The 71806-nt window shown below is 43.8% G+C and overlaps 1 protein-coding gene across 1 annotated transcript; it reads left to right on the top strand.

The window, feature by feature from the left end:
- Window positions 1–18465: 18465 nt before the first annotated feature.
- UBE2E3 (ubiquitin conjugating enzyme E2 E3) lies at window positions 18466–61956 on the top strand. Its single transcript, XM_088526990.1, has 6 exons — window positions 18466–18529; window positions 19607–19809; window positions 21914–21964; window positions 57841–57973; window positions 59849–59996; window positions 61318–61956. The coding sequence occupies exons 2-6, from the start codon at window positions 19616–19618 to the stop codon at window positions 61413–61415; spliced, it is 624 nt and encodes a 207-aa protein (XP_088383116.1). The 5' UTR covers window positions 18466–18529; window positions 19607–19615; the 3' UTR covers window positions 61416–61956.
- The last annotated feature ends 9850 nt before the right edge of the window (window positions 61957–71806 follow it).

Raw genomic sequence — 71806 nt, 5'->3', positions numbered from 1 at the left:
CAGTTCTTCCTGCTGGGTAGGGATGCGTCAAGAACTAAGTGCAAGGCTGGACTGGGGAATGAAGCAGCCAGCTGAGGTCAAGAAGGCCCGTCCTGAGGCTCTCCTAGCAGGGGATGCAGCAGTTTGCCCAGGGCTGCTCCACAGCCGTCCGGCTGGGACAGGCCCGGGGGTACCCGCTGCCGACTGGAGCTAGGGCACTGACATGTCTAGGTTCTTTACACTGAAATTGAAGATAGTAACACATTTAGGAAAAGATAATTATTGGAGGTTAACGTGTTATATTTTTTTTCTACCAAATTATCAATTAATGTAGCTGGAAGTAAATATTTTACAGATCTATAATCAAGTCCAAATAGAAAATGAAGCTTCAGTTAGAGCCTCTTACTACTAGTGTATTAAATTATCCTGATATATCTTCAGTTGATTATAACAAGTACTCCTCTAGAATCTGAGAAAGCAGTAATAAATTGAATGATAAATAAGTATTGATCATTTTTATTTTTAACTTACCTTCTTCTAGGTTTTGATATGTATATTGGAAATTGTTGCTAATAAACTGTGTGTACAGGCAGTAATTTTGAACAAATACTTGATATTTACATGACATCAGAACTGTACTTCTGCTTCTGTCATCTCAGAGATGCTCTGTTACCAGGAAATGAGGCACTGCCTATGTACATGAAAGCAGGTTTCTTCCCTTGCATTAGTACTGCTGACTGGACTTCTTTTTCCTCGCTGTTGTGGATGCTCTCAGGCAGGTCCTGAGGAGGCAGAGGAGGGAAATTTCACGTAGCGTTCCTGGGCCACATCAGGGCACCAGACCCTGTGCGCATCTGCTATAAGAATCCTCTCAAGTATTGAGGATATTACACCTAAAAAAAGAAAAAAGAAAGGAAGTGGTTTTTACCTTCTTTCCTCCTGTCCACCTTCTGACACCTACCTAACAAGCGAGTGTAAAATGCAGCACGTTTGTTTTTCCCTCCTATGAGCAGCACGGGCTACAGAGGGAGAAGAGCTGCGGGGTTTCTCTGACGCATTTTAACAGAACAAACACAGTGTTTATCAACATGCGTGTTAGACAGAGCAGTCTTTTGTACACACTTGCATGAGCCCAGCAAAACAGGGGCAAGGATTGCATTTGGCAGTGGTTAAAGACCTGGAAGTCAGAAATCCCATTGCCAACACTTTTTCTAAAGTATGATTACAAAAAAAGTCCTGAAAATTCTGGCTATTGGCAAACAATCAAGCTGGTAATATTATCCTACACAAAGAAATGCTGCTCGAATCAGCAATGTGCCAGACGTTAAATGCTTTGGTTTCAAATGAATTTTATCTATGCAAAATTACTACTGACAGTAGGTTTTCTTTAATGTAAAAAATTACTAGGATAGATAATAATTGCTATGATACCTAACAAGTACTATTCATACTGAGTACAGTAATTCTAATACTTATACCATTCCTTATTAATTTGTGGCATAATAAATCCAGTCATTTCCTAGCATATAAGAGTGTTTTATTGGCTATTAGAAAACTCCATTTCCGCTCCCGGATAGCTCCCTGCAGTGTTGTCTCCCAATTATAGAAATACCCCTGTATGCATTTTAGACAGTCTCAGAACAAACTACACAAGCATAAAGCTGCGGAGCAGGCCAGGATCTCTCAAAATTGGCCTTTAAAAGGGATCATCTTTCCCATTCTGCTTTCCTTAGTAAATTTGCCCTGGAAATACAATCACAGATTTAGCCTCCATAGAAGTGCCCCCATAGCTAGTGGGAAAATGCATTTATGGCCTACTTATCTCAGCGTGTCCATATATTAAATGTTTTAAGGAAGGAGAGAGAGAGATGCAGCCCCCTATGGCTATGCAGCTTCATAATATTTTTGCATGTGATCAATCAGCTAGAGGACCTAGTTGTATGATAACTGGAAATGAAAATGCAGAGGATGATGAAATAACATTTTATGAGGAGCTAATTATATTAAAGGACAGGAATTGCATGTATCACGAGTGAAGAATATGTAGGATGCAGCTAGATAGAACAGTCATTCAGTTAAAATAGCAATGGTTTATGGAAGTTCAGCTCTAAAATAAAATCCACTTTGTGGTCATTACTGGAAGCTTGAATGTTAAATCTGACAAAAAGGCTCAGAAGAAAAGTCAACTAAAATTTAATTGTGTATATATTGGGTAAAATTATACATGGCAAATAAGATTTACTGTAAGTTTAGTCTTTTCCTGTTCTTGAAACTTCTCTGAACAGATTTTTTCTATCTGTCTGAGGGCATCCGCCAACTAACTTCTATGCTAGCACAGCACAAGCCTTTGCATTATTTGCAAATAGTTCATAGTAACCATTCACAGCATGAAACTTCTTGTTTAGCTCACAAGCCAAAATTTCCAGCCTGAAAGTATGATTTACAATGTCCAAGTAACCAAAGAGAAAGAAACTTGGAATAAGTATTTCTGGATGAATAGTTTTACCTTCTGAAATTCATGAAATTTCAGTAAGTGTTCAGAAACTGTAGGAACGTGCATGAAGATAGGACTAAAATAAATATTCACCCAGCAGTCTTTGTTAATAAAGTCCATAGTTAAGGATTTTTTTTTTAGCCCAAATTCTCAGAATTTTAAAATAAAAAGAAAAAAATCATAAAGAAATAGGAAAATTGCCCCCAGAGGACAGAACAAACAACACTGAGTGTAAAGACTAAGCTCTGGATTAAAAAGTAACTGAAATGCTACTTAACTCCATGGGGAAATTAGCTAAAACAGCATAATGAAAAGACTTAATGAAAAAAATAAAGCACTCAAGGCAGCAAAATACAATTCTGAAAAAGTTAGGCAAACTGAGATAAACTGAACTTCACCACAAGCTAAAATAATTGAGACTCCTAAAGAAAGCCTAAAATTGATAAAAACTAATGAACATATAATTGGCATCTTCGATGGAAAAAGACTAACTTTCCAAAAGTGAAGAAACTGTACAGAGACTAGAGAAAGAAGATGAAGAGAAGCAACTGAACAAGGATCTGCAAAAATGGGAAAGCAATTCCCTGAGCTGCAGGAGTTTTATCTGACCCAGAATCTACTAATAGTCCAGGACTATTTAATGTGGGGGCAAAAAAAAAAGTGTAACAGATAAATTAAAGAATAAGTGACAAAATTACCATAAAAGACATTCAGTACTTGCCAGACAGAAGTCCTAGCTACTTCCCTCTATCAGTCCTCAGTCACAGAGGTACAAACATACACCTCAAATGTGATGGTTATTTGAGATCTTAACTTGAAAGCCACGAATATGAAAACAATTATTCAGCTAGCATTATATCTGTAACAGCATTTTGTAGTGTGTGATCACCCTCTTCAGAAAACATGTGAAAATGCCCTGCCAGAAGGAGGAAGAATTTTAAGCTAAGGGACACATCGCCAAACAAAGGCATTTAGAAAGGCAGCAGAAAGACTGAAGCACAAAGTTAAATGACTGGCAATGTTTAAGAAGTCTCAGCAGTTAGGGGGACATTTCTGAAAATGCGGCGCATTGTAAGGGACAGATTTAAATATCTCTGGTTTATGTGCAAAATCTTGTGGGGCAAAAATTTATCCTCTTTAACTTTTTTGATGGTTAGTAGCCTCAATGGGTCTATCACCAGCATTTTGACGGACTGTTTCCAGGAGAGAAAGTGGTATGTCCTTTTAACTGTGAGCTTTAGGAACGGGTGAAAATCAGACAGTGATGACTCCAGCAGTCACCCCCCACCACCTTTTCCTCCTTCCCTTTTTTCCCTCCCCGCTCCTTTTCTCCTTCTTCTTTATTCTCTCCCAGGCAAACCACCACCGAGTATGCAGCACTGGAGCAATCAAACAGCAGCAAGAGGAGGCTGCCTCATGAAGAATTATATTCTAATTGCCAAGACAGCAAAAGGCAGGATTGCCATAGCCTCTATGAATAAAAGCCTGGTGGATGGTGGAGTTTCTAAGGGCAAATGAAAACCTGTTGTTCTAGTCATTTTTCCCTCTTAAAGGACGTGTGTTTGGAGTAATGAGGGACACTCACAGCTTGAAGAGCAGGAAAATTTACAAATTTCTTATGCGGCGTCACATCTTATGTACTGTTGTTCATTATTATATTCAGTGACAGGAAAACAAATGAATCTCTCAGCCAAAGTCAGGGCAATGCCATCCCATTTGATCAATTCAAATCCCGGGTCATCATCTCAAATCTATTGGGAGGGAGCAGAATCCAGCTGGGATTTGAGAGAAAAGACCAAGGCACAGAGGTACCAGATCACTTTGCAATTTAAATTCTAACAGGGGTACGCAGCCAAGCAAAATTTCATGTAGAGATACGAGTTAAGGAACACTGTGCACAGGGCAGGATGAACAGAGCAGGGACAACTTGAGCAAATTCCTGCATGCGAACAGGAACCAAATTATCCTTTTCTGTGAGCTAGCAGATTTTCTCCATTGTGGGTCATCATTCAATGTTGGATTAAAGCACCCCAAAACAAAGGGTTTGGTGTCTTCAGATTCTTACTCTTGTTACCAGATTCAGCGTCATAAAATTATTGTACAAATTTGCACAGATTTTGCAAGGCAGATTTAGGAATCTTGCTATTAATAAGGCACTATTATTGCATTGCTATGGCAACACTATAGTTATGATTGAGAATACATTTTCTAAACCTTTCTTACCAGGTGCTTGTAACTTTTGAAAATGCTTTAAAACACTGGTTCCACTGAAATATTTCAACTCTATTGCCAATTTAATAATCAAAAGTTCTGAAAAGTTTTTTGGGGGAAAACTGTCATGCTTGATGAATCAGGGTGCACAGACACTGTACTTCTTGCATTAAAAAGTATGTTCAGAAGACCAGGCAATCTCAATGAAAAAGAAATGGAGGGCAAAAAATGCTGATGTCATGGGTATGGCTGCAAGTTTATACAGACCTAAATCACTAAATTAACATTTATGATACTCCCAACACCTCTAATGCTGCTCTGAGCACAGAGATTAACATATTAAACAGTGCACATGTTAAATGACTATAGTAAGCAGCATACACAGCAATACAGAGCACTAAATAAGCACAAGCTAAGGGTATTTTGAGAAACTTTCTCCACTTAGCTGTACAATACCTTATGCTAACATAGGCCCAGATTTACTCTTTGGCAGAAGAGCAGCCTGGTTGACAAGGCGGCCCATAGATCTGGCCCTGAGAAGATTTCTCTTCAATAGGTTGTTTCCACTCGGAAATCAACCCACTTTTCCCCTGTGTGTACACAGGACAGGCTCCACGCAGCAGCGGAGCGGGTCCCCCTGCGTGGCGCCCCGCGCCAGCCTGCCCGGGAGGAAGCCAGACCTCTCCCACCGCCCAGAGGGGACCCGCAAGGCAAAGCAGAGTCCTGGGCTGCTTTTTACCACCACTGCCCCCAGAAGATTGTGCAACAAGCCAGACATTCTCACAGCTGATGTGTGTTTTCATTGCCAGCTAAAAGTCAAGATTTCCCACAGAATGCAAATGCCTCAAATTATTCATTTCTGAGCCAAGTTGAATCATTCTGTTCTGGTCATGAGGAGACAACAGTGACTGGAGCTATAGGAACTGATCTCCCCATTCCAGAAGGGGAATAAGCCATTTCCCGTGGATATTTTGTCTAACCCTTTCCCCAAGGTCTCCAGTGCCGGCATGGTCTCAGCGGGCGCCTACCCCTGCGGCCGCCGGGGTTTGGCCTCTTGAAGGCAGAGGGCTGTGGCCAGGAGATGGCGTGTGGACGATGCTGGGTGGCCGTGGGGAGCTCCGTCACCCCTCCTCAGTGTGCACCGACAGGCAGTTTGTATTTTTACTAGAGAACCCTTAATTGAAATAAACATATTCCTCTGGGGAAAAAAAGATTGAATTTCAATATAATCTCATTCGCTACTACTCCTTTTTATCAGTTCTGTATTGGATACAATATACCACACAAAAGCATGTATTTTTTTTATAGAATATGCCTATTTCTGTATAGCATATATTAGAGAACAATTGCAAGAGTTTTAGAGAACACCTAAGAACAGCTCCCCCCCATATGCATGGAGCAACCTACAACAAAGTCTCTTTTAAACAGCAGATACACACTAACAGACATAAAAACTAGAATATTTTCAAGTATTTCCTTGAAAAATTCTTAAGGTATAAGTTCCTTGATTCCTACAGAAGGCACCTAGCAAATATGTGGCTTTTTGAGCATTCACTGACAGAAAATGTTGGTTCCCATTTTAAGTAAGTTGGAAATTTTGTATTTCCAAAGACTTGAGAAACACATGTCTAGTGTCAGAGAAGAAATACATATGAAAAAGAAAAAAAACACTAGAGTGAAAGATTAGATTTGTTCCCTGTGAAGAGGTCATTTATCCCAACCTTGACCTTTTTTTTTTCTTAAGGAATAGTTTCCTATTCTAAGGAAGGTTTAATGGGTCTAGTATTTTCTCTCTCTCTCTCTTTTTTTTGTAGTCATGCTTTGTATCTTTGGGTACTGATTAAACATCACGAGCAACGCATAGGAAACGCAGAGTACGTGTGTGCCAGCCACAGCTCCACTATAGAGCAGAAAAGACTTCAGAGATGGACTCAGACTGCAGTAACTCTTCATATCCGAAGCAATGAGCTCAATGTGTACATCAGTCCTCAAAGAAAACAGTAAGGTAGACTTGGCTGGGATAGAGAGGATGTGATCAAAGACATCAGTGTAGGCAGGATATGGGAAGTGCTGATCACAATCTCATTTTTAATAAGGGTACTGATGTTGCTGTAGCTGAAGGTCTAAATTCTTTCACTGTCTCAGCAGTCCAAAGGGCCAATAACAGCACGCAACATGATTAATATAGTTAGAAAAAATAAATGAGCCGGGACATCCTAGAGACAGGACTACATTTCTGTACTCAGGCAATTTAAGCTCATCGGAAGCTGATGAAGCCAAAAGCCAGGTGACACATGACATGCAAAAGCTCTGGCAAAGAAGCTGCATCCAGACTTCCTGCAGTGCAACAGCAACTCCGTGGACACCATGGGTGTTACAGCAGTTTCAAACGAGCTTTCCCATTTCTTTCCCACAATAACCACGGTTGGTCTAGGGGCCGCCAGCAGCGCGGCAGTAAGAGCCCCCCTGGGCTCACGAACAAACCCTTTGCAGTGCGACCTCCACACAGCGGCGACCGCGTGGGCTGCAGCATCGGGACTGAAAACTGGGAGCAAACGTCAGCAAAACGCTGTGGTTTAGCTTTCCACACAAAACGTTTCACGCAGCTTTTTCCATAGAAAGAAGTCTCGAGGGAAAAACAATCTAGTGACTGAAGGTGGTGGCTGACAGTGAGGAGAATATGCATAAACAGACTCGCTATATTTGCGATCAGCTACACTTAGCTGACCCTGGATCAGAGTATACTGAATATCTGCTGAAGCCTTCTTCCCTGCAAACCTGTCCATAAAATTCTATGATCTTCAAGAAGTTTTGCAGACTTTCTGCATTTTGGTAAAAAAAAAAAAAAGAAAAAAAAAAGAATCATGTTGCTTCAGATATAATCAAACACACAAAAGACAGAGAACCGTTAGAAGGTAAAACAGAGAAATGCACTTGTTGTCAGAAGGGCTCATTCATCACTTATGTGATTCTTGGGGTCAGAAGTATGCAGAAGCATGAAAACCGTGCACTGTAATTAAAGCATTTTTGTTTTTTCCTTTTCTTTGCACTTTCAACTAAGGTATCTGTTGTTGCTACTGAAAATCTACGCATGCTTGTAACCAGCTCAGGTCTGTGAAACACATTCTAGGTAGAGAATAAAGATAATAAGTAAATAAGGGAAGCTATTTATTTACCATTCCCCTGTAGCTTGCATATTATTTATCCCAGAGCACCAAATAAGAATCATGACATTCTGCACAAGTGTAGATGATGGATTACACACAGCACACTGAGTGTACAGCAGATCGAACAGCATGCAAGAATTTGCTCACTCTTACTCAAACTCACTTTAACTGTCTCTAAATCCAGTGAAGGAACATTTCCAGATTTTTGCATCTCTCTTCTTTACTGTTTTTTTCCTGGTGAAAATACATCTCTATACTAATTAGTCTTACAGATTGGAGGATAAAAGAGGGCAAGTTACAGAAGTGTGCCAGGAATCCCCTGGGAATAGTTGCAAAAAATGTTTTTTTACAATAGCAAACAGATATTTTCTGATTTCGTATTTCTGTCTAAGGGTGGTTTTGTGACCTTCCTTTACAACCCGGCCTTGCCTGGTACAGCACAGCTCCATTGCAGACCACAGCTTGTGCTCATCATTTTACACTGAACAGGTGCTTTGGTGTAATTTATTTCTTTTCAGATGATTTAGCTATTTTCTGCTTTGATTTCAATGAGAAATCTGTTACTTACATTTGCTCATTATTTCTTACAGTCTGTTTTGCTCTGTATTTCTGTAAAAAGACTGTATTAAGAATTCCACAGTACAAGTTAAGATTGAAATATTCCCAGCATGCATTAAGGAAGCCTCAATTACCACTGCCTACAGACAGCACAACTGAATGCATATGTTTTCTTTAGTATCTCCAAAATACACTTAACATACAAAAATGTTTAAAAACAAGGGGAGAAACTTGTCTAACTATAAACAAGGGAGAAAATCAGAAGGGAGCAGGAGGAATAAAGGAAGGCAAGAGGCAAGTGGAGAAGAATATGGAAAATAAAATTGCCTCTTTGGGATGAAAAAACTAACACCACTTGGCAATTAGTCCCTCTGGAAGACAATGCCTCAAATTACTTGCAAGCAAAAATTCATTCACCTTTAGGCAAATCAAGTAGGGGAAAAAAAATGTGGAGAGCATCTCAGAGGGGATATACCCATTCAGTCCTTCTACTTCTCTGAGGAAACAGCATGAACAGTATCTATACAGCCGCTCAAGGGCGAAGAGGTGAAAAATAGCTGCATATAACAAGGTGTATCAGAGCAGTTTGTTGCTCCTCCACAAGTCTAAACAAGCCTTAGCTCCTGTGATCCACCTGGAGTTTGTTGGGGTGGATGCTGGAGCACAGGGAAGAAGGATGTAGGAAATAGAAGTAGTAAAAGGGAAAAAATCTAAGTATTTCAGGTAGCACAAGAGATGGCAGTGTCCAGATGTTTGAGATGTTATTGATGTTATCTAAGATGGATGGGGAGAAAAAAATAAAAGTGCTGTACACCATAAATTGCGAGAATCAGAGGCTGTCCAGCACAGACTTTGGAACGATATTTGAATATAAACTTTACTAAGAGAAGGCTTGTGCTGCAGGATTGCCTCAGGAAAGAGGCTATGGTGAGAGCCGCTACGCAGCTCTATGACAGCTAACAAACAACCAAAGGGGCAGCTATACATAGCTACTGACACTCCGACTGGTTTGGAGAGTGTTGTGAAAAAGGGAACAATTTTAAAGATTAAAATTAACCCGATCTGGAGGAAAAAGGTCTTTTGATTTCCTTAGTAATTTACCGCGGGTTGGAAGTTAATTTAAAGCCTAGCAATGCAGCTGGAAGATCCCTCGGTGGCGGGTGCTGGGTCACAGAGGATCCTCCCGTGAGGGCCCAAGGCCCCCGAGCCGCTCGGCAGAGCCGGCCACCCGTGCCCGTGCCCTCGTCCCACACAGCTGCGGAAAGGCCAGGGACCAGGCAGGAGGAGAGCTGCAGGGCTGGTTGGGTCACCCAAGGCTGGAGAATGAGACCTCTGCACCCCCTCCTAGGTCTGCTTTTAGGAGAAGAAATGCCACGGCTTGACCTTTCCCACAGCCGCGTCGGCTGGACTGCCCTCTCATATGCTGGCACAGAAAGCAGTGGCTCAGGGGGAAGAGGTGAGGCTGCTGTGTCATTTTCAGCTGCTGTAAGGAAATAATCTTTTGCTTTCTTACCTTTCCTAGGCTGAAGCTATCTAACTTATTCATTTCTTTCTCACTTTTTCTGCTTTCCTCTTCTTGTCATTGCTGCTCTCTGCTCTGTACATGAGGGGGATAGTGGGGCTAAAATAACATGTTATACTTTACCCTGAAGGCGATGAAATCTGCGATCCTTCTTATCTGTTTCAGCAAGGGAATTGAAAGTCTTTGTTGCCAAGAAAGCCTTTTCTTCTACTGTCATGAGACTTACCCTCGAGGTTAGGAGAAATACTGCTCCTAAAGTAAAGCAGAGGGCAGAAGACGATGCTGAATGAAAATCAGCTGCTCTAGGTAGTGACTCCGAAGACACAGATTTTAAAATTAATAATGATGCTCTGAAACTGACCCAAGTTCTATCAAGTGGGAGCCTAGAAATGGGAGCAAATCTCTTAGATTCCAGGCAGCAGGTAAGTACTTGAAGGAAAAGTAAAAACACCTCCCTTCTAGTGATTTGAGAGGAAAACTATGCACCTGTCATCTGGAAGCCTTGTTGCGTGTGGGAACGCGATCAGGAGGGCTGGTGTGACTCAGGGCCCTCCCGTCCCAACGGGGCCCTGCAGCCTCGGCAGCGGCCGTGCAGGGCACCCCTGAGCCTCGCGCAGGCACCGGCTCCCGTCGGCGCGTCCGGGAGCGCTTTGGGCCCAGCCACCTGCACTCGCCTCTGCCGCTGCAAGTCCCGGCCCGCTGCGCGATCCCTGCCCCCGGGAGCCGCTCACTATGTGTGTCCTACCGACCGCTTCTGCACCTGTGGCTGAACGGCAGAGCTCACCCGCTGCCCCTGCGGTTCTGAACAGCCCTGTGCACCGAGCCTGGCTAGCCGGCATCGTCCGATCCACTTTTGTTAATGCAGGTTAGGGAGGAGCACGAAACCTGCCCTGAGGTCACCACGAAGCAGGTTTTGATCTTGCGCTGAACAGCTGTGTTTTCTGTTAACATTGTTAAAAAAGAAAAGAAAGAAACCAACATAATCAATTTACCTGTAGTTATTCAAGACAATGGTACATTTAAACAGCTCTGTGGCATATAGCAAATGACAATGCTAATGGAGATCTTTATATCCAAATCCTGTGGAGTTGAATATAGGTCCTATTTCTTCCACTTGTTTCTTGATTTCCTTTTTCTTCCAGGAGCAGAGCTGGAACTTATCAATTCAGCCCCAAGGTCTAGCATAAGTCCTGCTTTCTGCTCTTCTGCTGGACATTACCTGTAAAAATTGTGTGTTTTCAGACTTATCTCATTAAAGGCATATTAACTGCTAAGGAAAATATAAAGAAAAGAAGTTCATCTGAACTTTCCAACTTCTCTTTTCACATATTTGTCTCCTTGTAGGATAGGATTCTGACAAAGATAGATATGGAAAGGTACAGACTGCTTCCTTGGCATGAGCAGCCAAAGAAAAATAAAATATTGTTAAAGAGTCTTTTCGTTAACTTCAGGATTTTACACATTCTGAGTCACTTCTCCATGTTGCCAAAGTTTAATAGCTATTAATTTGATGGAATAAATCTTAGTGTCACTGTATTTCTTCATAGAAAAATAAAAGTATCACACAAGCATTTCAGACAGAATTATATTAGGCACTATATTATTTCAAAGTAAATCTAAAAAAGATAATTAAATAGGAAAAAATGTATCTTGGAAACTTAAAATGCCCATTGCAAAATATCCACTATTAAATGGGTATTTTTAAGCAATTCAAACTACTGGAAGTTCTTTGATTCTGCAACTTTTTTATGTTTGGTTTGATGCTATATGAAAATACCATACCAATATGTCAGATATTTATACCGGACATAAGAATGCACAAAATCACATTCCTATAACCAATACAGATAGATATCTGGGTAGATTTAATGTAAAATACTGATGGGAGTTACCAGCTTTTCTTCTAAACAACCTGGTCACCTGACGATGTGCTTGAGTAGGATTTAGACACTTAACCTTGCGTGCCTGCAACCCAGTTCAACCCTAAATTACATTTTTTATTCTATTGGCCAAGAAGTTTTATATCTCATAATTTCCTTTTTTTCCAGAAGTAGGATTAATACAGTCTACTAGTAAGGAAATTGCTCTTTAAAATCATGATCAGCCTGACAGCGCAGGCCAAAAGTTCATTCTCACACACAGCTGAAACAGGGACAAAAATAAGCAGACCTCAGGAACCATGATCTCCATTTAGCAAATTAATTAAAACAACTTAAAGTAACTTAGGAATAAGAATACCCCTGAGAGATTTGTGTGTGTGTGTGTATGTGTGGCTTTTAAGATCACGGATACAGTACAAAGTGAAGTAATCTTTTGATGTTAGACGTGGTGAAGCAGCTTCATTGGCATAATTTCTTTTTCCTGCTGTTTTGAAGTTAGCACCACATTCCTATTTGTTCTGGCATAGCACAGTCTCCTTTATTTTTATTTAACCAAAATCACACCCAAAAACATGCTATATTAATATTTATGCTAAATATTGGTGAGGGCGCAGCAAAGAGGAAGTAAAAGAAAACTGCTAGAAACTCAAACTCGAACAGGCAGCGCTAGAGTGAAGCAAGGGAAGGCGGCGGGCGACACGTTTGCTTTCCCTAGTTTTCCTCACCGGTGTCTCCACTCAGTTTAAGCCAGGCTGTGACATTAAGACATGTTAGAGCCAGGCCTGAGCAGACCCTTCCCTCGCAGTGACCATGCGCAGGCTTCCAGGCGGGCTCCGCGCGGCACCTTCCTCGCGAGCAGCACGGCCGCAGTCCCAGCGCTCTGCCACCCCGGGAGACGGAGCACGTTAATTCACAAGTTTATTAAACACTGTGAGCCCGCGCGGGTCGGCTGAAAGACACTCATCCATCACCGCTACCTGGGCAGCCAGGGGACACCCGCCTCAGCTCTCACCCGGAGGTAGTTCTCTGCTCTGAATAGGGGTAAAATGGGCTGGCTCGTTATAAAAAGAATCCAGAGGTAAAACCGGAGTTTACTGTTGTTACATGTTTCTGGCTGACGATAAAGCTGCTACTTGAAGACAGCCACCTCTTGACAAGGGATGAATGTGCCCCTGAAAACAGCCCCTGTGGGTCTGCACCATTTTGGCACTCTCCAACTCCAAAGCAACCTTTCCGCGTGCTCGGCGGCACACACAAACTCAGCCAAGCTGGCCTCTCACCCAGGGCATGCACGAGAATGGAAAATGTGTAGGGGCCTTACCCTATAATTAGGGAGCCTCAGAGGCATCACGGCCTTTGCAGGCAGGTAAATGTGACATATCGTGACTCACCAGAAAAGGCTGTGATTCCTCTCAGGGATTTGTGAGATTTTTTAAATGCGGAGAGGCTCCTTCCTCCGATGGGAGGTCAGAACCGAGGAGCCGGGGAGACCTTTGGAAGGGCTGGTGTGTTGAGCAGAGCAGACAAAGCCATTTGTGCTGAGTGTCACGGCCCTAGAGCTGCTGGAGAAAATCTTTCCCCACCCACAACTCCCAGAGAGACATGTTAGCCAGACTGAAGCAATAAGGAGCCATCCATGATCCATATTTTAATGATAGCTTCAGGATGGGCTAATTTAGTCATGTACATCTTAGTCTTTTGTTTTAAAAGCATCAGTGAGCTTATGAATACGGCCCTGCCCCATGTGTTTGCTTCCTTCTGACTTCTACATGGTCGAGCAAGTTTGACTTAGTGATTATCTTGCCTTCTTGTGGCTGGCACGAAAGAGGATATTAGCTCTATTACTACCAGCCTATTGACTTTCTCCCTTCACTACAACGCTAGAGGCTGGTCTTTTGGAGCCACAGGTTTTATGGAGCCAAAGGTTTCCAATCTAGGCAGTCTGCAGATAGTACTAGTACATATGCTTGTGTGCATGCTTACAGATAATTTAATCCGAGGTATCTTAAAGTGGAGTATCTCTATTTGCAACAGGGAAATGAAAAATTTAACAGACCTTCAACATTATTTGTTGTAACAGTTAGAAGCTTCATTGCAGAATATCACACAGTTAGAACTCTAACTCCATTTTGCTGAGTCCTTTGTGTTGAAAAGGGGCACAGGGTCTTCAATGCTGTCACACTGCAAGATTTTTGAGAATGCTGATAGGGTATATTTGTAGAGTCAAGTTCTCCCTCTCTTATGATTTACACTTTTTACTCTTGAGCATACACTGAAAAAGAGTTTCCTGGAGCTTATGAAGTTGGTTATAGATCTATCATTCACACTCTTTGCTACAGATAAAAGTCTGCCAGTATTTGCATTACACTCTCCCACAGTCAAACATGCATGATTCTACACTAAAAATTCGGTCTGTGTTAAAGCAAGCTGAAACTACCAATTAAAATACATCAAGGACATTTTTTTCCCATTAAAATTTCAAGAAAGAAAGCAGAAATTCTCTTCATGATATTGCTTGCAGATGAATACTCACTAAAATGATGTTTATGCAAGAAAAGGGAAAAGCCCTTAGGAAGTGCAAATTACTATTGTCCAACCGACAAACCAATCCCATCTGAAGACACTCTCTTTAGTTCATCCACCTTTTCTTACAGTATTCCAAGTAAAACAGTAATTACAAAGGTTAAAAGCTGGATAATACAAGCTGCTTTCAGTAACAAAATATGTACTTTTTAAGCACTGATCCTCATTTGTCATGCACAGATTATGAATTTCTATAGGAAGAGAGGAACAGCAAAAGGGCTACAATGTTTCTTGTTGCATCCACAATCCAGACACAACAAAAGAATTTACGCCACAGACTATAGTAACTGCATGTGAACATGGAAATAAAACCCTTTTTACACAACTGTGTTTCAAAATCATGCATTTACCTGCTGTGTTTTTAGGTGCTTAAAGCTAACCTGCCAAGCAAAAGCCAGTACTGACCATTCAGTTATCTAGTGTGTACAAAACGTCTTTCAAATGCAATATATACCATAGAGTGCAACTTAGTATCTACCTCACAGGATTATTATGAAGCATAATTAATGCCTGTAGTGCTTTAATATAATTTAATTATTCTTCTATGGATTTAGACCCCAGAGAATTCAGCGTTATACAGTACCCTGGCTGCCTCACTGATTCCTGCACTAACGTGCATTTGGCCAAACACTTTTCTTCTTGGCTTTATTCAAGCACACAGGGATCCAAAAAAAGTAAAGCTATTCTGAAAACTCCTTTAAGCGTCCCAAATTCTAGGCCTCATGACAGATATGTCAGAGCCTTCCCAGGATTATTGCTGAGCTAAAGCATTTCCAAACAGTCACTCTCTGAACATGAGCAAGTGAAGCCCAGCAGTCTTCTGGCTCGTGCCTTCATCTCTTCCCCCTCCCTCCTCATCCTTCCTTTACCACATTCCGTGCCAAGATTTGTAAGGTGGCAATAAAAAACCAACAGATGGGCCAAACACCAGCTGACAAAGAGGCAGGGAGATGGTTTCCTAACAGTTGGCTCCTGCCCACTGCCATGTTTGCTTTACCTCTCAGTTTGTGGACAAAAAATTACCTCCAATTTTCTTGTAAATTCTTGAGGATATAAATTAACAGGAAAAAAAAAAAGAGTAGGAACATTAGGGGGGTGTTTCTCATTCACAAATCCAAACAAACCTAAGGCATCACAATGTAAAAATAATCCTATTTATGGTAGTGATTTTAAGTTTAAGGCACAACAGGATGAGCTGTAACGACTGGCTCTGTAATGGGCTTCCTGCACTTCCCTATGTCAGTGTATTTCTTCCTGGCTCAAAGTTTTTGTCTGATACACTTTTCAAGGTTTCTCTGTTTACATTGTAAATTATCTGGGGAAAAAAAAACATTTTATTTGTATTTGTGTATTTATCCCCATATTTGTATGGGGTCTACTTTACAAAGGTCACTAGTTGCGACCATGATACTAATTAATAACAAAAAGTACAATCTAAATTTTAGCACAGCACATCTGCTGTTAACACAGTATTTCCTTCACTTGCTGACTCTGCTGTTCGTGGTCCGGCAGGCGCTTTAAAGACGGTCTGCTCTGCAAACACACACAGGACAGAAAGATGCATTGCTAGGTGTAGATATATTTACTGTCAGGAAACAATGAGTTTGTGATAAAGAAGACATAGTATATGACTGTAAACATTAAGCAGTATTTTCAACTGAGTTGCTCCTAATCATGAAAAATGTACACTGGCCTTATTCTACCATCTGTACACTTTTAAAATGTTAGGGGCAAGGAGATCAAACAATGATTTTTCCATCTTGCAGTTTTCTTGCAAGACGTGCAAAGTGCCTTTTGCTCTAGTGCCACGCACAGAATTGTTCGTTACCGCAGCGTTTCACGTCAGACTTAAGGGACTGAACTGTGAATTCCTAAACCTAGAAAAATATTATCAGATTCTGTGCAGCCCAAAGCAGTTCTTAGGCCCCTCGACATTGATGAGACCTGCACACCGGTGCTCTGGCAGAGGAGGGATGGAGACGGACCCCGAGAGATAAGTGGCTTCTGCCGCGAGCACCACGAGCCTCGGAGGAGGAGGCCTGCGAGAAAAGCAGGGGCCACAGGTCAGGAGGAAACTGCAGGTCCCACCTCTCCCGCCTGCCCAGAGCTGCCCGGGCCAGCCGGGGGGACGGCGCGCACGGCCACGCGCCGCGCGGTGCCGGCTGCGTTCCCACCGCTCGCTGATCCGACTGCGAGCGGCAGAAGAGCATTTGCAACAGTGTTAAAGTTACACTGGTGTAAGACCGCAAGGGATATGGGAAGTCACTAGGATTATGGTACGTGGCTTTATAACTATGGCTAGTAAAATTAGCATTTTCTCCCCCTTGTTCAAACTGTACTCTATCCCTCAATACTTTTTATATGGCTGACAACATAGCAAACTTACCTGGGGAAAACATAACCTCATAAAATAAAAGTGTCATCCTCTGAGACTTGATGTCAAATGAATGAATATTCATTCAAATAAGCATCTGTTTAGAGCCACAAGTTGCTTTAGCAAATCTGTTAATAAAGTACAAAAGGCTCGGGAAAAAAATCTAGGCTGACTTTTCAATTAACCTCTGTTAAGCGGGCTTTGTTTATTTTCACTCTGCATCCTAAAAGCCACAAGGAAGCCAACACATACTAGCTCCTCTGGTGAGCAACCCTTAACCAGCCTACTTACATTCCCTCTGCAGCCGCACACCCTGCTAATCAGGGGTTTTCCGGGTGCCTCTGTTAATCTTCACTGGGAGCAAAATAAAAATTGAAGCAGTTAAACTTCTGAAGCTCCAGCAGGCCTCTTCTTAAACATGAGCAACAGACTAGCAAAAAAGATAGGCAGAAGCTCCCAGTGCTGACTAACAGGTTTTTGATGTTGCCATGCTTCTCTCACTAATTACGCCCAGGCTGCTCAGCGCACCAGGCAGGGTTCACGTTCCGCGCCGTGCACGTCAGGGCATGGTGCCGGCTGCGGCCGCGTGGGAACTCGGCTGCTTCAGCAAAGAAACCTGGGGTGTCCCCCCACCGCCCCCTCCTGCAGCGAAGCCCCCGCAGACTTGGAGCCAGCTTCAGCTGCCAGAAACCTGTCACCCCCATGCCGACTGTTCAGCCCCTCTGGGCACAACACATCCCTTTGGCCCCTGGCTTGCACTAGACCTTAGGAAATCGGTAGTTCTAAGTCACGAGGGTGGAGTTAAGGGCAGCCCGGGCTGGAAGCTGTGCGGGAAGGCCCTGGCGCTGGACAGCAGCGCTCACCAGAGCCCTCGTGTCCATCGCTGCCTGGTGCCTTTCCATGGGCCATTCCAATCACCGCTGGCTCCTTCCCTGCTCGAGTCGGTGTCGCACAACCCTGTCTGGCTTCAACAACGGGATAAATGTAGCTACCATCCCATGGGCTCGTCAACACAGATCCGAATGCGGTACCAGGTTGTGCACGGCTGCCTGTGTGGGTAGGGACCCGCTGCAGCCTCGAAGGCCGGGCTCCCACCGAGTCAACATGGCCAAACCCGGGCGGTTGGCACCAACCAGGCAGAGAGGTTTCTGGAAGGCAGAGGCAGAGAGAAGCAGCACAAGGCAACGCATGGCAGGAGCGCTGCGCGCCGAGGCCCCGGGGCAGCGAGGAGGCACGGGCACCGCCAGGCCCCGGCTCTGCCCGTGGCCGCCCCGCGCCGCCGCCGCTTTGTCCTTGCGCGGCCCGCAGCGCGCGCGCCCTGGGCCGCGGCGGGAGAGCGCGTGCGCGCGCCCGCGCCCGCAGGGGGGCGCGCTCCGGCAGGCGGCAGGCGGGAGCGAGCGCCCCCCTCGCGCCTGCCCCCCAGGCCCGCTCGGCGGCAGCTCGGCCGGCGGCGGCGGGGGGCGGCGGCGGCGGGACCCCCCCGCGGGAGGCGCGCGGCCGCCCCGGGCGCCCGCGGGCGCGCGCGGCGCGGAGCCGGTGCCGGTGCCGCGAGCGCCCCCCGGCGGCGGCGCGGCCGCAGCGCCTCCCCCCGCTCCCCCCTGCTCCGGCTCTCAATGTTGCACAGTGCCCGGCCGCAGAGCCGCCGCCGCCGCTCGGGAGCCCCCCGGCCGCCTCCGTCCCCGCCGCGGGCGCCGCGGGCCCGGCCCCGCCGCCCGCCGCCGCGCCCCTCCGAGCCAGCAGCGGCGCCGCGCGCCGGCCAAGGTAACGGCGGCGGCGGCGGGCGCGGCGGCTGCCGCAGGCGGGCGGGCGGGCGGGCGGGCAGCGCGGTGGGGGCGGCGGGCGGGCGGGCGGGGGGGCAGCTTTGTTCTGCTGCCGCGCGCGCTTCACGCCTCGCGGGGCGCGCGGAGCGAGCGGGGCCGGGCGCGGAGCCGCCGCCGCGCTGGGCGCGGAGCTCCCCACAAAGCGCGGCCGGGCGGGCGGCTGCCGCGCTCGCTCCCTCCCTCCCTCCTTCCTCCCTTCCCTCCCTCCCTTCCCTCCCTCCCGCCGCAGCTCCCGGCGCCGCCGCGCTCCTCCTCGGCCCCCCCCGGCCGCCGGGGGCAGCTCCCCCTTCCCCCCCCCGCCGCCCTGCAACATGTCGGTGCTGGCGGCGGGGCCGGGCCCGGCGGGGAGGGGGGACGGGACGGGAACCCCCCCCCGCCACCAGCTCCGCCGTGCGGGGCCTGCGGCGGCCGCTGCCCCGGGCTGCTCCATATGCAGCCTGTGGGGGCAAAAATGGGGAGAAAAGAGAAGGAAAAAACCCTCGTGTGCCCCCCCCCCCGCCCCGTCGCGGCCCTTTAAACGCGAGTGTCTGGGTCCCGGAGCAGCCGAGTGTGTCACCGGCAGCGGGGTCTGTGCCGGAGAGTGGGGGGGACCCACGAAACGCTCTGCTCCAGTGTAAATATTTACAGGGTATTAGTGACTTTTTAAAAAACATTCTCGGTGAGGTCTGTTATTTACAATGTGTCATAAGTTATTAATGTGCCTTGCCTAAGTACCCTGCTAAATCTGTCTCATGCCTCAGAACAAAGTCGACAATTGGCATATTGTTTAAAGTATGAAAAAAATGTGAGTGGGCTTCAAAATTGGAAATATCTGTATTTCCAGAAGTGTAAATATTGCCTCGTAGCTGTCAAACGGCAGCCCTTGCCGAGGATGAGACAAAGAGGTGCGTTTGGGCTAATTTCTCCGTGCCACGGAGTTGTCGTCAGTTCGGAAGTGCTCTTCAGAACTTGGGGGAATGGGAGGAGATGGTCCCGAGCGTGGCACTAACCTGCCTGTCTTGCCGTCCGTCCCCCAAAGTCCCCCACGATGTCCAGTGACAGGCAGAGGTCAGACGACGAGAGTCCGAGTACCAGCAGTGGTAGCTCAGATGCTGATCAGAGGGATCCCCCAGCACCTGAACCTGAAGAGCAGGAAGAAAGAAAACCTTCTGCAACCCAGCAGAAGAAAAACACCAAACTATCCAGCAAAACTACTGCTAAGCTATCTACTAGTGCTAAAAGGTAAAAGTGAGAATAAAAATTTTTCACAGTATTTGCAATGGCACATTTCCGTGCAGATGGATTCTTGTAAAGCCCTACAAGAAAGGAAAGTACAAACATGTTAAATGCAGGTGTCTGTCAGGCATTATTAATCCAAATCTTACCGGGGTAATAGTTTAGCAAACTTGTTGTATTTCTTTTGAGGAGTTGCTTAAGGACTTGGGAACTTACTGGCTGTGTGGTGTTTTTTTTATTTTTGTTTGTTTGTTTTTTGGTCTTTTTGCCTTTTTATCTTCGTAGGGATGTGTGAAGGAGCATGTGTGTGAGCTTCAGGTGTCTTTCATAGAATTGGTTTTCCATCTGGATTGCTGTGGGGCAGTGTCCTAGGATGTATTAGCAGCCTACAGACTAATGACATGAAATGCACTTTAAAGAAATCACATACACACGCACAATTGGGTTTTGTGGGCCCTGCAACTAGCTTTTCTTGTCAAAATGCAGTACAGTCTTACATGCCTGAAACCAAGTTTCTGCAGTTTGTCCGGGAGCAGTTTAAGCGTGTCTTTTGCCTTAGGATCCATAGATCCCATAGGTGGGCTCTGCAGTTAACCAGCACAGCCCCTGGGAAGCTTGCTCGGCCACACCTGGGGCATTTCGACCTGTGTGTAACTTTCTGGTAGTGCCGCTCTCAAGAAACTGACGCTTTCCTGCAAGTTCAGCTGTGTGAAAGAAGCGAGCTTTAAATCCCTTCATTCCCATGGCCTTTTGAGATGAAAAGTAACTTTCCAACCTTTTCCCCAGAGTTCCTTCTCTTTGCAAGTATTAAGTTTATCCTGTAGCAAGAAGAGGTGTAGATTATCCATAAGAATGCATAGGAGTTCTTCATTAAGCAGCTTCGGGTTTTGCTTATTCAGCATGAATACTGTAGTTCAGATTTTTAGGAGCATTTTAGGAATTTTGTATTGGACTTAATTCAGTAAATACTTTTTGAAATGTGCCTTAATATTACTGCAGAATATGACTAGGTGGCTTTGACTTCTGTGTTTTTTAAAAAAAAACACTTTGAAATAGGACTGGCTCCAGAAGGAAGAATTATGGAAGCACTGTGTAGATTTTGTAATTTATCATTCCTTGTCTCTTTCTGAAAAGTCCATGATACCTCGTGTAGAAACTCGAGACTAAGTTTTCCCGTCTTGCCTTGATTTTGCGTAGTTGTGTGTCTAATTCCATGGATCTCACATAGTTGAGTGGTCTGATTGAACTCAGTGTGACTACTGTAAGGGCTTTTGGATCAGCTTCTATTAGTTCCTATTTTAATGCTTCTTATTTAAAGGAAAGAACAGCTTTGCTTTTATGGGCCTCTTTGGAAGAAAATTCTTATTTTATGTTTTCAAGACGAATTTACCGTGCATCTTTTAACATCTTAACCTCCTGTCTATCTGAACAAACTATTAAACAGACAAAAAGTTTTCAGCATTCCTCCTTGGACCTTAGCACCTCAGGAGGGGCTGTTCCAGGGCAGAGTGAAGCTAGCTCACAGATTACTTCCAAACTATGGGCTTCAGGGAAGAAAGGCAGTGCAAGGTGTGCAGAGAAGCAAACTTGATGCACAGAGATTATTCCAGTAATCGAGCAGTCTGGCAGAGCTGCAAGCTACTTCTTAAATGCGCCGCAAAGTCGCAGTAAAAGCCCCTGGAAAGGAGGTGTTTGCTCGGGCCCCAGCCGCAGCCTCAGGTCTGTCGCGCTCTTTGGAGCCGGCGCTGAATATTCCCGAGCAGCCTCCCCCCCTCATTTGCATATTAGCTTGAAAAGAAAATCTCTCTGCTAAGGAGTGCTTGGATATGAAAATAGTTACTTTTCTGAATTCTTGTGGGAAATCCCTATCAAACGGCATTGCAAGCGTTCTGCTTATTTACAGTATCGGGCAGGAAAAAAGCGGCAAAGTTTCTCTGCTTTGGGATTTGGGTTATGCCTCTGAGAACAAAGAGGAAGCAGCCATGTTAGCATTACTGAAGGCAAAGCCAATCTTGCATTTAACTGCATGGTGGTAGAGGGCAGTGTAATTCCCTGATTTATTCTATAGACTATCTCACATGCTTTGTGTCTGTTCTCATTTCACCAACAGAATCCAGAAGGAGCTAGCTGAAATAACCCTCGATCCTCCCCCTAACTGCAGGTATGTGGCAACTTCTTAAATTGCGGACAGGGGTAGGAGATTAATGTACTCGGGCTAACAACTGGGAAACTCTTTGGTGTTTACAACTGGTGCCTTTTGAAAATTGCGTGCTGCAGAACACAAGCGTGTCGGGAACGGTGGATACTGAAGTTTGATGTGTTGTTGTCTGCATGCTGGACGTGCAGTCTCTATCAACTGACATATATAGTGAGGTGTCTCCTGCTTATTTTCCTGTAACTGAGCACTGTATTTGTGAAACATGAATATCAACTTTATCATATGCTGAAGCTTAGTGCCTGCATGCATTTTGAACTGTTTTTTGAGTGCCAGATTTAGAGTTACTGCTTTATGCTGAAATTAGATAAGGAATTACGATTTTTACATGTTTTCTCCTAGGATATGTTGCTTAATAGTTAGAAAAGTTGAAGCGTTACCTTTGAGTTTTGTGCCTGTCATTTAGTGTTGTAGTAGTCTCTTGATAAAGGATATTTTTAGGGAAGTTCCTCAATGGAGAGGTGCTTTTTATTCCTCTGAAAAACAAACAAACAAACAGTTTTAAGGTTGAAACATTATGTGATTTAGTCTTAAAGTGAAGGGAATTGGAGCACTTGGTTAATGGGGAAAATAGTAATATAGCTAATTTATTTGAATATTTTAAGTATTTAACTTTTGTTTAAAGGATGCATAAAAATTCTCATTAGCTGTGAGCATCCACTGTAAAATTTGCCGTAAAACTACATTTAAATAACGCTGCTTTGGTTTGATGCATTCCAGTACGATTTGACTGCAAGGTGTCTTCAGTTTAGTTGCTCACGTGCTCGAGGCAGCATTGTACACATGTAAAGAAAGGCTGGGAGTGCTTTCTGGTGTTATATTAGAGTTGTTTGTCTTGCTGACAAGGGTTGGTGCAGGTGTCTTGTTAATTCAGCGAGACGCGAGTTGCGCTCCCCTGTGTCGCTGCGCGGCAGGGACAAACCAGGGACAAACCTGGGCAGTCGGTGTGAAGGTGCCTCACCGCGGGGGCTGTGGCGTGGGCTGCCCGTGGCAGTCTGATGGATTTGCGTGCACGGTTCGTGCTTCCCTCTTTTCAGCAGGGGCAAACTCTGCAGGGAGAGCAAGTGTCTTTTAAAAAGTCATGCTGCTCGCAGGCTGCAGCTCTTTGTTGTACGCATAGCTCTTCAGTCTGTCATGCGCTTTATGCTCGGGCTCCCAAATGGGACATGGTAGGAGAGAAAGCATTTAAGGGAAATAAAACACTTTGCTGCAAAACTGATTTTAGAAAGTGTGAGGCAGTTTTGTGTACAGCAAGTTACAGCTTGGCTTTTAGAAAGGGAAGCCTCACCCCCCTCCAGTACCACCTGATACTGAGCAACTTGGGAAATGGGCCCCTCTGCGCTGCTGGCACAAGAGCGGTGCCAAGAGCCCTGCTTGGGAGCTGGGACTGCCAGATGCCCAGAAATGCTGTTGAGAGGGATGAACCCCCTTGCACACACACACACCCCACCAGTGCATTTAAGATAATCTGAGTTTCTCTTCTACATAGCCTAGGGGGAAGAGATTATTTTTTTGCCAATGAGGAAGATTTTGCCTCTGTCGCCAGGAGTATTTTTAAAGAGGAATTAAACCCTTTAACTCAAGAGCAAATGCATGACGAATGTACTTCTACCTCCTGCAAAAATCAAAAGTATTTGCAAGAGACCACAGCTTCTGTAATAGCACTTTTTCGGGGTTTTTCGAGCGAACCGTTTGGGCAGGATTGCACTGCCTGAGGGATTACTGTTACACTGGAATTGACATTTTTTAGAAGGGGCCTTTCTGCATGGGGAGGCAAATGCAGCTGTTGCACGCAGAGCGGTCGAAGGCAAGGACATGCAATACACCTTGTAGGCTGCAGAAGCCGCGATGAGGCAACAAACCGAGCCCAGGCGTATGACACTTTCACTTCACTGCCTTGTCATGCAACGAGCTGCAGAGCACCCCTTACCATTTTTGTAATGTAAAAAAAATGAAGTCTGTAGGACGTAGGTATATAGTCATAAACCCTGTGTCATAAGCTGTGCAGAAGGTTTCTTCATGTCACGCTCCCCCCTGCTCCCCATTGCAGAGCACAGCCTTGTCACTTGAGATCTGCATGTTGCAGGATTGGAGCTATTGCCAGAGTACAACTAGCAACTGATTTTCCTGGCCAGTGAGTCATTCTGGTTACCTAGTTACATAAGTGATAAAATTAAGGTTTTTTTTAATATGATAAAGGCACATGCAAAATAGTAAGTGTTCCTTTAGGTACAAGTGCTGAACCACGTATCGAGCTCTCCTGTGTTGTGTTAGACACTTTGATGCTACTGCCCCTTCTAATCTGCCAGGATAACTGCGCATAGAGTTGTTCCCTAATCCAATTCTGTCAAAATGATCTAAAGTTGATTTAGCTACTTAAAAAGTGACACCAACTGTTGCACTATAATTCACATGCAAGAGCTATGTAGGCTTCTTTAGCAGTTAGATTTCCCACAGTCACATCTATTACTGTAACATCTGTTTTATAGAAATGCTAGGGCCCCAGGAGATCTCCATTCTTGGGTGTGCTGAGCAAGGCTGGACGGTACATTAAGTTCTATTTTAGGCACTGGGGTAGCAGAAAGACAAACAGTAGAAATGTTTAAATCATTTTCTGCATGCTTCAACAGTAGAGGCTGGCCCTGTATTTCAGATTCTTTTCAGTTGACTGGACAGTGTCCTAGTAGACAAATCATGTTGTCATGTCAGTGTGCAAATACAGATTACATCCTTGGGGGTACCAAGTGTAGAAGTTAAATATTTAATGCGGATAGCTTCACTCCAATGTAGTCGTATTCTAAATTCATGTGGATTTTGGTGCAATTTCCAAGGAAGGTGGAATACTGAAGACACAGTATTAGATTTGTTGTAAGCCACCAAAGCTAATGGGGAGGAAATGAAGCACTGCTTTGTCTTTATATTCTCTCCTCTCTAACGCATGAGCCTGATAGGAGCAAGGTGCTGCACAGCACTAGGGCAGACGGTTAAGCTGAGGACAGGTGTCTGATCCTGCTTTTCCTCGCTCTTGCTGGCTTCCCTCAAAGCAGTACAGTCAATGCACTGTGCTGTATTTAATTTCTTTTGTGCTTTTAATAGTATAATGGAAAGCTAGAAAAGGTCTTGGCCCTATTGCTCCTAGGCAGCTCAATTTCAAACCATGGCCAAGTGCTTATACATGCTTCAAGGTATGGAAATGTGCCAAAACCCACCGTTATGCATTCCCAGAATAATGTTCCAGGGATCTTTCATGCAATGCATGGCAAATTCATGCTGCAGAGATTTTCTTAAATAGGTTTGACATATCTGGAATAACTATTTTCAGTTCACGACATAAAACTTCTTGAGCAGAGGTCGCTGCACTATAGCTGAGGTTATATATGGACTGTTCTGACCTGCACAGCTCAGAATGCAGCTCAGGTGGAGCAGGGTGCACCTGGCTCTGGCACTCAGGCGTTTCCTAGATTTTAGGGTTGGCGGAAAGGGGACCATTCCCAGGAACAGTGAGTTATAGCAGCTTCGTTCAGTTGTTCCTGGCAGCTCTGCTGATCCGCAGTAACTAGAACGTGCTCCTTGTCTTTCCTCCTCATTTCCATTCCAGAAACGAGCCTTGTTCATCTTCATGAGAATGTTTTTGAAGTTCAACGCGATATTAATTAAATTTAGTAACACCCATACAAAACTATTTTTGTAACTTACAATCTCATCTATAGCAAGTCCAGTTTAGCATAAGCTTTATAGGAAATGAGAGCAAATATCAGAGTCATTGCATCCACAGAGATCTTAATTTGTGCAATTTGCAAAGCAGTGCACCTTTCCCATGCAAGTGTGAGAATTGAATATTTTGATTTCTGTTCGATAGTTGTCTCTTATCCTTTTTGTTAAGTTAAAAATAATTTTTAAAAAAGACATCTTTTCAGATGGTTGTTGAAAAAGTGAGACACAAGCATACCTCAGCTCCAGCACGAGGTAGCTCTCCTCCTGCTGCTGCTAGAAAAGGGGAGCTCCTACAAGGGCAGAGATTCCTGGGTCACTGCAGAGGCTCCCTGTTCTGTCACAGCTTCTGACCTCTGAGCACCTGAACCCGGTTCTGTTGGAAGATTTTTTCAGATTAATTTCATGCTTTCACCACTAATAGTTTCTAATGTGATTTCTCGAGTAATACTACAAAAGGCAGCAGTTGCTTTTGCTATTTGTCTATTTCCTAGACTTTTAAGTAGATAATTTATGAATTGTTCATTTCAAATTGCCTGAGGTTGTGACTAGCAGACTAAAAACTTTGTTAGTTTTTGATTCCTGCTATGATTGCTTTGTAACTTACGTTCCTAGAAATGACCTATTCTGCAGTGGCTTTCAGTTACATTGTGTGCATAATAAAGCTAGGTTAAAGACAATTATTAAAGACAAAATATAAGAAAGTTGTCATATAGTCTTTGTGCAGCCTGTTTGAATAATACCTAATTTGTATATTGACATAGCATGTTTGCATTAAATAACTGTGTCCTTGTGAGCTTATTTTATGCCATTTCTCGAAAAAATGGAACCCTATGCACAGAATTGCTTTGCAGCGTATTAAGTTTGGCAGGAAACAAAACAGACCAATGTATTTTGTATGGCACGCAGCAGGAGCGAGCTGTTTTAGTAGGATTTTTGTGCTCCCACTGTACTGCCCTTGTCCATTTCGTTAGTGCTGCATCTTGGGCCCATCCTGTGCTGAAAAGCTTTGCCAGCCTAACCCGCTGGACAGATGTTGAGCCAGGCCCTGGCGGATGCAGGTGCTGGCTCCTGCCTCGGCGGCGGCCGCGCTGCGCCGGTCCCCAGCGGGCTGGACCGCAGCTCTGCGCTCCCGGCTGCGCCGTGTCGCACCGCGGGGAGCAGGGACCTGCTGCGCCAGCACGGCCGGCACGGCCTCTTTGGCAGGCAGACGTAGCTCTAGATTCAAGGACCGTTCCTCGGCCTTGTGGTAAGGGAAAAAGTGCTGCAGATGATCTGGTCGAAGCCTTCCTTTTGTTAACATACTCACCTCTATGGCAAGATTAAAGGCAAATGTTTGCTCTGCAAACAGTGGAGCCTGTGGCAGATGTTCCTGCACAGCTGTGGCTTCTTCCAGTCCTGCTGTGGAGGTGACTGTCGGCTGGTGCCATTACTGCAAAGCCTTCCCCCAGGGAGGGGACAAGGTACACGCACGGCCTGAGCAGTTTCAATGGGTCATTCAAATCTGCTCTGCTGGGCTTCCCTCCCACCCAGAGAACTGTTCACACACAGCATTTTTGCAGACGCAGGTATTAATAAGTCAATCCATGCCTTTGTTTCTGAAGTGTAGTACGTTTTCATTTCACCTCTGTCAAAGCCAGGCATTAGTTTGTTGCTATTTAAAATCTGTAGGAGGAAGATAATTCTGAATGCAGTCAAATAGCCCTGTACAATAGCACAAACATGTGACTGCATCTTCTTAACTTGTGCTTCCCCACTCATTTATTCTATTCATTTCTTACTGGGCAAATCTCTCTCTCTTAAGCTATGCTTAGTCTCTTGAAAAAAGTTGTTTGTGCCTTTTTACCTCTGCTTTGAAGATCCCAGTCATGATTAAATGGTTCCCTGTAGACACTGATTAAGGTAGGTAAGAGACAGTGTATTAGGAGTATATACAAAAATGCCTGTGCTAAAGTTGAATGAGCCAAATTAAGAAGCTGCACTCTAGTCCTACTTTATAATGTATCTTCTGAGAGTTACATTATAGTTTTCATTCTGTATTACTCCCAAGCACTTGCTCACTACTGAATACAAGACAGAAAAGAAAGCTGGAGCTCACAAAAGAGTTCTGAGAATACAAATGCACATTATTTTTAGACACTTCCTTTAGAATTTATAGTTGAAAAAGTACAAATTAAGAGGGTTCACAAATCCTGTAAGATCCCATCTGTAGCTATCTTTTAAATACTCAAATATTACTTTATATTAGTCTTGCAGTTCCCTCTGAAGCAATTCACAGAATCGCAGAATGGTTGAGGTTGGAAGGGACCTCTAGAGATCATCTAGTCCAGCCCCCTGCTCCAGCAGGGTCACCTGTTCCGTCATTGTTAATCTCTGAACATAAGTCAATGACTTGGAGCAATTTAAAGATAAGTTTATCTAACTTAGTTTAGCTGCAACTATTTCTGTCAAGTGGTTTTTCTGTCCTTTCCTCTTTCCTACAAAAGGAGTACAGTTTAGGTCAGGCTGGCAGGAAACAGCCATCAGATGCCAGGTATTTCTGTCTGTCTGTAGTAACAGCCCGTTCCTGCCATCTTCACACACACAGAGCGCCCGTTACCTAATCTGCAAGCAGTCAGCAAAACTACTTGGGTGTAGGGATGAAACAAGCTTGGAAAGGCATTTCAGCAAGAGGCTTACAACTATTAGGTATGGCTGAAATGTTGTTTAATGTGCTCTTGTTTTTAATAAATGCAAGAGTGGAAGATTGTGTGACTTCTGAATATATTGAATTGTAGGAATATTTGAATTACTTCTTTCAGTTGGCAATAGGTGACAGATCCACTATCTTAAAATGCCTAATGTTTTTCTGTACTAGAATCCACCTCTTACAAGCAACACAACAAGGTTTTTAAACTACCCCCCCAAGTGTATGAGAATACAAGTAAATATGAGTGGCATAAGGAAGACAGAGTTATGCAGCACAAGTAAACATATCTACTCACAGGAGTAAGTTTTCATGCCTGCAAACTCTCAGTTTAGGCCCTTGCAGAAGAACTGTCCACAGTGCTTTCATACATGCTTTTAAATAAGTGTGTTTTAGTCAAAATGTCTTATAAAAGCGTTCACTAGTCTTTGGTAGCATTACTGTCAAAACTAAAGAAAAAAAATTGTGACAACCTGTATCTAACTATAAAAGAAATTCATGTCAACCTGTATCTGCTTTAGGGTTGTTTAAATAGTTGAAACATTTGTCACCCAACTAACTGGTGTTAGAAATTTGACCTCATTACATTCAACCTTTATTGGGAAACAATCGAAAGAGCCCAAGAAGGACCAGGCTGTTTACATACTGCTTTAAGCATTATTGAGAAAAATAATGTAAGAGCTTGGAGTAAATTGAGTAAATTGCTCTTACATCTAGAGGAAAATCTGCATTTCAAATATCTATTTGGACAAAGCCTCTTCAGACCATGACAACGCTGACTAAAATGCACCGTGTATATTTTTTCCTTTCTACACCCAGACTGCATATTGCTCAACACTGCCAATCTGTCAGATTTATTTTGTAACTGGGCAAGCACATTGAATATTTCCCCAGACTGATTTGCCCAAGTACATCAGTTATGTTTCTTTGATGTGATCTTTACTTTTACAGCCTCAAGACACCTAATTTTAACCCAAATTAACAAAGTGCAAGTAAGAGAATCAGTTAAAACTACATTAAACCCTTTATTGAAAGCAGGTTGGCTACTTCATATAAAAATGCAGGGATATTTTAACTGGTTCACTAGGATTTGTGTATGAAACACATAATATAGCCGTCCTGCAAAGTTCCTTGAGCATGTTTGAGATTAGGAGGCAGGAGCAAGGATGTCTAATTGCCATCCAGGACAGGAGCACATCTGCCATTAAACAAACCAGGAGCTATATTTTATCTTTAAATGGATCTAGTACTTCAAGTCAGTAACTTCCAGTGACGAATGAGTCCTTAGCTGCTTGCATTAATTCGCATCCATTTTCTAGAGTGTCCCCATGCACTACACTGTTGTCCAGCTCAGAACTGTGATGGCAGCAGTTGTTGTCACCACTGTCAGCTAGATCTAAGTGTCACTTCCAAAAGCAAATGAGGAAAGAGATGACACAGACAAAATGCCACTGAACTGCGGTTACCAATAGCTTATGTTCAAATTGGAAGGATTTGTAGAGAGGGTCTGTAGAGGACTGACCCGTATTCATTAGTAATGATGTTTTCATTAGATACAGGGCTAGGGCATGTAGCTATCACATGTGCAGGCAGCAGCAACCAGGGAGGGCCGTGGGCACCTTGGAGGACAGAACTAGAATGTAGAGTGACCCAGACAGATAAGAAGTTACCTTAAAAATAGCATGTCATTTGATAATTAGGACTGCAAGGCACAGCACTTAGTAGGGATAATGATCAACTGCACAAATCCATGGGGAGAAAGACCAGATACGAACGGTTCTTCAGGAAAGCTGTAATGGCTCTGATTTTGTGCTTGCGAGGAGTCAGGAGCACTGCTTCCCTTGCACAAAGCTGCCACTTTCTGCTGGCACCTAGCAATAAGCTGGGGCACAGCATCAGCTCCCCAGAGGTGGAGCAGCCCTGCGAGAAGCTAATGGCACTGCTTGTGCCAGAGATCTTTCCTTCTGCTGGGTCACATGCTCTGCCGTTGGACTCTGCTTTTGTTCCAGACATGTAAGTCCCTCTAATACTGAGGTAAACAAAAGCAAGGGACATTTCCCCCCTGCTTGGCAGAGGCAGCGTGCAGGAGTTATGCAAGCTCTAATGCATCTGCACACACTGCCCGGCTGGATCGAGCACATTGCAGTAGTGGTGCAGCACGCGGCCTCTGCCCGCGGATCCTATGTCAAGCGCCCTGCGGAGTCAGGGCTCAGAAGGCGGTAGTGAAAATGTAAGCAGCCTGGCGGGTTTCCAGCCGATGAGTTAATGCTGCTATAAACTTCAGTAGTTCCTCTGCGAGGCATGCACAAGGGTGCAGACACTGGGAAAGCAGCCAGCAGCGGCAGCAAATGTAAAGGCCAGCATCAAGGATTCACAACACAGCTCTGAGGTGGGTTCCTCCCTCGCCAGAAACCATCCGCACCGCTCCTGGGCAAGCTGCAAATGGGGCAGCAGACGAAGGTTGGCCTCCCTTGCAAAGCCAGCCCGACCTGTGCTATAGCCCTGCTCACCACGCACAGCCCCGCACACGGGTTAGCAGCACAGGGTACCGTGCAGCCGCCTTCAGCAGCTCTGTTAGAGTCTCGGCAGCACGGAGAAACCCCCCTGGGTTCTGGAGGTGCTGTAGCCCTTGCAGCCTCCATCTCCTCCTTGCTCTTGCCAGGGATGTTATTTCAGTGTCCTTTAAATACTGGAGAACCTTCTGCAAAACTTGAAAGTCGATTCTGCTCTGTGGCAACTTGTATGGAACTAAGTTAATTTGGGGCCTTAAATACTCACACCTTAGGTGGTTTTGGGTGAGAAAAGTTGAAGCCTGTGAAAGGCTTGGAGGCAGGGGTAGATGTTTGTGGACTGCTTCTCTATTATCAGCCGAACAGTTAAGGGTTGGCAGTTTGTCACACTGACATATTATTAAAAAATATTTAATTGCCAGGGTCCACATTTCATACCTGAAATGCCTGGGGAGGCTTTCTGTGCACTGAGACAGGCAAAGCATTGCTAGTCCAGGAATCATAAGCCAAAATGAAGCTGTCCTCACAATGCTAGCTAGAAGGTTGGCAAAGGAAATCCTTGGGCTTGGGGACTTGGTCTTTTTTTTTTTTTTTAATGTAGGGCTAAGAAGAGAGGAGTGACAGTGAGCATATCTCTTTCCAGATCTGAACTAAGCTGGATACCGCCCCTTTAAAATCCTCCTGGAAAACCGTCCAGGCCGGGAAGCTCTCCAGCTGCGCTGCCACATGCCCACTTCTGTGATAGTGGCCACTTGGAGAAGTTAAGTAGCTAGAAAAGTTGTTTAAAAATACTAGTGCCCCAATAGAAATAGCACTTTGGTTTTCCGCTTGTTAAAAGTCCAGGAAAGAAAACAGATACTTAGGAGAGAGCAGGCTGCCCCAGGTCCAAGCCCAAACTTATATGTGCCCAGAAATGTTCTTGGTTTGGTAACTTTAAAGACCCTTTAACTTCTGAAGTCTAGTGGGAAGGTGGGAAGGAAAAAGAAATAAATCATCTAGTGAGCAATTTTTGTAGTACAGTAATGTTACTGTGGAGATACTTCTTGCTGGGCTTATTTGCATGCTGGCCGCTTACCATCAAGGAACCTAATGCAGTTGGCTTTGCAGGGTCTGCAAGGTACTGCACGGTAACAGCTTTATGCTTTCTAGGTGCAGCACCTGTGTTAGATGCAGTCAGCTTTATTAGATCCAAAGCCTGAGAGCCCAGCACGGCTGGAGAGATTAACTGTCACCTGGGGGCAGCTGGGCCCTGGATTTCATTCTGCTGTAGAGCAGGACAGGGGCTCACCTGAGTCCTTGCACAGCTGTGGGCTGTACAAACCATCTCGCGGGCTGCGGGCAGTGACACGGCCTGCGCACGGTGGCGGGGCCTCGGCGCTGCCGTTGGGGCGCCGCAGCGATGCGGCAGCGCGCGAGCCCGGGGCTCTCCCTGCGGCTGCGGAGCAGCGGCGCTGGGCCCGCGTCTCGGCGCGCGCTGCTGTCCTGCTCTGCGTCCAGAAGGGCATCGGGAGCTCCTCTGATTTCCTGGCCTCGTGCTGAAGGTTTGGCATTGGAGTCTCCAACCCCATTAAAATGGGCATCGGGGGAAAAAGATCTTCCTGAGTATAATTTGAAAGACAGGAGCTCTACTGCAGAGCTTTTCCGTTCTCATTCTTGGAGTCTGCAATAAATTGTTCCCTCTGTTATGAATTCTTCTGGCAGGTGGAGTTAATTTATTTATGTATTAGTCTTCATACTGCTGGATGAATTATAGATTTAATTATGGTCCAGGTGCTCAGAGCTTTGCTATTCTATTAAATGTAAAATATAAAGGAAAAAAAAATAAGAGTAATTTGGGAGCTTGTTGAATAAAGGTAAACATTGCGAAAGTGTGCCAGAATATAAATAAAGAGAGGCTTTACTTTGCAGAGAATGTTATCCACTCCAGGGTGTTCTGCTTTGTGGGGAGGATTAGTGTCCTATGTGATACCAGGGCACACCTTTTTACAACCACTACGGTGTGCAGCAGAGAATAAAACTTTTACCTATAATTCCTTGTGTTTATAGACAAAGTTTCTTTTGCAATTACAACCAGTAACTAATGCCCAAAGGTCAAATAGAATTACTGTAGTCGTAACAAGAAATACCTCCCTGATTCCTTGATACATGTAAATAAACTACTTTCTACTTCTAATCTTTGTTTTCATCTGTGCTACTCAGTCTTTCCTTCTCTGTCTGGAACAGTTTAATTCAGTCCTCAGATGTTCTCATTCTGTATTGCTGTTCGCTTATTTATGTTTGCTTCTTGTCTTGAAACAGTTTTCCGTCATATTTTCCCCTAACCTATATGAAAATTTACTTTTGGATGACATTTAATTCTCTTTTAATAACTGGGGGTTTGCAGTCAGGCTGGAATGCCAAATCCACAAAAAAGCAAAATTTCTGCATCTTGCAAACTTATTTGTTTCTCTCAGCTGTGAGACTACATTAGTAGCCTGGATTTATGCATTCTCCCTGTTAGTAGTGGTGCTTTCCCATTATCTCCTTGGGCTGTAGCTGTAGAAACTTTCTTTTCTGGTGCAAAGTCTGTTTTCCTTGTAGGTTTTTAAATGCTGGCGGATCAGAGTTTGCTTCCTCGTGAAAGCCACGAATCAGTAGCTGGCCTTCCCCTGGTTATTGTAATTCAGTGCTTAGACGTGGCTGTTCACCTGGGGTGATCTGTGTGGCACTCTGGTTTGGCTGAAGGCAACCAGTTCAGTGTCATTGAAAAGACATTCAGCTGAAATCCATTCATTTGGGTTAATACTCACGGCTGGCCCAAAGTTACCATCATGCCTCTGTATTTTCGTGATGTTACAGGTATGCAGATGTCTTGATTAAAATATTTATTTCAAGATCTGATAGAACAACAATATATAAATTGGAGAAGGGGTGTTTGTACAAGTAAATAAGCTCCAACTTCTGTGAGAAGAGAAACAAAGTGTGTTTCTCCTATTTTTACTGAGATTTCAAATGATTTTCAGCCTAGAGGCAAGTGTATAAATTATGTTTTTTTTTTAAAAAAAGAGACTCATTTTTCTTCATTCCTCTTTTCCTTATGCACTTTTATTTACTACCTGTCAGCTTTCTGGCATTGAGTCAGAAAAGGTACCCCATACCGTTCTCACCTTTTTCAGGAAACTGTGTGAGTGCTTAAATGCTTCTCTGAAGGGAGCATGACTTGGCCCTGTTTCAACTGAAACTAAACATCATTTGGCATAGCCTACAGAATAATATGCCTGTGCATCCACCACTGTCCAGGGGACAAGAAAAGCAAGACTCAATTTCTTTAATGAATTGAGCTATTATAATATGCCATAATGCCTGCAATAATATGGATATTTCTGATGGATCAGCAGAATCAATTTATCTTTGCAATTGTCCCTTTAAGCTCCTTTTAATCTGTGAGGTAGAGAAATTTGTATCCCAAGTTCATTTTTCTCTTCGGTCCTGTGTATCGCACACCCTCAGAAATCTGCTCTTCCTCAGACACATCTAACACACTTGGTGCATCTCCTCAAGCAGCAGCCAAAAGTACATGTTCTGACCTCATCTCTAAGCTTTTTCATTTTCTTTACTGACACTTAATGGACTATCCCAGCCATTAGAGGTAGTTTTACAAGATACTATAAACATAGATTCTGCAGTTATTACAGTTGCTTGTTGCACGCTGCTTTTAGTGTGTAGTGGAGTATTGATGCAGTTTCTTTGGTGTAGCCATTCATTTTTGACGTTTGCTTTGGGTATTTGAGCTTTTGGAGATGGAAAGCAGTTTGTTTGGGAGGAAATCCTGAGTCTCAGAGTGTCTTAATATTTAGGACTTAAGAGGCAAGAAATTTGGTTTAACTTAAGGTCACTTTTCCGTTCTGTATTCTTGGCGTTTCCTTGGTTGCTCAGTATACAGGGTCATTTCCAGCAGTTTTCCCAGTATTACCGGATTCAGTTCTGCTTCACTGGTATTAAAATTATGAAGGCCTGTGCATCTGTTTTCTTAATATTGGTGCTAATGGGACTGTGTGTCAATTCCCTTAACTTTTTTTAATGTCTCCGCATATTCAGTGGCTTTCGATTAGGGAAGATACACAAGCAATTTCTTAATTTGAATACACTGTTAATGGGGTTAATCTTAGGGTAAGATTAGGAAGCAAGCTCCTCAAAGATTTTCCTATTACAGAGCCTATATTTAGCTATTGTTTTATATATGCATAATTTTAGATCATGAACTATGTGGATGAACGGGATGAGGGTTGACAGTGTGCAGGCTTTCAAGTCCTTTGCTATGATGGAAATGCAGTTGGTGGCAGCACGTTGGCTTGATAGAGTGTAATCACATAACTGTTGGGTATTGACTTAAAACCATGTCTTGGTACATTTGTTCTTTGTCGTGTCCTTAGGTTATTTAATAAAACATGCAGGGAAATAGTCTTTGCAGGTTGCCTAGAAAAACACCGTGGACTTGGTCTTCCAAACTGCAGTTGTTATCAGCGTTACCGTGTTCTTCATGTCTTCAGCACAGCAGTCATCATTTTTTACAGCAAAAAGGTGATTGTGAAGGGTTGTTTACTTTTTAGATATTGCTATGTATGTTTTTTTTTTACATCGAAGTATGTAGATTGGGGCTCTTTCCCTTGAAAATCAAATCAAGGAGCTGTATAATTTCTGGGGATAAGAATGCTGCTGTATAAAAATCTTATTGATATTGAAAAATACAGAAAAAAACAAGACAAGGTTTCAGACTATTCAGATCTCTCTCTCTCCTTTTTTTCCCTAATATTTCCTGCCATCAAGGGCTTTACACATTTGTCTTTCTCTTTGGCCGTGCATAGCTGCTCAGAGCAGTGGGGAGCACTGATGGAGGGTGGCTTTGCACCGCTGCAGTGTCACGAGCCGGGTCTCCTCATCGCTCCTAACGCTCGCTGCACCGTGGGCACGTGGTACCTGCTGCTTGTTCTCTTCTCAGCAAGGCCTGCCCTGAAGATTGTGGCCTTTTTCATGTGTCACGGCTCAATTATCACATTCAGTTTTGGCTGCCAAAATAGCCATATATATCGTCTAGCAAGTGGCAGCCTGGGCCTTTATCCCCTCCTGGCTGTTTGCCAGCTGTTTAATTGCAGCCCTGTGTTTGCTGTGTCACATTGTATGGCGGTCTATTGTACCCAGCTAAAACAATATTTTGAAAATGTTTCAAATGTAAGCTAATTCTCTGAGAGAGTTTATGTCTTGTTATTTAGATGATGAGTTGAGGATGTAGTGTAGGTATTTTTTTCCCTACAGCTATGACCATTTGTACTAAAGATAGTCTCACAGATTTCCAGGTAAAGAGAAGCAAGATGGAGATGCAGAAACGCTGTGCTGTCCCCTTGAGAGAAGTAATTAGAGCTGTAGCTTTTCATGGGATTTCTCACTTTCGGTTTCAGAGGTGTTTTTCAAGGCAAATGTTCTTTGTTCTGCACTTTAGAAAAAAACAAGCATATAGAAGCAGAAGTGAAATCTCAAGGCGGGTAGCAAATGCTATGGGTTATAGTCCTGCTCAGATGCTTTGGGTGAGAACTCACATGGGTGTCTGGAGGATCAGTGGCCTAGAGGAGGAGAGTGATGCAGGCAGTGGGCAGCAGCTCCTTCTGGGCAGCCCTCTGCTTTCCCCAGCAAGGACCTCAGGGCCGTGTCCCTCGTGGCACAGCTGGATTCTGACTCGTGTCCTACAGTCCCGCACGGCCTGGGCCATGGAGCCGCGCGGTGAAACCAGGATGTTACAGGACTGAACCCTGCGCAGGGCTTAAGTGCGTGGGGAAATCCTTGGGCTAAGCGTGAATCCAGGAGAGCTTTCCCTGCTCGCCCTTGCTCCCTCAGGGGACGTGTGTCTTGGGGAGTTGTGGCTCCTGGGTGAGGTTCTTAGCTGGTGCAAACCGAGTTAGCCCTGGAAGCTGCGATGTACGTTAGCCAGCATTCTTGGCTATGCAGAATTTCCTGGCAGAAACTTTGCTTTTTCCAGTGCTTTAAGTAGAATCAGGATTTGTTCTATTGCTTGTTTAGTAAGAGGGATATCTTTGTAACAAGAAAGAAATGGTAAAAGTCTTAGGAAAGAGCTTTACAATTCTAGGTCAGAGAAACACAGAGCAAACGAGAGATTAAGAAAGATCCCATTTTGTGCAAAACTCCAGATTTATAATTAAGTACTAAGTGTTGGCATTTTAAAAAGGAGAGGAAAAAATAGCCTGCAGGCAAGATTAGATCTACAAAATATTTTCCTTCTTTCTTAATTGGAAGGGAAAATATCCCATCCTTCTAAAGCCATCTAGCATTCTGTTAAGGGCTTGATATTAAAGTAGGCCCATTTAGAAGGAAACTGCAGTGTTAGAATGCTCTTAAACCTGTTTTGTGAGATGTGTATTACGTGTATGTATGAGTGATGTACTCAAGCATGTGTCTGTATTTTAGATCTTTTTCTAGTTAATACCCCTGACTCTTTTTTTTTTTTTTCTTTTTAAATGAGTGTCTGGGAGTAGGGAAACAAAGGGAACATCAAAACATATTTAGGAGACACTTGTGGATATATGGGGCAGCTGGGGTTATGGCAGTTCTGCTGTGCTTTGTGTGGCTTTTCAGGAAATGCATCAAAACTGTTGTTAGTAACACTTTGTTGCAGAAGGATCTACATAATTCCAGTAGTTTTATAGTGCAGCAGTCCATCTGGTGTCAGAAAAGGTCACTTTCCCATGCCTGTGTTTCCGCTAGACTAAGCTCTTCCCTGTTCCATTAAGCTTTCATGGGAACACTATATTTTGTTTTGCATGTCAGCGTTGAGTTACTTAAATATCTCAAGTCTTCCTACTTTCTGGTCTGAAGACATCATCAAGTAAGTTTGATATCATGCAAGTAAGATTGTTTCTGAAAAGTGGCTTCGCAAAAATTCTTGTTTTGTGCATGTCATCCGGCTTGGTAAGGCAGATGTGCAAATGCTGCTGAAATGCAGAATTTAGTCCCTGACATATATATTTAAGCGTTATCTGACAAGAAGTGGTTATTTCTGAAAGATAGTTAGAATACCCAATAAGGTTGCAAATGATTGTCTACCTGCTATATGTGTTCACTGCAAAATAATGACAGCCTTGGAAAGTAAAGTGTTTCTTGACCATTTAAGGCCTGCAAGTAACCCCAGAATTAGGCACAAGGAAGTTAAATCCCAGCAAGACTAAGGCGTATGAGTTGGAGCTTGCTAACACAAAACTCAGCGCTGGCAAAGCAATGATACCTGTTGCTCGTCACAGTTGAACATCTGCTCTGTTCTCCACGCTCTAGCTGAAGGACAAGATGAGAAGAGGTCACAGATGCCCAGCCCGTATGTCACTGCAGGCTAACGAAGCCCTGAATGTTGAAGTAATCAAACAGTGATCAAACAGAGAAGATGCTGCATGAGGCAGAGCAGGGGAAAACAGGTATCTGTGCAGCCATTCCTGCAGTACTGATGAAAAGCACAGAGTGGCGTTACCAAAATGTAGAAGTGGCAGGAGCTGGTGGAATTTGGGGTGAACACGACCCAGGGGGTCACTTGTGCTTGCGCGTTTGTGTGGCTTTCTGCTCTCCAGGCTCCTGGCAATCCTGTGACACTCGCTGCGTCCCTTCTCAGTGTCCCCAGCTCCTGACTTCACGTCTCGTCCCATCCCACACCCTTCTTCAGAGCTGTGAAGTGAAAATAATTGGGGCTGAGCAGTGGCTCTGGCTGTGGGGTATCTGTGTGCACTTGCAGTTACTCTCCTTGGGAATTCTGGAAAAGAAGGAAAGAATGAGGCAGCCTCTCAAGGAACACGCAGAGCAATCAGGGTTAAAGTAGGCCATGAAAAGAGACGCTTCCCGTTCGTGTCAAATTGGCTTTGGTTGCCTAGATCCATCACTCTGGAATACAGCCCCAAAATTCCAGTTTTCTTGTAAGGAGCCAGCAGAGGCAATGGACTTAAACTTCCAGTTGTATCCACCAGCAATTTCCAGCAGAAACTAATTACAGCGAGCAGCCATTGCCTGCGGATGCTGAGGAGCTTCACTGCTTAGAGTCAGCAGTGAGTTTCAACCTGCACTGGCCATTTTTTCTGTCTTTGGGATTGCAAAACCGGTTAAATACTTCAAACAAGTATTTTACACACACAAACAGAATCTTGCAAAAATATGTAAATTATTTTATCAGATAAATCCTATCTGTAGCTGTTCTCTTCCCTGGAAGGTAATTGAGTGGGCTTTGCACTGTATCCTGGTATCATTTCAAGATTACACGATGTGCTCGTTAAATTCTGATGCGATTAGCCCAGCTCTTTCTAGGCTGTCGGTTCTGTAAATTACTCGGGGTCAATAAAGTCGTTCAGTCCTGTTTCCCAAGTGAGGCTGCACGTTTGCAAATGCTCCTAGGTACTGAAGATTTTTTAATTCTTGAAGCTTTTCCACTAATAAGAATTTCCCCCTGCAAAAATGAACCTTTTAATAAAGCATGCGGCATGATTTTTTCAACTCTCTTCACTAGATGGCGTCCCCTGGTAGTCTAACAGTAGTTTAACAACTTATTTTATTTTGAAAAGAGCTAAAATTAATTTAAATCAATAAATTAATTCCAGAATATTTTACTCTTTCAGCATGTGTGTGTCTTAGTTTGCTTCCTTCTACATCACCTTTCTATGTGGAGAGCAGCAGAAAGGCCCTGTTGCTTAACTGTGTGTCCAGCCCGTGGGCGAGCAGGCTGCTGCAGGCTCTGCTGGGCTCGGCTCCTCTGTACCTTTCTGGAGAGCTGCTGGAAGCCCCTGCTGAGGGGCTGGGGTAGGAGGTAGTGCTGTCCAGGCACTTTAAACTGAGGGTTGGCTCAGGTTTCAGCAGCAATTGCAGTCATCACTGTACGTTTCAGCAAACTAAGTCCCTGCCACTGTTTCATGCTTGATTCTTTTTATAGACACAGTTAGCCCCTTTTAATCATATACTAAAATATAAGCAAAATTGATATTTGGAAGGTGCTAAATGAGACAGACAAAGCAAAAAGCCACGTCAGCATTACTTTGTGGAAAAGTCTTTGGAAGACTTACTCTAAAACACGGCGTCTGCTCTTCTAACAAGCCTTGTCAGATTGAAGTTTGATTTTCTGTTTATTTGGTGTGCCAGCCAGCAGGCATTTTTCTGGCTAGCTGCTCCCGGTTTGGCAGGGGTGGCTGGTGCCTGGGGGTTGAGTGGAGCCCTGGGTGACACCCGTGCTTGGCACCTGCCCTGGGGCACGAGCTGGAGCTGGCCCCAGACACTGCCCTAACCTGCTTCTCTGCTGGGCAAGGCGAGGGGACACGTGCCTGTGATGTCAGCCACAGACCTGAGCAGAGAGCGGACACACAGCAGAGAGGCGGGCTTAGTCAGAGAGGGGGAAATGATCAAATATCACTGTATCAAATGCTATAGTGACCATATATATTGATGAGACTACGTCACTGAAGCTACTGTTTACTTCAGAGATTTGCAGCTGAGGGCTAGACCTTATTTAAACAACTTTTCGAAAAACACAATAGGTTAATACATATTTTTATGAAGCCTCACGTTGGAGAAGTAGGTAAAGTAAGGATTTGGAGATCAAGGTTGTGCAAGGACTCGAGAACATGGGAGCTAACAGCCCGTACTTGCGTGGCATAGCAATGGCACAGGACAGGAAAACCCTTAATCTTCTTAGACATGCCTGTATGTTTATAAATCAGAATGAAAAGAAGTAGATATGAAGTAATAAACTTACAGGCTATTCTTTCTTCTCTTTATACAAGGTAATTGATAATAAGAAGGTACAAAAGAGCATTGGTAGGAGAGGTCTGCATTCATCACAGCACCGTTCAGCAGAGCAGAGGCCTGTGCTCATCTGTCTTTAAGCTGGGAGTTTAAAGCACGTGCAGAGATGCTCCCCTGATGGGGTCAGAAGGAATGGGCCAGTGAAATAGGGCTGTATGCAGAAGGTGGGGGAAGGCAGTATGGACCCTGTAAATTGGAAATAGCTGTTTTGTTCCAGTGCTGTGGGAAGGGTTTCTTTCACAAGAGAGGGCTCTCCCTGGCCCTAGGCAGTGCCCGCGTATTTTTATAGGATTTCAAAGCCTTGTATATATAGGTGACACGGCCTCCTGACCCTGCACAGGACCACGGGATGGGCGGGTGGGAGCGAGCCTTGCCTGCAGGCCATCCTCACATCAGTCCCGAGCTTTTGCCACGTTTCTTAGGGATGTTTAGGAATGCACCGTTCACAGGAATTGTATTTCTCCTGTCCCTGTATCTTCAGGCTGCTTTCTGGAAACAGTGGGAGGCAGAACTGTCAGGAAGCTCCTTGCTACACTACTGCTTGGAGATACTCTGTATCAGGAGAATAACGAGAACCAAAGTACATGTTCAGTGCCTGTTTCCTTCTTTTTCTTTTTTTTTTTTCCATGAGGGATGAATGCTCATCTAACCCTGTTTATATGGAGACATTCAGCACATAATACTAAATGTGCTTGATTTTTTTTTTATTTGCAGGTGACCTTTTAATGGAGCTGTAAAAGTAAGTGTAAACTGCACCTTCTCTTGTCATCAGTAAGTGCTGAAGGGCCGATCGCTCCGCACAGGAGTCTCTGGGCTCCGACATGGGAGAGGGGTGGGCAGCCCCTACCCAGTGGTCAAGGGCATTGAAAGGTAACATGGGCTGCCCTTCATTTCCCCCTCTGCTTGTCCAGGCCTCCTCAGTGCTGCAGTGCTTCCCTTTTTGTAGCAGTTGTTATTTTAACAGGCCTCCTGGCGGGTATTCTGTTGTGCTGGTCCCAACACAAATTCTTTCACAAGGACCCTCTCTGCTCCACAGAGTTTGCTGTCTGTAGCCACTGGATTTGCTCCTTGGTGGAAAATGAGGCCTGCGTGATGGGTCTCGATAACCTGCAGGTCAGACATAATCAGGAGCAGAGCTTAGGCGGTTATCCTGCTTCGGGAAGTAGCATCCTGGCTTCTCATAGTGCCCTGCCAAGGACATTGATCTTTGGTAGAAGTCAATTAAGGTCATTGCCACATGATACAAGCAATTTCTCTAGTAACTATCTCCAAGGTTAAGAAAGTGTGATCTGGATACCTTTTGGATATCCTCTGGATACCTGTACATGTGCAGGAAATGCAGGTGAGCGCCAGGTGATGCAGACGCAGACCTCAGAAACCCTTTTGTCTGTGTGCCCTCATACCCGGCTGTTGCATTTATTAGCAGAGCACCTAAATGGGCACAGCCCATGTGGCAGAGGGGGTGGTAAAGTGCATGGCTGTAATCTGGCTGGGTGGCTGGATGGTGAAATGTCCGATGCAAGAGGAAGACAGCTCAGGCACTCACTCTGCAAGAGCAGTTACAACCCCTAGCAACTGCTGCTGCAGGTTCTCCTCATTCACTTACTGCCTGGCAGCTCCTGTGTGGGTAGGGGACATCTGCATATCCATGGTGACAAGAGAAGAGGTTTAGGTTATTTTAATGCCTGGAAGACTGGTCTGTCTTGGGTACCAAGCAGAGAGTCTTGTGATGGTGAAGGGCATGGAGGACAAAGTCTGCCCAGCTTTCTGTGGATTTGCTCTGTGTCTCTGCCTGCCTGTGACTGAGGCTTCTGGCCTGGATGCTGAGCAGCTCTGCTGCTCTGGAGGTCTTGTGGTCGCTGAAATCAGGATGAAGTACTTCTTTCAAAGGACAACTTTTCAGGATAAATTTTAGTTTGACCATTGTTTCCAGCAGAGTGGAAATGGAAACAGACATATATTTTTTAGTGGTTATGAGAAGCAGGTTTGAGGGTCCCCTCTACAAGTGGCTGCCCTCACTGTGAAAGCCTTCTTGCTCCACATGAAGCTCAGCTGCATGGTCTAAATCAGTGTCCAGGAGATCTCACAGAACACTTTGGATTTCTTCTCTCAGTGCCGGAGCGTGAATTTCCCTGCTTTGCTCTCAGTCAGTGACAATCAGAAAACTGTGGTTTGCTCTTAGGATCTGCAACACCTCTCTGAAACTGCGCTTGTTTTGGTCCCGCTTCATTGTTGTTTCAGACAAAAGCTTGGTCCTTGCTTACATTCGTTTCCTGACTCATTCTCCAGACAACTTGCTTTTCTGCATCATCCTAGTGTTTTAGGTCCTCTTTTATTACCCCCTGGCTTTTTGCCGGAGGCTGCAGGGTTTTCTGCTCACTTTTCAGATTGTTCAGAGGTGCTTCGGGCATTCTTAACTCGCTTCCAGGTCAGGCATGAGGAGCTGGAATTCCCCCTCTCTCGCTTTTGCTGATAGGCAGTCGGTTTGTGGCTTGCCTGAAACTCTCACTTCCCCTGAGGGACCCGCAGGACAGAGGGCACAGGAGACAGAGGCGGCTGCTGAGCAGGTAACAGCAGAGGAGCCCAAGGTCGGTGTCTGCTTGCGTGGAGAGGACAAGGAGGCCCGCGGAGGGAGGGTGGACTTTGGTGGACTTTGGTGAAGAGGAAGGATTGCTAACAGGACAGGTGACCCCATCTGTACCCTGACACGTACAACAAGAAGTGAGAGAAGAAACCAGGGCCAACTTGTGACATTGGATGAGTAATCTCAGACTGATACAGAAGCTGTAAAGCTAGATAAATACATGAGGGTGTAAAAGAAGACTTCATTCAGTAGACAGGATAGTGGCAGCTGAGAGAATTAGTTTACATTTTTATTAGGCCTTTTCATTAAGGAAATGGGAGAGTAGGATTTATACCCCTCCTGTCTCTTAAGGCTTATATGGGATGTTTCAATATTGGAACACTTCTTAAGTGTCTCAAACTAATGAAAAGATTATTGCAAGGCTCTTGAACTGTTTTATAGCATGTGATAGCTGAAAAGATGTATTTATTTCAGGGAAGATTATTTAAGTGGTAGAGAAATGTGTGCTTGAGCACTGCTAGTGCAATATGCCATAGCTTGTGTGACTCACCTAAGTAATGGAGGAGCAGCAGCTGGGAATCTAGTTTGTTTATGGAGAGACCCAAGTAATAAGAATGGAGGTTTGTCCTTGTTCTATAGAATGGTGAATTAACCTGAAGAGATTTTGTATCATATTCTAAGAAACTATAGAAATAGTTTTTCTGTAAAACAAATAATTCATCTGAATAAACGAGGCTACACCATCATTTCGTTTTTATCCAAACCTCCAGTATGTTTCTTTTTCAGTTTTGTTGCTTCTGGTAATGCATTAGCTATACATTAAAGCATTCTTTATTTTTATCTATATGATTATGATTATACATAAATATACATATATGATATATGATTATACATAAAACCAGAAGTTTCTGTCTTTTTATGAATTTTGAGCACTTGCTACTTATTAAGGTCTTGCTAGCACTTCTTAAGGCTTAAAGCTATAATACTGTAATGGGATAAAGTAATATTATCAGAGTAGTAGCACGGCTGAGTAGCTGGGTAACTTCCAGGGTTATTTCCTGTCATAAAAGCTAAACTATTTTACATATTTCCCTCTTGTACTAGCATTTGTGGGAATTCTTTACAAAACTGCCCAGGGTAGTTAATGTTTACGTGTTTTACTGTAACTCTTTATATCGGTAGGTAAAGACAAAGTAAATCTTCAGAAAGGAGGAGAGTAGAAAATCCCTCTGTAACACATTTTACATAAGGTAGTTCTGAAGTTATTCCAACCAACATAAAATACATCTGTAAGCCCTTGAGCTAATATTGTATATTGGAAGTGGTTCTCTCCCCTAGAGCAGTTTGCAGGGATCTCTAAAAGTGGTGTGAATTTGCCTGGCTAGCTGGGACCTGAAAGCATGGCTTTTGATTCATTGCTGGACATGCTTTTGAACATTGCTCTTCTAAGTAAGAATCAAGATTGCATCCAGCTGTTCCAGATTATTTAAATGTTTTGAGTGTGTGTTTGTTCTGGAACAGCGCTACTGGAATGAACAGAGGAATGGGAAGAGCCATGTGTATCCTTGGCTGCAGTGCAGGTCCCTGCTTGATAGCATTGGGTTTGTTGCTCAACAGTAGAGTGATTTTACTGAAATTTCAATGATCATAATTAGGCTTTAGAAGTTATTATTGCATCAACCTACAGAAAAGCTCTATATTATTTTGGAGTTACTTCAGACTTGGTTTCTTTGTTGCTGTGCTGCTTGAAAGCTGGAGATATCTGTCAGACTGACCAAGATACCTGTAAGCTCCCTGCCAACAGGCACTCTTGATCAGAAATTGATAGTTTTCGTATAGGGCATCTTGTCAGTCCTTTCTTTTAGCAGAGTAACCTGCAGGCTCTCAAGGATGAAGGAGTAGGAGGGCTCCCTTCACAGCCACGTGCTTCTTGATCTTGATGCCTGTGTGAGAACCTGCCTTTTCTTGTGCTTGTTTTTGTAGCAGTGCATCTCCTGACACAATGTGCTTTGCTTGTCCTAATAAACAAACTCCTCCTTGCCTTGATAGAATTATTTTGGTGTTTCCAAGGCAAGTATGATACAACATCCACATCCACCTTTTCCTCATAGTCATTTCAGAGGATTGTTAACTGTGACCTTGACTCTCTTTATATATTATGCCTAAATTATATATAAAGAATATATGATATGCACAATATATAGTGTTATATATATTACATTTTCTCTAAATAAAGTACTTTAAGAAATAGATTTTGACAGTATAAGCACTCTTCACAGATACAGCTCTTTCAGGTAGCTGTGTGGTTGTTTGAGGTTAATAACCTGAAACTTCCCACAAACAGTATTTCATTCTCTTCCAAATGAGTTTATAGTGGAAAACATGATCATCATTATTGTACTATAATGCAACAGATGTAAACCAATTAAGAAGTATTGTACAGTGCACGAAGAGTATCATTGCTGCCATTCAAATAAAAATCCATGAAGAAAATATAACGTATAGCACTTTTTTGTTTTATTTGTTTTGTTATTTGTTTTCTCACAGCATATGCTGAGGAAAGGTTTTATATACAAATTTTGTGCAGTTTGATTATCAGTCAAAAGATTAAATTGTCCTGGGTGAATAACAGAGTTTGTGCTGGAATCAGGATGGTGAAAGATACTCAAATATTGTTATCGGATGAATAATTTCAATAGATTTGAAGCACCTAGCTAGCTCATTTGTAAGTGATACATTTACTTTTTTCTCCCTTGAGTAAATTAGATTAGACTTTCAAGGAAAAGACCACTGTAAGAAGAAAAAGAAGTTGAAGAAACATTAGTGACATATTCAAAGGAAAAGGAAGAACCTATTTCTGAGATTGGATGCCTTCCTCCACCTGGGCCAGAAGGAAGGGAAGAGAAGGAGCAAATGCCAGCACAGATGTTTCAGGAGAACTGCGGTTGCTCTGACCACTGGCATTTTAGCAGAAGATAGTTATTTTTCTTGCATTTCTGAAGGGAGGTTGAGAAAGCCATGAATGGAGTGGAAAGATGTAGAAGAGCTTGAAAAAATTAGCTTAGACACTGTGCATGTACCTTCATGACCAACTGCAGTACTGGGGCATTAATGTCCTGGCCCTAACTTGGCAAAACCGATCACACAGCAAGTGTATGAGGGCGGAGAGAAGGCAGGCTGGCATTTACTTTTGCGGGGTGATTTTTGATGTGCAATGTGCAGTTATATTTGATTTGTGTGAGCTTGGCGTACTGAGAGTAGCCTGTTTTTTGGATGTGGCCCGTATCTGTACCTGCTTCACCTTGTGACTGCTGTGTGACACATGTTGCTTGGAGCTGTGCCTGGAGGCCATTCAGACTTGCCTGGTAGGCAGCACGGTCTTGGGGATGCCAACAGAATTGCCTTCTGGCTTTTAGATGGATTTTACGTGGCACTTGACCTTTAAAACCCCAAAGATTTTTCAGGATGAGATACCTGAGACATGGATGCTCTCTGTATTATTGCTGAGCTCCAGTTCAGGTTGCTAGTCACTCTCTTTATACCACCAGTAATTCAGTTCCTCCTATTAAAGGTGGATTGTGTCTTTTGCCTTGACTGGGATGAGGCACGAGGGTGATGCCTCAGTGGGGCAGTTCTTCAGAGCTAGCTTCTTTACTCCAAAGTGTTTGAGACACAGGGCAGCTTTCTAGATTGACTGTTGTAGAGCTTGTTAGAAAATACTTTCACAAAGCCACTCTCCTAAGATTTTTAATAATGCCTGAAATGTGTTGAGTGCTTTTTTTTTTAATATGACCGTACTTAGAATGTTCAAGATAGCATGGAGAGCAAAATGCCTTGGAGGAAGATGATGTGAGCCATTTCTTTAACGCGCAAAAACGTAGGGTGTGCTCTCTAGAGCAGCGACTGTTCCCACTGAGTGTAAGAAAAGCATATGGAAACAGTCAGAAATTAGTGGTGTCATCACTTCAGCATGGCTTCCCAGTAGCAGTGGTACCAGATTTTGAATTATTTCCCTTCCTAAGTTATATTTTGAATAGTGTATTGTTCTGATTGGAAAAACACTTCTGCTGTTTTAGCATAACATTTCTGGCTCATAATATGGCATTTCTGCATAGGCCTTGAGTACACTAAATTTACATAGTTCAGAAATGACACTTTCTTTCATGAAGTGTAAATTTACTTCTGTAAACCATTCCACATGATTATCTTGAATTCCTGTTAGCAAATACTACCTTTTGTTTTCTATCTTCTGGAGGCACAAGTTGTGTAACGGGAGGTAGAGCTGCTCACTCTTCTCTGACTGGATTTTGTTCTTTGACAGATATGGCCATGCCATGTCTCCTGGGAGGGATTGTGTCATAGGGTGCCTGCAACATTGGGCATTTGTAATGGGAGCTTCATGAAACCGTAATCCTCTGGCATATCTGTTTGCAGGTCAACACAGTCATTTCTCATCCTACTGTTTGGACAGTAGCAAGACATCTGGGGTTTATTTTAAGGTTTTTTAGTCCCGAAGAGCCAGGTTTGCAGACAGAGCAAGTTGAGATAATCCTTGTGGAAGAGTAGCATGTGATTAATAATCTTCTATTTTCATGGCTAGATCTAAAGGGGAAAAATCCCACCTCTGCAGTCACAGAAGACAAGAACATTGTGTTCCTTAAGGTGAACCATGGGACATTTCAGTGTTGATGCGCAGGGTGCAGCTTGTCTCTCCAGAGAAAGGCCCAAGTTTAATAATATTGTGTGATATTATTAGGCCATCTCTTAGGGTGCCCCTGCCCAGCTGCAGTGCAGCAGGCGCCCGTTCTTGGTGCTAGAGCTCTGCTCCCTGCAAGTGACACTAGCGGGGAGGCGCCTGCCGCAGAGTTAGATACAGGCTGCAACTGTATAATTAATATTACTGCATTAATAATTAATTTTATTACTACTTCTACTACTGGTATTTTCCACCTCTTTTATGTTACAAGAACTTGAGAATATTACAGATCTATTGCTAAAGAATACGTGATTTAAATATAATAAACAAGAAAGAAAACTTTCCTTTGGTTGGTTTTGTTAATTGCCTCTCAGGGAGACAGTTTCATTCTTTACCACCACTGTAGAACAACGAGTGTTTGTGTGGTTTCCAAAAGGCATGCGGAGGAGCAGGGGAGGGGATTTTACTGAGCTGTCAATCATTAAGTGGTAATCACTGAGACCTGGTGCTTTGGTGACGTGTTGAATTAAATATCGATTTTTGTCTTAGAGATAGTAAGGTTTAAGATCAAAATTACATAATACATTACATAATACATAATACAAAATTACATATGCATATCTAACAGTATTTGATAATCTGAGAACTCAGACCCAATCCCGTCAGGCTAACTACTAGTGAAAAATGCTATCCTTCCAGCTCTGCGTCTGGTAAGTCTTAGCACATGTTGGAAAAGACTGTACTCAATTTGAATAAATCTGTTGCATTTTGCAACAGTTCTGCACAGATCTTGCCTAAAAACCTGCCCAGCCGACCCTTTTGCCGGTCGCTGCGTCCCCGCTCCCCGTCGCTGCGTCCCCGCTCCGGGTCGCTGCCTTGCTTGGGCTCCCGGCTGCCGAGCGGGGCTGGTGAAGGCTCCCAGCCCTGTGTGATGTGCGCAGCGCTTCTGCACAGCACTCAGGGGCAAGAGCTACTCATTAAATTAGCACCATTAGAGGGACTTACAGCTGGGATGGAGCTGCTTTATCAATAAGTAATTTTACCACATGAGACTTGTTTCATTTAGTGGAAGATGTTTATAGATTGTTTTTTGAAATGATTACTATTTCACTTTTTTTTCCTTCAATGTAGTGCACCTTTTAGTGTAAAATGAACTTTCATATTAGACATTGATTTCTATGTATTTTTATGCCCAATGCTTTCTCCATTCCTTTCCCTTGGTATGCTTTTGGAATTAAAACTCACATTGATGGTTTTTTAATGCTTTTAATACAGAAGTTGCACTTTGTACCTTGCGTTGCTTCATCTCAAATTCAGAAGGAAACAGAGCTCATCGCTATCCTGAGCTGCTTTTATCCTGACTCTCCACATTGTGGCACTCAACTAGTGAAACTCACAGTGGTGGAGGAGTGTGTCTGTATTCGTTAGTAAGAGCTCTATAATATTCTAGCACCTATATCGTCTGCCTTATAGCTGGTACAGAAAAGTGCTCACAGCCTTTGGTTACTGTACATTTTACATACTAAACAGGCCAAGAGCAGAACAGGAAGAGGGATAGACTCTTCTGTGCCCCTAGTTACATCAGCACGACACAGCTGGCGTAGAAGTGCCCTCTCAGAGGGCCCCATGTTCCTGTGTTTCAAGCCTATCCAAGCTGGAGCTGCTGCGGCTCCCTGCTCCCCGTCTGCGTGGTGCTGCTCTTGGTGCCAGTCTGCAGCCAGGCCGAGGGGCTGACGCAGCCCAGGAGCAGTCGCTTCTCTTAGTTTGCAGCGTGCTCAGTAGCAAAACCCTCTTCTGAGGGTGAAATGCGCAGTGCTTGCTATTTAAGGGTGACATTCAGGAAGTCAGTATGAAACAAGTAGAAGCACAAGACTAATGCGCGTGTGTTCAAGACCATTAAATCCTTAAGTGGATGCTTCTCATTCAGAGCATTAATGTGTTTTAATGTAGACAGTGCTGCCTCACTAGCCAGTTTCAGCCTAACTTTCCTTTCTTTCCATATAGCGAAACTGTAACTTTGTTGCTGACGTTAAAAGCAGATTTTTAGAGGGAGGAAAAAGGCAACTTTAGCTCCACTGCTCTGAAGTAGTAGAGAAACCTAATCCTGTGTGTCCCAGAAGGCAAAGCTTCCCCTGGGATGCTCATCATTTTGAGATGTGCTTGCATTGCAGTGAAAGCCATTTACTGGCAGTGCTGGCTTGCTTGGTCCTTCATGAAGCCCTGAATAAACTCTGTTCACTTTCTCCCTTTGTGATATAAACATGTCTGCACAACACCAATACCATGTGCTAGTTTAGCCAGTAGGGCTGCTTTAGGCTTGGACTGTTTATCTCTGATGGTTCCCTAGCAAAGACATGTATTTTCTCTTTTAAAAAAGCACTGTTTATCTCTAGAGTTCTTTTGAAATTTTAACTGAAGATATGCTTCTTAAAAATGAAATATAATCCACAAAGGGTGATGAAAGATATGTTCATACTTACATCAATATTTCTAATTGCCTAAAATTTAGGCATTTTGTTTAAACAGATAACTGAGGACTTCATTAGCAGCTTTAATTGACTGCTTAGTCTGTTGAAAATTGCCCAGTTATTGTTTGCAAATCGACTACTTTTTTAAAGCCAGTTGTGTTTTTAGATTAATTAGATGCACTCAGTGAGACTGATTGTTTTAACTGTTCTCTCTTCCTGCATCTCAAGCGTGTATGTAAAGGGCTTTGGGAATAATAGATTCTTTTGTTGACATGAAAAGTGACATTGAAGATATTCATAGGAAATCCCAAACTGCATTTCTCAATGTCATTTAACTTTTTGACATGGAAGTTTTGCAGTGCATGATGGAGGTGACTGATGCCTGAAACACGGGGATGCATAAGAACTACTGCATGCGTGTGATCTCAGGGCAGTGGGGAAGCTGATAGCCTTTCATCTGGGGCATTTACCTTCTAGTCATGCTCCATGGCCCAGGTTTTCAGCGTGACATTAGAGAGACCACCTTGTGTCCACATGCCTCCGTTTGCCATCTTCAAAATGGAGGCAACCTCATTTTATCACAGAGGCTTTGATGATGCACCTATTAAAGAATAAAAAGCAGTCAGAACGGACCATATATACCAGAATCATAGATAGTTTTCAGAATAAGATGAATGATAATTTTAAGCATTTTGGAGGTAATTTTATGAACTTTTATAGAGAACATAGTTCTCTAAACATTTTCTTCTTAGTGGATTTGAATTGCACCATTATGGTCCTCACGAATTAAAACACTTTATAGCACTAGTGCTTCAACTGTGATGACAAGGAGACATAAGAAGTGGCTGTTCATTTTATCCTAAATCATGAATGTGTTGTTGTGAACACATGTTGAAGGCGCAGGCAATGGTTTACTCACTAACCCAGTTTGTTTGGCGTTTAATAGCGAGTATGTAAAGAGACAATTTTTGTAGTGTTTGCAAATGGAAGGGAAATCTCTGCCGACTTCAAGGTAGTTAAAAATAAATCTAGTGTTCAGCAAGAGCTTTATAGCTTTATTCATGCCTTTGAGTGCTGTGATTTCTCTTTTCTCAAGAGCAAGTCATGTTTGGTAAACGTCGGGCAATGCCTGTGTGTTTATTTACAGCTCCTCTGTCAAGAGCACGGACAAAATCTGCTTTTGTTACCAGGCTTAACCTCAGTATTTCTTGTTGCAGTTTATCAAAATATATTCTGGGGATAGTTATTTTTCAAAAGAAAAATTGCAGGAATTCTGCCCCCATGAATGTTTATTCTGGAACATGGGCGGAAATTGCAAACAGCAGCGAAATAGGTCCTAGGAACGAACGTGAATACAAATAGGAAAGTAAAGTTGAGCTATCATAGCAATAAACACAGTTAATGACGCTTTTGGCAGTAGAAAAAAAAGAGCAGCTTTACAAAATATATTACTCCTATCTGCATCTTACAGCCTCAATGCAATTAGCAAACGATTTAAGTTACCTCGCTTCCTTCAGTAATGACAGGGCAGATTCTTCTGCTCAAGACAAGCTTATTGCTAGGGGTTTTAATCGTCTAAGACACTGCACTCCTCAGGATGATTAATCCTTGGTCTGCACCTATTAGATTCCCCGCGTGATACAGCTTGGCGCGAGGCAGACAGGATCCCGCAATGACATTTCGGAGCTAGACCCGGCAGTGTGAAGTTTATGCCCTCTTTTTGCTGGCTGCAGGAGGGTAAACAATACCTGAATAAGCAGAAAGCCTACTGTTACAAAGCTAATTCATTGACATTTTTGGAACGTATATGGCTTGGCAAAGTTAGTTTATATTGGATCAGCACTTTGCTTTGAGCCGCCGTGCTGGTTTTGATCTAGTAAGAGGAATTCAAGCTGGATTTACTGTTGCATCAAACCATGGCCTCAGGCACAAGTCCTGTACTACTTCACAACTGCCTGAATTAGCAGGGGATCCATGAGTTAAAAATAGGCTTTTTTTTCAACAGCAATTTCTAGATTTCAGTCTTAAGGGCATGATAGACTTAAGGAAGTGACAGGAGCAAAGGTTTGTACAGTGAACTAGACTCCATGTGTCCTCTGTTATATACAGTTTTTATGGATGTTTTAGCAGCAGTAAATAACCTTTCCTTCTCACCAAACAGGCGTAGGAGATAGTTCAGTGGCAGATAAAATAATAACTGTTATAGCTATATAAAGAACATACTAGCCTGAAACTATTTCCTTGTAAGCAATTGCACATAACCTGGAGACCTTAATAATAGCAAGTACCTTACCAAAAAGCATTTTCAAGATGAATTTGATGTTTTGCTGTAGCCAATCCACATGTATCCTATCACAGCGAGATGCTGTAATCCAAAAATTAGGGCTACACTCGAGGCTTTTGCCAGTGATAATGGTACAGTCTCTGTGCGTAGAGAGCTTACCACTCGTGCTCTGTTAGCATGGACACAGGCACTGCCACCATTCCTATGGATATAGAGAAGAGGTGCTCCAGAGAGCCATGCAAACTCTTTATTCTCTGAGGAATAAAGCAAACAGAAGTCACTGGCCGCAAAGACTTTTTTAAAAAAATCACGGCCAAACTTTGTTCGAAATAATATTTCCTGAAAACAGTATTTAGATGGTGGCTGGGCCTCAGAGGGTCGCTGATCTCTTTGCACTGTTTTTTAGGAGGTCTGGGGTACAAATGCCAGCATGCAGCATGCTGGGCATTGGGGATTGCTGCTCCTGCGCTCAGCTCCCCGTGCAGGAGAGCCCTGGGTTTGCTCCTTCCGCAGGAAAAGAGAAAGAGGCAGGCAGCAGACTCACTGCAGAGAGGGTCTGTGCGTTTCCGGAGTTACGTGGACATACTGCAGCTCCATTAGCCTCTAGTGGGGTTACGCCAACCTAGAACATCATCCAAGAACGTTAACTGAGATTTCCCTGTCCAAAATGAAGCCTTTCGCAGCGCTGTTGTGCTGAGTGCCTTTTTTATAGTAGGATTGGTAAAATTTGATTCCTGAAACTGTGTTGTGGATTGTGCAAAACCCAGTGTGTAGCTTTATGACCTGGATTTCTCAAGTATGTAATTCTGAAACTAAGTACAGACATTAATCGTTCCCTTCCTCACCACCTACAGCTGAATTAAGAAAAAGAGAAAAAGTTAACATATTCCTTTGGTAATGCACTGCCTTAATGTGCACTGCTGTATAAATCACAGTTAACCATTGTGGCAGAGGCATGTCGTGGAGTGGTGTGTGAAGAGCTTTTGGAATTTTGCTTGTGCTGAATCTTATCTTAGGATTGAGTTTTGGGGAGGCTCCTTTTCTTGCGTAGCTCTCGCTCCATGTATCCCGTGTGGTTTGAGAGCTGCCATCTTCATGATATCTAGCTGGGGAGCCTGAAGTGTCAGTTCGAAGAGTGGGGCCTTTGAAAGGAGACCCTAAAATAATATTTGGTCATCCGGAATTTAGTCGTGCAGGGTGGTTCACTGCTCTCTTGGAGCTTTCTGATGCGTTGGGATTTGCACACGCTGGGAATCTACCACTTCACTCAGTACTTAGCATCCCTGATGGTCATCCTGGGATATAGATGAGTACCTTTAGTTTTAAGGTACCAGCCACGTTTCTTACAAAATTATGTCTGTCAGGAAGCTTCCTAAACAAAACAGATGTTTTTTCCTCAGTTATATCTTGTTACAGACCCAACTTGTGTCTCATAATAAAGGACAACACAGAGCTTACATTGATAGAGCTAAATTACATTTCCTTCACCTCTTTCTTTTTAATCATCAATGCTATGAAGTTATGTTCTGTCCCTGTCCCGTCTGTTTAGATGAGTGCTGTTGACAAGAACTATATTTGGTAGAAAGTATATTTTGGTAGAAAGTAGCAGGCTGCTAAGATCACCTAAACTGGAAATTTCTTGTCCTAGTTTCTCATCCCACAGCTGGTTCCATACAGACAGCTTTAATGCTTTTTGATTTAGTGGTTGCAACAAATGCTAAATTCTGATTTCTGTAACAAACCATGTCAGAGTCTGTCAGACGTCCTGGTGGTGTAAATGCCGCTGCTTCCGTGTGAACGCTCCCAGCTCTGTGCTGGCAAAGCCCTTCATCCTCGTGCAACCTGAGACGCGGGATTCAGCAGTGTTAGGTTTAAAGAACCTGATGTGACCCTGTCATCCCCTGGAGTTTAACCTCGTGTCTTCTCAAATTCGCCATCTGAAGTCACGCCTGTGAATTCAATCTGTTCAGCTGACTAGTCGCACAGAGCGCTGGCACAAGGGCTTTGTCTTAGCTGGATCACATATAGCTCCCTCTGCGGAGCAGAGTAATGAATATTTGCCTGGGAAGCAGATGTAGCCAGCTAGCTTTATTCTGTCGATTTATGTAATTTATTAAAAATTGATGCAGTTTTTATGTGTTAAGTATAAACATCTCAATTTTTTAAAGGATATTTTTGTCATTTCAAGTTGCTTTTTTTTTCCTGAGTTTTCTTTATCCCATTCAAAATGAAGCATTCCAGGTGATTCTTTGTATTAATTTGAGAATATACTGTCAGTGTCTTTACCAAATGGGGGATGTTGTGCAGGCTGGTTTAGCGGTGCTGGTAGCGGTGAAGGGCACACGTGTGCGGTGCGGCCGCGTGGCCAGAGCGCTGAGGAGGGCAGCAGGCCCTTTGCTCTGCTGGGAATCTTGCTGGAAGGGAGTGAACGGAGGAGGATCCTTTATTCACACAGACCTGAGGGGAAATGCCCCATTTCTGGGGCCTTCAGAGAGGTTCTGTGAGAAACAAGTGCAGTTCTGTTTGCTTCCAAAAAAAGGCCTTGGCAGGCGTGCACAAGGCAAGGCCGGGTACGGCTCTCGGAGTGTGGCTGCAGCAAGAACACGCAGGCGGCGGCGGCCCAGCGCGGAGTCCCGTCCCCACTGGTTTGTCCCCTGTCTCCATGTACCAGGGATGTGGGAGCTGCTGCAATTGCAGAGTTATTAATGGTGCAGGGGTAGCTCTTGCACTATTGCGAAATGAGGCAACACTTCAGCTGTTGAAAGCGGTATTTCACAAGCCTGTCAGGTGTAATGAAATGGCCAAACTTCCAATTTAACAATTTTTGCCTTTACCCAAGTGTGTTTACTATAATAGTTATATATTACTTCTGATATCGCTGCAGTCTATAGCAGTTATATATTACTTTTGATATCGCTGCAGTCCTTTTGCAGTGGTACCAGGGGTTTTGAACACAGCATTTCCTTCCCCTCACAAGGATCAGGATTCCCCTTCTCACGTCGTAGCCTTACCCTTTATATATTGCCAACATAGAAGAGCATGGTAGATAATAATAATAAGCAGAGAGTTATTGCACTTAGCTTCTGGCTGTTAAGTGATAGATGTGCCGCTCTGGAGAGTGATTCCCGGAGAGTTTGGCACAGGACGAGTTGCTGGAGCCACACTTGATTGTGACGGATTCGCTGGGCTGAAATATGTTGCTAATTTAATTCAGCTCTTTCATTAATCTGATTGAATTGCATCCAGCCATTAAAGGTGTGTGGAGGGAAGGTCGCTGCCACGTGAGGCAAGAACACCAACCCCAACATTAAACAGCCATTAGGACAGCAAGTGCTGAAATGCAATTGCTCCATAAATATTTGGTTTCCAAGCATAATATTAATTAGCTATAAGCTTGATGAATGGCAAGAATTAAGTAAAACATTCTGGTGGCCTATGTGGGTTTTAAATATTATCATTATTGCCCCAGTGTTTTTAGATCTTAACTAATTGCTTCTTAGAGAGTACAAATGCAATTGACTGGTGCACACAGTTCATTACATCATAAAAAATGGCCCTGCTGGCCTGTGGATTTTCTGTTTTTCTCTAAAATTTATCTAGTTTTTCTCTTCCCTTTGTGTATGAATTGCAAATAGAAGGGTATAAGTGGTATTTTAGGGCCAAATTTATTTAACATCACTTCTATCTTTTCTGCTTTGGCTGGGCTCTGGAGGCAAGTACACTGCTGCTCTCCACTTTCCTTTTGGCAAAAGGAAAATAGCTGCAGTTCCACAAATCTTTTTTTGTTTGTTTTTAATTAAAAAGGATGTCAGCCAGAATTCTTAATTATTCTTGTCCTGTTAAGAAAAGGTCTGCAACAGTTTAAACATTTAGTACATGAAGCAGTCACAAAATAAAAACATTTTGGGAAATTATGAACTGAAAGGGAATTCATAATCCAAACCAGCTTGCGGTTGTTTCTTGGCTATGACCATCACGTAAAAATAGCCCAGTTCTGGCCATGGGAGCTGCAGGCGGCTCTTGCTGCTCGTCCCCGCGGAGCCCGGCTGCTCGGCGAGGCCACAGGCGCGACAGGGACGTGGCGCGGGCCAGGCCTTGCCGCCAGGGAGCCCCCGGCAGCGTGGCCGGCACCACCAGGACGGCGGCTGCGGCTCGTGCTCCACGCACAGGGAGATGTGGGAGCCGCGGTGGCCGTTCTGGAAGCGCAGGGCGGGAATCGCGAGGCCACGTGTGTGCGACGCAGCCGTGGGGCTGCGGAGGCTGCTGGGGCGCAGGGCGGCTCCACAGCGCTTCGACGCCGGGACGCGCTGGCGGGAACGCCGGCACGCTCATCCGGTTGCGCTCGCTTTGGAACGGGGCAGCTGAGGTTCTGCACCTTTTTTTCCATGGAAAGGTAGTTCAATTTTTACACTGAGACTTGTTTTTGGAAATAAAGTTCTGATTTGATTTTGTGTGTGTGTGTGAGGTTGGATGGTTGCTGTGGTTAATAGCAGTAATCAGGGTGCCTCAGAAGTGAAGAAAGTTCCAGCTTACTTCTTCCAGTTTCTCCCACCCTATTTTCCTGTTTGTGTGAGTGGGAAATGTGAATTCACACAGTGGATGGGTAACATACAGCCAGTAAAAAGGCAGCAGTGAGTGTGTATCGGTGTGCCCATAGGTCACAGTTTTACAAAGGTGTGATGGGCTCAGTGCACGGAAAAGGGGAGTGTGGTTGCACCATGCAGCTTCTTCTGTGCTTCCAAACTGTCACGGGAAGGAGCGCAGAGCTCTGGAGCAACTGGGTCTGCCAGAAACCGCAGCTGGGTTAAGCTTCAGCCGTGACACAGCAGTAGTCACTCCTTGGCAATCCTTTACGTTCAAAGCATGAAAGCCCAGGGACAGCAAAGTGCCCAGCGGTTGTACCTATTTGAAACACTGAACCCACTGAAATTGGTCAGAAATGAGGCAAACATTACAGATATGCAAGTGGTTAGTATTAAACAAAGCAAATAGATATAAAAGGAAATCCATAAAATACCTGTCTCAGAGGTGCACCTGACTCTCTCGCTCTGTCTCTCCGCCTTTCCACAGTGCTGGTCCTAAAGGAGATAACATTTATGAATGGAGATCTACTATACTCGGACCTCCAGGTTCTGTATATGAAGGAGGTGTTTTTTTCCTGGATATCACATTTTCATCTGACTATCCATTCAAACCACCAAAGGTAAGGGCAAGGTGTTATAGTGTTTTTAATTTTTTTCCATGTAGTTGAATGTTACTTATTAAGGGTACTTTCTGAAAGTCAAGTTTGTTTATGGTCTTCTGAAAGCTAAAGGGCCTGAAATCTTGCAATTTCAAAAAAGAATGTGTGCCTGATTTATTGGATGATTACCACACACACTGCTGGTTCCTGAGCTTTGCCAAGTGATGAATGAGGTGATGATTCTGATCATGAGTAAGATTCAAAAAACAAATTTAAATAGAAAAGTGCAGAAACCTTCTTAGCCTGCTGCTTCTCAGTCTACCTAATTGAATATATGTGCAATAATCTCTCCCTTCTAAGTCAGAGCTGAATTATTTATTTTCTAGGTAATTGTTACCAAAATGAAAGAAGGCTAAAAGTAGATTCATTTTGATAGACAGTGTTAAGTGTGTCTTCAAGTTGGCTAAAACAGTGACAACATTCCCTATTATAAAATTCCAGGGTACGTGCAACTGGTTAGGTCAGCCGCCTTGTTTGATATTCTTGCAGCAAAAGCTCTTTCTATAAAATGGAACCAATCTTAGCTTAAGTTTTATTTCCTGTCTCAGAATTAGTGAGGACATTTATGAAATCATAATTTCCTAACCAATGCCAGGGAAGCTACTGGTTGTTCCCTCATCAGCCCCCCTCGCTCCTCGCCATGCCGTGTTACAAATCTTGTCCATGACACCAGAAGGACACTGCTGACATTTACAAAGAATAAATACGTTCAACCACACAATATTTCCTACTACTTGTGGCGGCTGTGGCAATAGCGTTGTTATTATAAATCCAATATTTTGTTTCTTCATTCCCCAAACCACTATAACATAAAGAATAAGTATAAAGCATGTGTGTATATATGTATATATACACACACATATATATACACATATATATATATACACACTTTATATGTACACATATGTATATATAAAGAATTATAAAGAATATATAAAGAATTATATGTACTTCTCCAAAACTCACAACATTTGATGTTCTCTGAGTTAGGATTGTATAATGAAGTGATGGAGAATTTTAGATAAAATTCTCCTAAAAGAGATTTTAGATAAAATTCTCCATGAAAACCATGTGGATTTTTGTTCAGAGACGGGTCATTTGGGTAGTTTCAGTGGTTTCAGAAAACATTTAATGGATTGGTACAAAAAAAATAGTTCATCTTTCTCTGCTTTATGTGTTTATGGCACTTCAAATATTTCTAACTTCTCCCTTATGCAGAATGATACTTCTCTGTTTACCAATACTAGTCTGAAATAATTTTAAAATGAGTATGATGTCTGTATGATACTGTTGTTTAAGATACTATATAGATTGTATTTTACGTCCTGCCTAATAAAAGATATTACAAAGATTGTTACATGCTAATTTGAAGAAAAATAATGCTATATTGTAGTTTTAAGTATTACTTTTCAGAAGTAAGGAAATGATCAATCAATATTCAATCTGAATAAGCAGGAGAAATTCTATCTACTTCTTTGTATTTGATAAGTGCAATAAAACTTTGTGGCAGGTAGTTCTTGACATGCAGTTCAATATCTTCATTAAAGAGTGTACAGAATGACAAAGTGTTACCAGACAGAGTGCTTCTGTGAAGGTAATTTATGCACCACAGACTTCCGTGGCAGGTCTCCGAAAAAGTAACCATGACTAACAAAGAATAAGCCCTTTTCTCTTAAGTGAAGTTATTTCAGAAAACGAACAGAGAGGAGTTGCCTCCACAGAAGTTCTGCAGAATCGAGAGTGCCCCAGACACTTGTGCTCCCCAGAGGGTCGGAACAGCACACCAAGGCAGTGGTTAATGTCTCTGTTTTTTTGTCTCTTACATGGTAATTCCAGGTTACTTTCCGTACCAGAATTTATCACTGCAACATCAACAGTCAGGGAGTCATCTGTCTGGATATTCTGAAAGACAACTGGAGCCCTGCTCTGACTATTTCAAAGGTTCTGCTGTCTATTTGTTCTCTTTTGACAGACTGCAACCCTGGTAAGGAACTTACTGAGCATTACCCTTTACTCGTTTGCATTATTTCACAGGATACATATCATATATAATTTGTATGTCTGATTGTATTTAGATTAAATCAAAGTTAATACTTTTTTTAACTTTGGGGATGAAATGCTCGTATTTTGGCATACAGTTTCACACTTAAAGGCTCTTTTCACTCCTATGACACAACAGAAAGCCAATAGTGATAAGCCCATTCTTTCATAGATGTGGTAGAGAAAAAAACCCACTGCAGGCCTGTATCCCAGCCGCTGCAGCAAGTGATTCAAAAATTCCGGAAGGCAACAGGAATTCTCTGAATTCACTGAGTCATAAATCATTCACACTGGAAGTGACCGCAGGAAGTCCCTTCTCAGCAGACAGCGACTGAAATGTTTCAGATTGCAGCTGTGATGGGCACAGTGTATGCCATTTTCCGAGAAAGCCCCTTATTCCTGCTGAGGTTTGGGGAACTTCCCTGGAAGCAGTAGGGTCTCACAGCAGCGCCTGTATGAGCAGTGTCATCGTGCAGTGGATCCTAATGGCACTCTGCTCCACAGGAACTGAGCACCGAAGCTGAGATTCCTTTGGAAAAGACCAATAAGGAGCAGGGAAAAACAAATCACCATGTTAGATACAAAATGTTGGGGACTCCTGATATGGGAGCACTGCACTGCCCTCACCATGTGTCCCTCCCCAGTGTGCTCTGGTCTGGGGGACGTGAATGGAGGTGAATGGAGCTTCCCGGCCCAGAGAGAAGGCTCTGCCTGCCTGCTTTGACCTTAGCAAGTTCTTAGTTTCTGCAGCTTGCAAGGGAACTGTTGTAGCTGTCTGTAGTTTCGTCACCATGAGCTGGCAGCATGTCTGTCTGTACAGGTGATGTTTGCCCTCCCTGAGCAGATTAGGTCTTTAGAAAATGAAAGGCTTTGGGGGAAGGTTTGTAGTTTGATGACATCTGTTGTTGAAAGTAGAAGCAAACTGTGCCTGACAGAATGGTACCTGGATTGCTGGTGGTCTTACGAAACTACCTCCCCTGCTTTTTGTCAAGTTTTGGCTGAAAAGAGCAGCTGCAACATTTGAACATAGCTGTCTGCCTGTCCTTTAACCTACTAAAACTCAGACTACCAAACCAGATTAAAACATCTTCCTATTCAATGTGCCTTGTGTGTTTTCTCTTGGAAATGTCTTGTATGATAAGACCCTCGTTATGTCTCTCAGTATTTACTGCCCCGATGAAGACTGTATTTTGGAGTAATGGGTTTTAAACCGTGGCTTTTTATTGTGGGATGGTTCCTGACATTCCCTCTCGCGTCTTTTGCAGCTGATCCTCTGGTCGGAAGCATAGCCACTCAGTATCTGACCAACAGAGCAGAACATGACAGGATAGCCAGACAGTGGACCAAGAGATATGCAACATAAATGACAAACTACTTGTGCAGTGTGAAGGTGCAGAAGGCAACTTTACAGTGTGCAACAGATCTTTATAGCCTTTACAATACGGACTTCTGTGTATATGTTATACTGATTCTACTCTGCTTTTATCCTTTTGAAGACTGGGATACTGCCCCCCCAAAAAGGTAAATGCTGTCGAGAGTAGAAATTTGTAGCTGTAGATTAGTTATGTTTAAAATGCCTACTTGCAAGTCTTGCTTCTTTGGGATATCAAAATGTATTTTGTGATGTACTAAGGATACTGTTCCTGAAGTCAACCAAATATTATAGTGCATTTTAGCCTAATTCATTATCTGTATGAAGTTATTAAAGGTAGCTGTAGATTACTAGGAATTATGTCATTTGTATTAAACCCAGATCTCTTTCCAATATGTGGTACATGCTGTTGTGAAAACTGTTTTAACTTTTACCTTTGTCAGTTTGTAATGAAAGGATTTCCTTTTTCCCTTTGTAGCTCAGAGAGCACCCAGTGTATCATCTCAAACACAATAAACATGTTCCCCAAGGAGCAGCTTCTTTGTTTTCCTATTTTAAATTAATATTTGAATAAATTTAATTATAGTAAAAAGGCAGGGCAATTGTATCACAGATCCCTGTGAGTAATCTTTAAATTAATACACATAAGCAAAGGCTTGCTATTAAATGTTAATGCACACCTGTGGATTGTTTAGATTTTCCCTGGTTTTCTTTTACAGAACAAATGTCATTTCTACTGTTTCCTTAAATTTTGTCCTGTCGAGCTTTTTCTCAAGGAGGAGCGGGAGCCCCGCGCGTGCTCCCTGCCAAGGGCTGCCAGAGCTGTTGCCTCAGGCCCAGTTCAGCTCGCGTGACAGGGCGCCCAAATCTTGCTGCAAACTTTTATTCTGCAGGGCTAGGGCAAAGTTATAGAGTCTGGTGCTTTTGTTTCAGATCAGAGCAGGTGTGACTTGCTAATCTGGAGAATTACAATTGTCCATTGAAAATGGTCTTCCAAAGCATGGTTGAACACTACTATGTCATCCACCCAGGAAAAAAAAAAAAAGGAAGAATTAGAGTAAATTTAATCACATTTTTATGACATAAAAATAGCTCTGGGGGAAATAACTTTTGTCAGTGAAAATGAAATGTGTAAGACTTTTGGACTACTTTTTCCTCGCCCTTCTTCCCTTTCTGCCTTGAAAATTTTATAACATCTGTAAGTAACAAAGGTACAGCTTTATAGTACACACACTTGAAAAAGCAGAGTCACTAATAGTTTTATAATTTAAGCTTTTGTAGGTTACCAGTCCCAATATTGATTATAAAAAGGAGTTTTGATCCCTTTAAAGGATTTTTAAAATTACAGCAAATTTCAAACTTTACTCTCTCCCTTATCACCAGGTGCTTTTGGAGATCCTGTAGCACTTCCATCATTAAAATGCTCTGTACATTTAATGTATGAAAACTGAATGTTAAGTTTAAATATTAAAGCAATAGAACCTGTTAAAAGATTTAAATCTAAAATTAGCCATCACTATGTAGATCTGCTTTTGTATGACCTTTGAGCATGAATTATACAGCCTACTTGAAATATTCCTACAGATTGCTGAAGGTGGCTTGAGGAACTGTGGATCCCAAATATCTCCACCTCAAAGCCAATCCCTCTTGATAGCCACAGATAGCTCTAGAGGTCAGGTTCCAAAGTCCAAAAGGGAATGAGAAACAGGAGATCTGGCGGGTCCACACACGGACAGCAGGTGACAGCCTAAGGCCAGGAGATGAAGTGCTGGAAGTCACTGCTGAAGGTGACCAGAGCTTCTCACGGTGTCCTTGAACACAGAGAGAACTAGCACAGATGGGCAAAGAAACAAGGGGATATCATGTGTGGGGACACGGGTGCGCGTGTCTGCGCAGTGCTCCCCGCAGGGCCCTGCGGTGCTGCGCAGCGCTCGGACGCCGCCCCAGGGACGTTCCAGGGAAGTGCAGACTATGTATTGCACGTGTTAACTATGTTGCCTACAGAATTAACAGATATTTATATCATAAAATATTATGGTATAACAATAAAGGTTTTAATCATAATTTTAATGTATTTTGGGTTTGTATTGAACCTACAACTTAAAATACCTAGGTGTACAAGTGGGATGCCTTGTTAGTGTTGCCCCATCTTGCCTTCCTTGCAATTGGATCCTTTACACTGAATTCCCACTCCCTTTTTTTTTTGTTGGTTTGTCATGAATCTGTTCTTTTTTAATGTAGTTTTTTGTGTGTAAATTTTATATTTACTGAAGTAAAGGATGTTTTGTGTAAACATTTAAACTTTAAGAAAAAAGAAGCTAATTTTGTTTCTCAAGTTCTCTCTGCTAAAACATGCAGTAGAAAGAAATTTGTATTGTTAAATAAAACAATTAGTTGTTAAATGAGAATGTGTGTCTGTTTTCGTGGGGAAGGGAGAAACTTCTGATGGAAATATGTCCAAAATACTAATTGTAAAGAGATGTATGGCCTAAGAAGCAGCTATTTTGTTTGTAATAGTGAACACTGTTTTCAGCCCTTTTGCTAGATTCCACTTTTATGAGTGAATTTCACCTTTCCTGCATTTTCTTCAGGAAAATTCATCATTAGATAAGCATGGGAAAGAAGGAAGGTCTTTTCAGACACCCTGAAGTAAAACAGCCTCAAGGTCAGTGACACTAGCGTGACTAAAGTGAGATTGGATTCAGTTATAAAATAGCACCAGGTTTGTGGAGGCTGTGCGGTGGCAGTAGGGAACTCGGCGCCACTTCGTATACATTATCCTCTAGCCTTGGCGGGGTGGCAGGCCTTGCATTTGTATATTGCCTCGTGGCTCCTGAACCAGAACAACAGCTTCTCTTTGCTCGCTAACCACCTAGCCTGAAAGCCCTTGAACAGGATCCCAAGACAGCAGGAGAGAAAACACAGAGCATGTGTTTTAAGGAGAAAAGGAGTGAGACGGGAGTGCAGCTGCTTGTACTGCTGGGCAGGCAGCCTGACCTTGCTGAAATGTTGATGCAAATGAGGCTTATTCAACAGGAGGTCCCGTGGAAAAGCAGATAAAGCACTTGGGAGATGAGCAGATAAGTGCAGGAAAGCCACCTGAGTGCTTCTGCTCTTGTATGTCTGTGCATCCCTCAAGGAGCACTACTGCGACCAACTCTCTTGATGGGTAGAATAGAACACATCCAGCCCAGGAACAAGGGCTTGGGGGATCCTTAAGAGCTTCCCAGAATAATGGAAGGGATAAGTAAGTACTCCTTAAGAATAGAGTAAGTAAGTAGAATAAGCACAAAAATATGCATAGATCTCATGGTGAGTACATCTGAGTGCAGGCGCTGCATCTAAAGTGAAGTAAGATAGTGTGGGACCGTGTGGATGGGTAAGAAATATATCTTGTATTGGCAGTGTTGTCTGTTCATGTAGTGTGTCCAGGTGCCAGGAAGCAGTTCATACCTCCATTGTCTGAGATAAACGTCTTTCGGAACCACTCTAAACTATGGCCCTGCACAGCATCCTTTGGCAGCGAGCTCCACGGTTTAATTAGGAACTGTGTGAAAAAGTGTTCCCATGGTTGTTAGGGCATCCTTTCACATGCCCTGCTAGGTGAGCATTTCATCTGATGCCTTTTAGTTTTGTACTCTGAGTAACAATGAGTAATTGCATCTGTTCTCCTGCTTGATCCCATTTATGTTTCTTTGTGCCATTATTACTATCAGCCCTTTGGGAATCTCTCTCCAGGCTGGAAAGTTCTCATCTATACAACCTCTCCCAGTCACCCTTCTCCAAACATTTTGTGATTCGGCTCTAATTTAAGGGAACAAGAGCTGCTCACAGTATGCAAAAGGTGAGCTTGTGATTCATCTGTTACTATGTTTTCTGGTTTGGTCTGTTTACCCAGTAATTCTTCATAGTCTGTTTGCCTTTTTGAGCATTGTGTAATACTGAGTTAATGTTTTCATTGAGCTATATTCAGAAATGCTAGAATCCCTTTTCTGGATGATAACAGCTAGTTTTGAGTTAACCTTTTATGTAGATCTAATGCGTTTTTCTTTCCTCAAATCCATTACTATGTACTTATCATCACCGTGGTTTTATCTCCCACTTCTCAGAACCATGAAACCTTTCTGACCCTTTGCAGTCGGTTCTGGCTTTGGCTGTCTTGAGTATTGGGTCTGTGTGGGTGCCTGTGCTAGGGGCAGGAGGCAGCAGCAAGAGTAATAGCAAAGAACCCTGGACAGGTCTGTCTGCCAAGAACTGATGGGTCCCTGTGGAGAAATTATCATCCCGCTTCTGAATGGCACAAATGAAAGCAGCTGCCAACTGTTTTCATCAGTCTGGGCTTTGTCTCCCTCTACAGAACAAATGTCAGGTCATTATTTAAAGAGGAGCTCAATGTGGGTAAATTTTCCAGAGTGCTGAATGAGCTGTCATCCTAGAGATTAGTTTTCTGGAATAGCGCATAGGTAGATAGGGGTGAATCTCAAATCCCGTGGGAGACTGTGCTTCTTGATGTAGCAGTCGGATATATCTCTGAAGCATATGGTTGGGTTAGGAACCAGCAGCCTAACGTTTCTTCAAGGAGCTGCTCAGCAATAACAGCACTGGAAACAGAGAGCCGAGAAATGGAAGCTGTTAAATACAGCAGCGCGTGATGGCATTGCTGTCAGAGAGCAAGGCCACCACTCGTAACTGCAGAAATCTGACTGCATTGATGTATTCCAGCATTTAAAATCTGTTTAGATTTGTGACCGAGCAGAACCAAGCTGCTTTGCCCGGGTTTCCCTGTGAGCTGCGTCAGCTGTCTCCCTGTCGGGTGCTGAGCTGGTGCTCAGGAGCAGCGTCTTCCATTCCAGGCAATTCTGACTGCTGCTCAATTGTTTCTTAAGCAGGGATTTAATGAAAAACAAGACACATTAAAATAATGGTTAAGCTTCATTCATTGGTTTAGTTGATAATTTGCTGTAAAATAACCTGAATTGCCTTTCCTAAGCTAACAAAGTAGAAATCAAATTACACTCCAGTTCTTCTGGGAGATTATACTGTTCATAAGCATTACTGTTACCTAGCTCAGTACCTTACAGCAGTAAATCATGCACCCTTACCACAATTTGTTTCATCTACTGCATAATATGTGATCCAACTGCTTTTGAACTAGCAGAAGAAAGTAAAAATGTGGAGTTTGGCTGAAGTCTATGAAGTTTTGCTGAAGAAAAACCACCTAAGCTCCCTGAACTTTGCATTAAAGAAAACCTAAAGCTAGGACAAACCAAACCAAGTGCTGACCTTTCTGGCTGAGTTTGCTTCCTGTTTCATGTTTGCTGCACAGTTGAATAACATATTTGAGATTTTTTTCAGTTTGATGGACTCTTCAAAGGCAGCTGCTGTGCACGAGGTCCCCGGTAGCACTCGCAAGCCATTCCTGCTGTGATGGGGGCAGCGCTCTCCTCCCTACGGCCAGCGCTGGGGCCTGGAGATCCACAGCGAGACAGGGAAGCAGGAGGGACGCGCGGAGGGAGCCTGGGCCACGGCGGCCGCCTCGGCCCGCGCTCATCCTCCCCGAGTGCCTCTCTGCAAGGAGAGGCCTCGCACGGGGGACGGCAGCTCCGCACTGCTGCCCTGGGACACCGGGGCTCTGAATGAGAGGCAGTGAAAGATGGTGAATATGTAAGCTAAGAAGAGAGATTTTCCGCTATCTCCTGGAAGTCACATCTTTACAGATGGACAGATATAGTCCAGATGGGCTGAAGTAACGTTTCTTTCTATTATCTTTCTTAGATGAAATAAATATTAGGCTGTTGGCATTCGAGAGACCTTTTTCTTCTTCAGACATGTTCACTCAGATGTGCTACCCTGGAAATCAGCCTAGTGCACAGCTGATTTTCTTCAAAAGCCAAGGATTCAGTGCCACTGCTCTTTTTTTTTTTTCTCCCGCATATTCTGTTTTACTACTGCAGTCTAGGGAGAGTTTATTCAGATCTGTATAACTGAGCAAGACTTTGCCTAGCACTTGGCTTACATGTTGGCACCTGAAGGGTGACCTTGGCTATACATTATAAATGAGGTAAAGGTGACAGAGGACATTCATGCCTTTTTCAGGCTGTCCCTTTGATGACCCACCTCCTTGCTTAGCCACGTCACACTGATACTCTTCTTTGTGCCCTCCAGCAGCACTTCCAGAATGTTGCTCCCAGGAACGTGCTGCTGGGCTGGCACTGTCTGCTTAAAAATGAAGTATGGATAAATATTTTAAAGGTACCAAATTGCTGATGATTTTCAAAGACTTTATTTGAGTGACTGAAGTGGCCATTGATATTTCAGGCCTCCCCCTATCAGGCACTTTGCAAAGCAAGTCGTGCAGGACCAGACTTACCCAATATTCAAAGTGAGTCCTCTGTTATTATCACTGCAAACATCACGTTTTGTATTTACTTTATTTATTTACATTAGGAACCTGGAGTGGAACTGTGAAATAGCAACTGTCTTAAGATGTTGCCCGTGAGTTTTTGTTAAAGACAATTACAGAGTCATTAGCAGCAAAGGGTGATGGTTCACACATATTGCTGGAATTTATGGTTTGAATGTGATGTATACATGCAAAAAAACTGTTCTAGAGGGGAAGGTTGAAGACCTTACAAGTTTCTGTGTCTTCCTCTACACTTCTACCCCCTGCCATCACCTTTTTGTGTTCTTCCTTTCCTTCTTCCTATCCTCTTTCTGCATTGATTGGATTTGGGATTATTCCAAATTATTCCAAATATCCCACATCTGGGATTTGGATTTGGAATAAAAAAGTAGATTTTCCTTGTTCTTTAAATTTTGAGCATCTCAGTGAGATTTAAATGGTTTTGTTTTCACTGTAGATAACAAAAACATTAACTATTTTGGGGTCATGTCCCCTTATTTGTTCCTCTGCCTGCTTTAAGGTTACGGTAGGCTTTGCCCTCTTGCTCTTGCTGCCAGGCAGTTGAGTCTGCCTTCGCCTGCTCTTGTTATGGACTCCCTGAGAAGCAGCGTGGGGAGCTGCTGCTGCTGGTTTAGAACAGCCCGGTCGCTGTTGCAAGCGCTGAGCAGCCTGCGAGCACCAGAGGCGCCCACCTTCCGTGTGGGGTATGCTCTGTGCGCCAGAATAAAGCATGAAGGGGTGGCAAAATCTTTCTCACAAGACCTTCCAAACCTTGCTATTGCTTTCTTTCCCTTCTCCTTTAAGGGTTTCAAAACAAAGCATTTTCCCCACCTGGTTATTAGGAAAATCTAATACCAATCTAGGGGTTCAGGCTTGAATTAATACAAGGTTAACACTCCTGGCAGCTGAGGGATGGGGAAGCAGAAGCGGCTCTAGCTTATGCTGGCCTGCAGGAGGCCTCTGGAGACCCTCACCCTGGCACGAATTGCTGCCTGAAGGGCAATTACATGGGCCAGCATCAGCTGGGGCAGCGGGCACCCCGCGTCCTCACTCCTGGCGCCAGCCCGTGCCGCCAGCTTTGCTCTGCCACCCATGCCCTGTCGCGGGAGCAGGTGGCGGGCAGCCAGCGAGCGGGGCCTGCGCGCCCGCGCAGCGAGGAGCCCGAGCGCCGCTCCGCCTGCCGCGGGGCTTGCAAAACAAAGAGCTGAGGTAAACCCGAGAGACAGAAAAACAAGCAAATAATAATAATAAAAAAAAAAAAAAACGGAAAAAACAGAAAACCAAGAAGAAGGAAACCTCGGACAGGTGCGAAGGACCAATCTGGCAAACAAGAGGAAGTGGGAGTGAGGAAAACAAAACCAATGTGCAGGAGCGAGGCCTGAGTGGTGGCAAGTGAACAGATGGACTGCTCTACTCAGTGTCTTCCTGGGGAGATACAGAGATGGTAATTCAAGTGTGAGACAAAAAGACAAGGACAGCAAGGTGCAGATTTTCCTTTCTTGGCTGCCATGTTTGCTGCCTTCTGAGACCTCTGTAATCCCCCGGGCTTTTATGACTTTTATTACACGAGCGTTAGGGCTAGGCAGGTATCAGCTGCCCTGGCAGCCTGGGGCTACAGGAGGAGGGAGGCTGCAAAGGGGCTCCTGGGAAGGGGAAGACACAGTGGTGCCACCCTGGGACTTGTCCCCAGGGAAGATTTTCTTCTTGGCTTCAGCCCTAGCCAATGGTAGGGATGAAACTGGTTCTGAAACTGTGAGCCTATTTATTTCACTTGTTATCGAATAAAATGATAAATGATGTGACAATTGGAAGCCCAAAATTCTTTCACATGAGTATTTGGTTACTGCTGTAACTCCTTCTTCTTGCTGTCTCCGTGTTAGACAGCATCATTCACTGTCACTCAAGTTATACAAGGTCATTTGCCAAAATTACATAAAACTGCAGCATCACATCCCGCACTAGATGCCAGGTAATTCTTTGGGCTAATCTGAACTGCCAGTACTTTGAAAGTCCTGTAGTATCCTAAGTCAAATCCTACCTATCCTGAGCCACTGAGGCTACTGTGATCTACTGTGAAAGGAGCAGGGGACGAATGTCTCGCAAAATTTGAGGCTTTCACCTCATGGCTGCTTCTGGTAGCAGAAACCAGGGAACTATAACAGCAATTAAAACAAAAAAGACAGTTAGCCAGATCTGTGGAATTTCAAACAAGCAAAGAACAAGAAAAGAAAGATCTGTTTAATGAATACCCAATGTGTAGCTTCATAATGAATCTAAAAATTATCTACTGACAACTGTCGAATATGGCCATGCCATTTGGAGTTCATACTGAATAGACTTGTATGTCTGAAGCTGTGTGCGGCATGGCTGTGAAGCAGAAACATGTGCCACGAGGCTAGAAAAGCAGCGACAACAGTCCAGATGAAGAGCATCTTGCCAGAAGCCAAGTCAAGGCTGTAAGCATGAAGCTGTGATTCCCTGCGCTGGGTCCGACACAGGAAGGGCTGTTTTGCCTGTTCTGTGAAAAGGGAAATGAAAAAACTGACCTGTCAGTGGGAGAAGTTGCCACCAGCTGCAGGCTGATGCAGAGAGTGAGTGAGAGCCAGCAGTTGCAGCAAGCAGGCTCAGTTCCCAAAAAGCCAGGACCCCGACAGGCTGAGAGCCCAGCTGTTTATCATGGCTCCTACAGCCCTGTGGGAAACAGGAAGGACAGAAATGCCTAAACAGCTTCTTTCTGCTCAAGAGGGAGCAGACAGCCCCAAACTCAGTGCGCTGAGACTCTGAAGGGGCTGGGGCCTGGGACACCACTGGGGCCAGACGCCGTCCTTGGGATGGTCACGCCACCAGCCCCCCGGGACAAACCAGGGCAGCCCTGCGGCCTCCAGCGGGTCCCTCACTCGGCATCCCAGTACTGATCTTGGCTCAGGTTTCGTGATTTCTTTTTATAATTTAGTTGCCCTTTGCTTTTAAATAAAAAGGATAAATATTTTTCAAGTTTTCTATCCCACCAGGGTTTCCTCCAAGGCTGCCATGGAATCACTGCATGCTTTACTTCCCTCTCTCACTTCCAAGCTGCACGTTATCCTTTCCGCAGGGGTGCTTTGCCACCACTGGGATTTTGTCTGAGGGAAGTGGTTATTGCAGTGCAGTGATAGGTCAGAACTGTATCAGGAGACTAATTTTGCTGCCTGACAGAAATGCAAATGCCTCAATTCTAACCAAATTCAAGCTCTGTTATGTGGACAAAACTTCTGTCAACACTGGGAAGAGTTCTGCTCACCTATTCCCCAAATAAGGCAGTTTTTTCACTTTGATTTACTGACACTACAGTTAGTCTCTATTCCTAAACATGCCACTTAGTGGCCATTTGCTGGCTCTCCCCATCTTTTCTAGATGCCTCAGCATTAAGAAATTAATGCTCTTTTTAGAGGAATTCCATCTTTGTTGGAATTATAAACAAAAAAAGGGAAGCAGAAAGAACACGGGAAAAAAAAAAAGAGATGTTGACTTTACAAACAGAGAGTGTGAATGCTGGGGAAGCCTCGTACTGCAGGTCTGAACGATTCAGACGCTACCGGCCTGACCTTCCTGCTGGCCCTGCGCCAGCTGCACTGGGACCCCATCAGCTCCGTTGGGACAGACAAGTGTGGCGGTTTGTGCAAGGGTGTGAGCAGGTACAGCAGGGAGAGCGACGCTGCCCTGCTCACCCACAGCAACGGCAGCTGGTCTCTCCTTCTGCAGAGCACTTGGTTATGTTTACATGTGTCCTAGGCTGGGTCCTGGGAGCTCTTTGGGACAGAGACTTCATCTTCAGATTTAAAGTTGCCCGACATTTGCAATACAGTGCAGGACACTTTGCCCCCAGTTGCCTTGCTTTCTAGTGCTACTCCATTGCATTCAAATACCAACAGCCTTGGAAATCTGGCATGGGTAGATCTTCCTGACATGTTATCAGGGATGTCGTATTAAATATTACATT

This window comes from Tinamus guttatus, unplaced genomic scaffold (assembly GCF_059628265.1).
Source record: "Tinamus guttatus ecotype Peru unplaced genomic scaffold, ASM5962826v1 Tinamus_guttatus_pri_ptg000260l, whole genome shotgun sequence".
Taxonomy (NCBI): Eukaryota; Metazoa; Chordata; class Aves; order Tinamiformes; family Tinamidae; genus Tinamus; species Tinamus guttatus.
Note: the sequence above shows the minus strand (reverse complement) of the source record. Positions and strands in the feature narration are given on the sequence as shown.

Coding starts and splice junctions, on each gene's coding strand:
- UBE2E3 (XM_088526990.1), top strand. CDS start 19,616: ATGTCCAGTGACAGGCAGAGGTCAGACGACGAGAGTCCGAGTACCAGC. Junction 19,810..21,913: donor CTATCTACTAGTGCTAAAAG/GTAAAAGTGAGA, acceptor TTTCACCAACAG/AATCCAGAAGGAGCTAGCTG. Junction 21,965..57,840: donor GATCCTCCCCCTAACTGCAG/GTATGTGGCAAC, acceptor GCCTTTCCACAG/TGCTGGTCCTAAAGGAGATA.